This window comes from Rhinolophus hipposideros (genome assembly GCF_964194185.1).
Source record: "Rhinolophus hipposideros genome assembly, chromosome: 2".
NCBI lineage: Eukaryota > Metazoa > Chordata > Mammalia > Chiroptera > Rhinolophidae > Rhinolophus > Rhinolophus hipposideros.
The window spans coordinates 46743518-46804986 of NC_138048.1; the positions used below are offsets into that span (position 1 = coordinate 46743518).

The 61469-nt window shown below is 41.7% G+C and overlaps 1 protein-coding gene across 1 annotated transcript; it reads right to left on the reverse strand.

Moving 5' to 3' along the window:
* Positions 1-1573: 1573 nt before the first annotated feature.
* GPR156 (G protein-coupled receptor 156) lies at positions 1574-58843 on the reverse strand (the record flags this gene model as incomplete). The annotated part of the gene is given in 10 exon segments (XM_081063174.1): positions 1574-2908; positions 7042-7092; positions 7094-7258; positions 17679-17915; positions 20221-20316; positions 21289-21414; positions 24468-24578; positions 24835-24970; positions 58445-58581; positions 58748-58843. Coding segments are annotated over 10 exon segments (2490 nt in total).
* Positions 58844-61469: the final 2626 nt, after the last annotated feature.

Here is a 61469-nt window from a genome sequence, read left to right on the forward strand (position 1 = left end):
TTCTGTGAGGCATTTAGAGCCAATTCCACGCCCCCAGGCATATCTAATGAGGCTCAGACTCCTTCACATGAACACGCACACACACAGGTGCATACACAGGGGTGGGGGCACGGGGTGGCCTCCAAGCCAGCAGCTCAGCAATAAGCAAGAGTGAACGCAGCTGTGCTTTCCCTGTGGCTCTGGCAGCAGGTGAGTTCCTGGCACTCACCCTTCACCAGCTCCCTGGCTCACTTGGGAGGTGCAGGTGGGCCCCTGAGGCAGTGAGGGCTGCCTCCCAAGGCAAGGAACCCAGTGTTGTTATCCTGGGGAAGGTGTCCTGGACTCCAGGGCGAGCACGTGTCAGCTTTCCTACCTTGCCCTTGGTTTATGGTCTGGCCTGCGAAGCCCTGCTTGCACTCTCAGAAAAATGAGTGAAGACATGTGTCCGCAGGAAAATCTACCAAGTGGGAGTCCCCTGAGCTGCGGGCAAACCCCACATCAGCCACTCTCCAGCAGTGTGATGTTGGGGAAGTTACCCAAGTTCTCAAAGGCTCATAGTCCCCATATTCCTCATGTTCCCCATCTGTAAAAGGGGAAGTAACACTGTCTACTTCACAGGGTTACCATAAGGAAGGACTGACATTTGATATTGCCAAGCACCAGGTTCAAAACCTGTTTTCTTTCCTGCCTTCTCCCCGATTTTTTCCTTTCTACTTCCCCATTTTCTGTTTCCAGGTTCATGTATCCCTTGGTGGTCATGTAATTACAGTGACACAAAAAGCACCTCTTGACCAACAGGGCCACCCCTACGCCAACAGAGACGGCCAGGGTGTACTTCCTTCCAGTGCCAAACTGCACCGCTGGCAGAATCCAGGGTGGACCACAGGACCAGTCACCAGTCTGGCCTCAGGTGCCACTCACACCCGGGAGAGAGGTCTGGGTAGCCTGCAGCCACACGGACACCTGGCTGTGTCAGGGATGATGGTGAGACACCATCATAGTAGAAACACATGAACCCCAAATACTGCTGAAGAAGGTGGCTCTGAGCTGAGTCTGGCTGGAAGCTGGAACCCAAGGTTGGTGCTATTTACGGCCTTCAGCAGAAACAAAACCACTCCGTCCCAAGAGTGGGACACCCAAGGACATAGGAAACTTGTCTTTGAAGCACGTCTGCCACCAAAAGGCAAGTTTGATGGGTCACAGTCCTCAACTCTGGTTCTGTAGAAATTTTCCTTCCATCTCTCCATCTGTCTGCCCACCAGCCATCCATCAGGCATGTAGTAAGAGTTTTATAGAATATAAGCTGACCGGGATAGAAAACCCTCCGTGCTCATTGAGCACCTTTTGTCCAAGGAGTATCTTTTATGATCACTCAACTGGAGTCTTTTACAGGAATGCTATGAGGTAGTAACAAGACAGGCAACACCCCTCTTTTTATAGATCAAGAAGTGCTCAAGGTAACACAGTGCTCACGTGAGCTGCTCAAACGCAGGCCACTGGTATTCCCCGAAGGACAGAACTGGCCTTCCTCCTGTCGGCGCTGGTATGGCGGGCCCTGGCCTGACCACGACAGCCACGCTTCCTCGGCTGCTTTTCACACCAGCGTGGGTTTCAAGTCATCTTTGAAGTTCACGATGGGCTTGGAACGGGCCCACAGCTTTTCCCAGGAGGCCAGCCCCCCAGGCTCCTCGGGGTCAGTGTCCGATGAGCCACTGTCACTGGAATCAGAGGAACTCTGGAAGCAGATTTCACAGTAGGGCCGGTGACAGCGGCAGAAGAACTCGTCTGAGCTGCTGGACTCAGTGTCAAGGTAGTTGCATGAAGAAAGGGAGGGACAGCCTGCAGATCGTGGGAACTGGTGCTGTGGCTGCTCAGGCAGATCTGGTGAGGCTGGGGCGAGGCATGGGGCAGGGGGACACGGGGCCTGCCCAGCAGCAGAAGGCTGGTGAGGAAAAGCTGCACGGCTCCTCCTGGCGCTCTGGGGCTCTGTCTGGCATCGTTTGCTGTCCTCCAGGGTGCCTGGCTTGCCTTGGGGATCTGGGAGTAGTGAAGGCTTCTTGGGAAAGGGTACCCTGGAGTCAGCTGTTTGTGGGTCCAGGCAGAGGCTGTCTCTGTTCTGCCCATTGAGCCCACTCTGTACCCCCCAAACAGTCCTATTTGCCTGATGCCCCACGTAGGAGGGGACAGAGCCCGGAAAGTGTGAGCGAGTCCGCTGCGCTGCCCGCCTTCTCCTCACCATGTATGGGCTGAAGCCCAGCTCCTTGGAAAGGGGTGTCCTCTGGGGGCTGGGGGCAGCACTGCTCTTCCAGGGCTGCTGGGGACAAGCCGGGGAAGAGGGGCGGGGAGCATCAGGACCCAGGCCCAGGTCTTGTAGGACTTCCTGAAGCTTCTCTCTGATTACTGAGTTGACCCTTGATCGCTGCTTTTGGGGCTCCCCTGAATTCTCTAGCTGCCCTTGTCTCTGGGGAACACAGCCTTCCTCGCCTGGTATGAGACTCCGGTGGGGGGTCGTAGGTACCTGGTCTCTTCTTTCTGCACCCTGGCTTTGCTCAGCCTGAGGCTTCTGGCTGCAGCCCAGATTTAAGTGATCGTCAAAGTCTTTCAAGTCAGACATTTCCTGCCCTGGGGAGGGGCCAGTGCCCTTCCCAGACCCCTCGAGGCTTTGTGCACTCGAGGAGGGCACTGAGGTACTCTGTGAGTCCTGGGCAGCGGCACTGGGGTCATTCTGAGAGTCAGAGAGGAATTCTGAATGCCTTTCAGCTGCCAGGCTGTGCCCAGGGGCTGCGGCCTGGCCGCCTTTGCTGTGGGAAGAGACAGGCAGGACAGCCCACTCTGGGGGGTCACAGGCGCACTCAGCTGACATCAGCCTCACTAGCTTCTCTTTGGCGTTGTTTACTTGTTCCTGCAGGCTTTCAATCACAGCATTTTTCTGTAAGATAAAAGCAAAACCATCAACAAAACCTGCCACCGAGGGTTTTTACAGTGCCCCACGGTGGAGAAAGTGTGGCGCCAGAAGACATGGGTTGAGGTCCCGGTTCCTGTGTGTATCAGCTGCTGATCTTAGGCTCTGAGGAGGTACCTCCACCAGGGGACATAGGTTGATGACACAAAGTGCTTGGTACAATCACTGACATTTGGAGCTCAACAAAGGTGAATGCGTGATTTATTGTTGTACGACCTTCCCCCCACCTCCCGGCACACTGTGGCAGGTCTGCGAGACACCATGTGGGCGGCGGCTCAGCATAGCAGCTGGCTGGCTGCTGCACACCCTCTCAAGTCTCCTCAGAACGGAGAGGGTCAGGTCGCTCTGCAGGACACCGGTCTCAATAATATTTGGGATGGCCCAACTTTTGCAAGAGAGATGAATCTGAAGCACATCTCAAGGGGACCGTCGAAGGGGAAATAAGTATTTTGCCTCTAGCTCAACAGACTAGAAAATGGAAAAACAGAGAGAAAGGTGGTAATTCCTGGGCCAAACAGGTAAGACTGGAGCCAGGAGGGGCCAATGAGAATCTCGGGTTGGTGTTATCACCTCCCCTGGCTGGACTTCAGGGGTGGGGGTGTGTGTGTGAAAGCTACCATGTGGCACTATCAGTTATTATCTCCTGACAAGTGCAGGCACTGGAATTATTGGAGAAGTTTTGTGTTTTTTTTTAATTTTTTTTTTTTTTAAACAAGATTGTTGGGCCTTAGTCTCTGATAGCTTGGTTTAGTAGATGTAGAATGGAGACCAGAGGATGAATGAGGGTGGGCAGTTCTGCCACTGAGCTGTCTTATCGGCTGCACAACTGTTCGTTTTTAAACAGGCTGTGCCCAGGAGGGTTGGCCGGTACGAGCTGCAGAGGTGTGCCCATTCTAACTTTGACATCATGGGCATGAAGTAGGAGGAAGAGTACCGGTGGTGGGCAAGTCCAGAGCATCCTCCAGGGGTACAGCAGCAGATTCTGTAACTCTGACCTTGTGTCCACCTTCTGAAAATCCTGCTGCTCAAAGGCAGTAGAGCACAGACGAAATCATCATGGGAACCTGCTGGGCTTGGGGCAGACAACCAGGGTCGAGGGTTTGGGGAAGGTCATAACAGGCACTGTGATCTAGGAACTGCTGTCGGGATATCCCGATGCTGCCTCTTTGTTGCCATCCTCTTTAGAAGCTGAGGATGGGCATTTGGACATCCATTTCTTCTGCCCTACGCGTGAAAGGATGTTTCCCTTCTTTAGGATCCCTGATACTAGTTGCCTATGGACCAAACCCGTGGTGTCTTCTCAAGTTGATATGGGAGAGTTGCCCCGAAAGGACCCTTTCGGAAAGCGGTACCTTAAATAAACTAGTCTTCTGGCAGCAAGGCCAAGGTACATCTCGGGCTCCTATTTATAACAGGAAGGTGAGTTCTCTGATCATTGGCACTCCAGCTACATCCTGGTGTAGTCTACTTCTTTCATCATCGGGAGAGTCCCAGGCCAGTGAGTAACTGCTGAACAAGCAGAAGGGACTTGCAGAGGAGCCCCTGCTCCCGTTCTCCCTTTTCTTCACCCGCAGTGGAAGGTCTGGGTGTCGGTGGGGAAGTGTCGATGACTCAAGGACTCACCAGGAGCAGAGTGGGTGATAAGTGGGAACCATTCATTTAGGCTCTTCATGGTGCCTGGCTGGTGCCTGGTATCTGTCTGAGGATCTCATGACTGTGCTGCTTGCTCAGGAGGGACCCTCACCCTCCTCCTCCTCAGCAGCCCCTCCTCGGGAAGCCCACCCTCTGCATTGTCAGGCTGGATTCAAGAGGCCAGAAGTTTCTGCCTCAGAATTAGAAGGAAGCCACCACTGATGAGAACTACCTCAGCAAGCAGAGTCTGAGCGCTGTCTTTTGGTGCCTAATCCACAAATTTCCTTGAGTGTAGGAAAATAGGATAAACATTCTGTTGGGAAGAATACTCTTCTCCCAGCAGAACAAACATCTGAAGTTGGCTGGTGATGGATTTAGAAATGTCAGCCTAAATAGTAAATTTCTCTTCTTTCAGAGAAAGAAGTGAGGTTCTGTTTTCACTATGGCTGAACACTAATTAGAGGCGTGGTGTGAGCCACTGCCATTGTGAGACCAAAATCTGACCTACCATGGCAGCTGCATTTAAATGAGCTAATTAACTATTACTTTTGGCACATCTGGGAAAGCAAATGTGCGCAGGTCATAGGATAAATTGAATCACCCTCTTGCTCCTCTGGTTCAAGGAAGAAAAGTCATAGGTGGGTTTGCTCTGCTGCAGAGTGTAGAAGGGAGGTTCTTCCACCTCTGGGAAGGTTCTATCTGCTGGCCTTCACACAGCCTAGGAAGTCAGTGATGGGTGCTGCCCCAACTAGCCTCTGGGGGACCTCTAGCCATTGGGGCAAAGGAGGCAAGAATGAGAAGATGGCCTGCCCAGATCGTGGAAAAGAAGGGGAGGACACCATGGTGGGAAGGGGACTGCATAGGAGGGAGCTGCAACCAAGGAGCTGGAGTCTGGAGGCCGGAGAGATACTCTGTCCACCAGGCAGTGCCGGAGCTGGGGGCTTAGAACTGCAACCTCTGAGGCCTGCTGCGGCGCTCTAGGATGGCTGCTGGTTCTCAGGCCTCTTCTGGGAAAGATACTCCAGGTGTAGGGTGCTGGGGGGAGGCCAGCTTTTTACTGCACATGCATCTGCTTCTTATTAGAGCCCTTCCTCTGCAAACTCAAGGCATCTTTTTGGATAGAGCAGATTCAGTCACTGCGTGGGAAACAGAGTAGCATGGCAGAAGTACAGAAAGCACGTCACGAATTACCATAAGGCTAAAGAGTCAGGCCACTTGGCTGTTCCAACATTAGCTGATTGTGAATGAAAATCATCCTGGCTGTTCTTGCCAATTTTCTGGCCTTCTGTTGAGCTGGGGAAAAAAGCTCCTTTGAAGACTTCCCAGAGTATCAAAGGCAAGCTACTCCCTTGCCAGGTGGGAAGAAATCTGGCTTTGAAATAAGGTCCTGAATGCTTCATAATAGTAAATAGTAAAGTAATGGAGAAGTAGTACTCTGGTGGATGAAAAAGGTCCAGAACTGAGGTTGTGGTGTGGGAGACTAGAGCGTGAACAGTGGGTATCTGGGGAGGTTAATCCCTCCACTAGTTGTATTTCTTAGGTCCCCATCACACTATCCTCTCACACAGGGACTGCTGACACCCAGGTGTCAGTCCAATTACAGAAAAACATAGTTTCCCAAACAGCACCTACTCAGGTATGTTCTGTACTGAAAAGAACATGGAATATAATTTAGTTAGTGTGAAAATACTGACTAATTCTTCTGGGCCCTATGCCTCCTTTCTGAGGAAGTGCAGCCTTAAGCTTTTCCATGTGCTTTCTTCAAGCCCACACCACATTGCCCAATTCTGGGAGACGTGCCAACTCTGGCTCAAGTACAGAAGAAGGTTGGGGGCTGCCTTGTTCCTCCCTTGGTGCTACTATGATATTTAGAGGCTCTTTTCAGCACTCCTCCCCATCTTTAGACACTTCTTGACTCTGGGTTGGTGTGATGATTGAGATCCTGGAAAAGACAGTAAGGGGCCCCATATGATCTTATAAATGAGGGCACTACTCTATGTAAAAAAGGAATGTATCATACAGAAGAAGTTAGCATCTACTGCAAGTTAGGGCCTTCACAGTGCTGTTCCCCTGCTTGGAATGCTTTGCCTTGCACTCTTTGCCAGGCCAGTTTGTACTTACCCTTCAGCTCTCAGCTCAGAGAGTCTTTTCTGCCTGCTGTAAATTAGGTTCCCATTAGTCTGTCTTACCACCTTGATTTTTTCCTTCATAATTCTCTTGATCGATAACTGTTTCCGCCATTAGACTGAGCTTCATGAGGGTAGGGACTATATTTGTTTTATTCATTAGCACTTAGCACAATGCCTGGCACACATCTGTTCAATGAATGAAGGAAGTGAGTGAGGGTCAGCAATGGCAGAATCACTGGGGAAATGTTGAGGTGTTGCCTGCTACTAAGGGAGTGGGAATGGCTAGGAAGCAGAGGAATGGGAGAAGAAAATGTTAGCAATGTGGCATCTAGGGCCCACCAGTACATGATTGAAGTTCTTCTTTACAGAGAACCCACCAGGCAGGGGTCTAGCTTACTTCTGTGAGGAGCCTTTCCATGGTGTTTTTCTCTCCTCTAGCGTGGCAATTCTGTTCCTCACCATACTGGGTATGGCAGCTTTTGCTGGGAGTGCTGAAATATTTGGCCATGCATCTGATTGTTTGGTTTTCCTCTTCAAATGCCTTCCATTGCTTCAGCTGTTAGATAAAAGAACACATGTTATTTATTTAATTACACACCCAGAAACACATTCTCTCATTCTTTCGAGAAAACACCAAGGAATGATAGTGATACACAAATGTGCAAACTATTCTCTCCTCAAAATGTACCTTACTGTAGAAAGCTCATAGGTAGTAGTGACAGAAGATATAGAGAATGTTCAGGTTATATAGTTTTAAAGATGCCGAAGGAAAAGAAAAATGACGGGTAGATGCAATAAAACAATCTTAGCTTGACCCACCCATTGCTGAACTGGTCAAAGAAAACCAGAGCTGAGGAATACTTCTAGGGACACATTCAAACATCAGCATTTAGGAGCTATACCAGGGTTAAACAATCTAAACACTGTATGTTTCATATGAAACTGTTTCTGGTTATATGTAGCTGTTCTTAATTATCCTCATTTGTTGAGGAATGGTGTGCTCACTGCGATTGAAAACCCAGTTCCTTGCTGGAGGACTTCTAACCCAACTCAACAGTCAAGGCTCAGATAGAAAAACCACAACTGGTAATAAAAAAATCAATAAAAATGGTAGAACATTAGGTCTGCGATCTGACCATCTTTTTCCCTTAACAAATGAGGAAAGCCTCAGAAGGAATAGGACTGGTCTAGGCCCACGCAGCTGGTTGGCAGCTGTACTGAGGCACCGTGCCACACCGCATGACCTCACCACAGCTGATGACGAGACAGACTGTTAACGGTGGAGGTCCTGGGGAAAGTTTTTCAGGAGAAACCCGTTATGAGAAACCATCTGTGGGAGCTGGTTTGGGATAACAGGATGGAACTGAGCATAGAGCACTCACAAATGGGGGCCTGCTCCTGCATCGCTGTCTACCTGGCGAATGCGTGATGTGCATGCCAGGGGAGGCCAGAGCTCTAGAGGCTTCTCTTTTCCTCCTCAGAATCCTCATAACTAAATTACTGAGAGTCCCAGTGACGTACACTGGGCGTTCTGGCTCCTTAGCTCCAGACACGATGCTGAGGGGTCTGTGAGGAGCCAGCCCCACAGGTATCCTAGGGCTTTTTGGCTCATTCATTGAACATGTACTCACTCAAACGTGGTCCTTGTCACCTAAGATTCTAAGTCTCTCCATCAATTTCAATACCACGTTCTCACCCACGTCCTCTTGGGTTCTCTGTTGACTTAGTACGACAGCAAGAGAACCCTCATGCTATCGGGAGCCTGTGTGACCCCTGCTGGGTCAGGCCGAGAACCTCCCCCTCAGAGGCCCTTCTCGAAGGCCCCGTCCCTAGGGTGCCATCAGCTTACCACCCTGCTGAGGAGTTAGTTACTAGAGCCTGGCACCGCAGCAGCATGCTATGGTCTGGAGTGCATGGAGCAGACCGCCAGTGCTGTTCTCCTGGCGCTGTCCCTAGCAGTGTCACAGGATCTCTGCTCCTTCTCAGGGTCTCCTCATTTGCTCAGCAGCACAGCTTTTCCTCTCCTCTTCCCCAGAGAGGGCGCAGCCTGAGCCCTCTCTGCAGGGCTGCTGGAGGAACTGCCCCACATTTGTGTAAGGGCTTCCGGTCTGTCTCACCCTAAGCTGGCCAGGTGAAGCCAGGGTGCCCCTTGAGTAAAGCCTACTCCGCTTTAATTCCCCATTTGTTAAGATCCTGGTCCTTAAGACTTGACCCTTCAGGGTTTCAGAATATGGCAATAAATGACCCTCAGGTCACAATTTCAGGACCTCTCCATGACCCTTCTTACAGAAGGACGGGCATATTCTCATTTTCTTCTGGGTTATGTGGGTGTGATAGGGTAAATAATGCCCTCCGCCCCCCAATAAAATGTTCCCCTCTTAATTCCTGGAACTTGTGAATATGTTACCTTACACGGCAAAAGGGATTTTACTTAAGGATTTAGAAATGGGGAGATTATTCTAGATTATCCAAGTGGGCCCAGTGTAATTATGAGTCTTTATAAGAGGGAGGCAGGAGGGTCAGAGTCAGAAAAGGAGATGTGATGATGGAAACAGAGATCAGAAAAAGAGAGATTTGAAGATGCTACACGGCTGGCTCTGAAGATAGAGGGAGAAGCCATGAGTCAAAGAATGTGGGTGGCCTCTAGAAGCTGAGAAAGGTGTGGAAATTGATTCTTCCCTAGAGCCTCCAGAAAGAACACAGACTTACTGACACCTTGATTTTAGTCAAATAAGACCCATTTCAGATTTCTGAACTCCAGAACTATAAGATAATACACTGGTGTTGTTTTAAGCCATGAAATGTGAGGTAATTTGTTACAGCAGCAACAGGAAACTAATACAGTGGGATTAAATCTCAAGTCTTTAACAGGATACACTAGGGCATTGAGAAATCCATTCCACATGCCTTTCTTATCTCTTGTCACTCTCCCCTCATTTCAATGTGTGCTTCAAAAAGGGCAAAGACTTGTGGTGCTCCAAACGTACCTTGTTTTCTTTCACACCTCTGCCTCTGGTCATGGTGTTCCCCCATGTGGAATGCCATTCGCTGCCCTTCCCCGACCTGCTCAGTGAACTCTTACTCCTCCTTTAAGAGTGGGCCCAAACACACCATTGTCTGAAAAAGGTGTCACCGAGTTCCCAGACAGGCTGGGACACCCTTTCCTCAGCATCGTGTAACATGACTTCCTCAAACACTTAACACGCGTATTATAATTCCTTTCATGTCTGCCCCAAACTAGACCTAGAGATGGGGCCGTGTGTTGAACTGCATGTTCCTAGCACTTAATAAGTGGATGGATGAATACACGAAAAAACGAAGGAACTTTAAAAAGCTCACCTATCTAGTAGGGGCACTGAGACATATACAGATAACTCCAATGCAGAGTTGAAAATCCTAAGTACTTAACTGGAGAAGCAGATGAAACACTTTGGGGGTTTCGAGGAGAAAATAATGTCCTACCTCAGGACCCACCTGCCTCTCAGACGTGGAGGGAGGGAAGCGGGAGGTGTGTATGGGGATGGCTCACATTCAGGTCACAAAAGCATAAGATGACTTCAGTGTTTGGCGTAAGCACTCAGGCATTTCCGGAGGGCCTCTATATAGAATGCTACTTGGTCCACTTGCTTCTTCGTCTATTTCACTCAGCTTTCTAGCGCCACCTAGCTGCCCTTGCGGTATCTGCGCCTTTGTTTTCATAAACCCCTCCCACTACAATCCAGTCTGAAGACTCAGCAGCAAGAAGGAAGCCTCACCACCGTCTGCTCCTCGTGTACCCATGATACTCAAATACTTTCCCAAATTTGCTCAGCTGTCCGATTCTCCTGGGAATATGCAGTGCAGATCTCACAGGGAGAATCTTCTACCAAAGTCCACTAGGCCAGAGGGGAAAATCAATTCAAGGGTACAGAAAAAACCAGACAAACCTTAGTTACTTTATATGTTGGGAAAAAAGAAAATTACTTCCTAAACCTAAAATACAATGAACTATAAAATATATATTTTTAAGTTTTAAGTCGTGGTCAGCTCAAGAGGAGAAAAAGTATGAGAGAGAAAACAGAAGAGGAAAGAAAGTAAGAAAAAGAAAGCTCGACAGCTAGCTAAGAGGAAAAATGGGAGTCGGAGAAGGAAAGAGAAAGGCCAGCACTGTCCATCCATCCAGTTCCTGTATCCCATAATAATTCCGCTTCCACTCTCACTTCAACAAATCAGGTGCTTGTTGCTTAGTTCAAACCTGGAAGTTTTGAAATTCATCCTGCCTTTTTATGTCTGTGTACAGATGGGAGTGCACCTAGATATCACTACTGTCCTAGGTGCTGAGGATTCAAACACCAAGGAGAGTGGAAGTGTTGTGTCTGAGGCTTAGGATGCAAGAGGGGCAGAGGCAGGTGTTGAGAGAGGAGATAGAAGTAGGGCCATCTCATGGAGGTTGTGGATTCACTCAATTTTCACATGGAGATCTAGCTTTAGATCTTCTTTTAGTTCCTTGGTGATTACTTCTGCCCCCAATTATTTTGTTATCTTTCAGAGACTCCTATTAGCTCTAAATTGTATCCCTAGATCAGTTCTCTGTATTTTTTAAATGATTTTAAAATTTTTCCATTACAGTTGACATACAATATTATATTAGTTTTAGGTGTACAATATAGTGATTAGACATCTATATAACTTACAAGGTGATCACCCTGATAAATCTCGTACCCATCTAACACCCTACATAGTTATTACAATATTATTGACTATATTCCCAATGCTGTACTTTACATCCCCATGACTATTTTGTAACTACCAATTTATACTATTTAATCCCTTCACATTTAAAAAAAAATTTTTTTTTAAAGATTTTATTGGGGAAGGGGAACAGGACTTTATTGGGGAACAGTGTGTACTTCCAGGACTTTTTTTTCCAAGTCAAGTTGTTGTCCTTTCAATCTTAGTTGTGGAGGTTGCCGTTCAGCTTCAAGTTGTTGTCCTTTCAGTCTTAGTTTGTGGAGGTCGCAGCTCAGCTCCAGGTCCAGTTGCCATTGCTAGTTGCAGGGGGCACAGCCCACCATCCCTTGTGGGAGTCGAACCGGCAACCTTGTGGTTGAGACCAACTGAGCCATCCGGGAGCTCAGCGGCAGCTCAGCGGCTGCTCAGCGGCAGCTCAGCGGCAGCTCAGCTCAATGTGCCGTGTTCAGTCTTAGTTGCAGGAGGCGGAGCCCACCATCCCTTGCGGGACTCGAGGAATTGAACTGCCAACCTTGTAGTTGAGAGCCCACTGGCCCATGTGGGAATCGAACCGGCAGCCTTTGGAGTTAGGAGCATGGAGCTCTAACCGCCTGAGCCACCTGGCCGGCCCAATCCCTTCACATTTTTCATTCACCACCCCCCAAAACCCCTCCTCTCTGGCAACCACCAGTTTGCTCTCCATATCTATGAGTTTGTTTCTATTTTGTTTGTTCGTTTATCTTGTTCTTTAGATTCCACATATAAGTGAAATCATATGGCATTTGCCTTTCTCTGCATGACTTAGTCCACTCAGCACAATACCCTCTAGGTCCATCCATATTGTTGCAGATGGCAAGATTTCATTCTTTTTTATGGCTGAGTAATACCCCACTCTATATGTGTACCACTTACTCTTCATCCGTTCATCCATTGATGGACACCCAGATTGCCTCTATGTCTTGGCTATTGTAAATAACATTGTAATGAACATATGGATACCCATGTTCCTTTGAAGTGGTGTTTTGTGTTTCTTTAGATAAATACTCAGAAGTGGGATTACTGGGTCCTTCTTTGTCCCTTGTTAAAGCCTTTGTTTTAAAATCTATTTTGTCTGGTATAAGTATTATTAATCCAACTTTTTTCTGTTTTTCATTTCCATTTTCATGAAACATCTTTTTCCATCCCTTTACTTTCAGTCGGTGTGTCTTTCAATGTGAAGTAATTCTCTTGTAGGCAGCATATGTAAGGGTCTTATTTTCTTATCCATTCAGCCCTCCTATGTCTTTTGATTGGAGCATTTAGTCCATTTACATGTAAAGTAATTGTTGACAGATATGTAGTTATTGCCATTTTATTATTCATACTTTTTCTTTTTTCTTTTTAAAGAAGTTCCTCTAATATTCCTTGTAATACTGGTTTGGTGGTGATGAACTCCTTTAGCTTTTCCTTGTCTGGGAAGCTCTTTATCTGTCCTTCAATTTTAAATGATAGCTTTGCCGGGTAGAGTAATCTTGGTTGTAGGTCCTTGCTTTTCATCACTTCGAATATTTCATGCCAATCTCTTGTGGCCTGCATAGTTTCTGTTGAGAAATCAGCTTATAGTCTTATGGGAGTTCACTTGTAGATAACTAACTGCTTTTCTTTTGCTGTTTTTAAGAATCTTTCCTTCTCTTTAACCTTTGGCATTTTAATTACGATGTGTCTTGGTGTTGGCCTCTTTAAGTTCATATTGTTTGGGACTCTGCACTTCCAGGGCTTGTATGTCTATTTCCTTCGCTAGGTTAGGGAAGTTTTGCATCATTATTTCTTGAGTAATTTCTAGCTCTCTCTCTCTCTTCTCTTGCTCTCTCTCTCTTCTCTTTTTGGTACCCCTATGATGCGAATGTATGATGCGAATGTTGGTATGCTTGATGTCCCAGAAGCCCTTTAAACTATGCTCTTTTTTTGGATTCTTTTCTTTTTTTCTGTTTTGATTATGTGTTTTCTGCTACCTTATCTTCTAAATTGCTCCTTCAATCTTCTGCTTCATCTAAGCTACTGTTGATTCTCTTTAAGGTATTCTTCATTTCAGTTATTGTATTCTTCATTTCTGAATGGTTCTTTTTTTTTTAATTGGGGAATACTGGGGAACAGTGTTTCTCCAGGGCCCATTAACTCCAAGTCGTTGTCCTTCAATCTAGTTGTGGAAGGCATAGCTCAGCTCCAAATCCAGTTTCTGTTTTCAATCTTTAGTTACAGGGGGCACAGCTCACCACCCCATGTGGGAATTGAACTGGCAACCTTGTTGTTGAGAGGTCGTGCTCTAACCAACTGAACCATCCAGCCACCCCTCCAGAAGCTCAGCAGCAGCTCGTTGTCTTCAATCTAGTTGTGGAGGACGGAGCTCAGTGGCCCATGTGGGAATTGAACCAGCAACCCTGTTGTTCAGAGCTTGCGCTCTAACCAACTGAGCCATCTGGCTGCTCAAGACTGGTTCTTTTTAACGTTTTCTATCTCCATTTTTGTTTCCTATCTCTTTGTTGAAGTTCTCACTGAGATCATTTAGCATGCTTATAACAAGGGTTTGAACTCTGCATTTGGTTTGCAGAGTTCAAACCTTTGTTATAAGCATGCTAAATGATCTCAGTGGTCATTGTCTCCAAATTGTTTAGTTCTTTTTCTGGGGCCTTATTCTGTTTTTTCATTTGGGACATGTTTCTTTGTCTCCCCATTTTGTGTGCCTTCCTGTGTTTCTGTGTATTAGGTAGGGCTGCTGTGTTTCCTAGTCTTAGTAGAGTGGTCTTATATAGTAAGTGTCCTGTGGGGCCTAGTGGCCCCTGCTCACCTGAGCCAGCTCTTCCATGTGTGTCCCTTGTGTGGGTTGTGTGTGTCCTCCTGTTGTAGTTGAGCCTAGGTTGCTGTTTGCACATCAGTTGGAGGGACTGACTCTTGGGCTGATTGTTTGTAAGGACTGGCTGTGATTACAGTGGAGGAAGTGTTGTGCAAGGGCTGACCCTACAAAGCAAGATTTGCTTTATCAGGGCTCTGTTGCCTGCCCAGTCTACCCTTTGGGTATGTCATCCAAGGCAGCTGGCTGGTATTCTGGCTCAGTCTGAAGCCTGCCACTGGGTGTGCCAGCCCTGGGGCCTCCTGGGAAGGGCCCAGCTCCAGACCAAGTTCAGCAATAGCTTGTGTCCTGCCTGGGGCCACCTGGAATGAGCCATAAAGTAACCTGCAGATGGCCACCACCCACGCTGGGTTTGGAGGTGACTAGAATAAGCTAAGCTGAGTCTGGCTCCCACTAGTGAAAGGTTTGGGTATGCTTAGCAAGAGGTATGGGGCATGCCAAGGCCAGATTCTGCTTGTTTGAGGTTTGTGAACCTTAGAGAAATTTTAGGGAAGTCTATCTTGGCATGAGCCAAGATAGACCATTTGTACCGGAAAGACACTGAAAGTGGCTTGGGTGGGCCCACAAGTTGGGTGGGGCAGGAGCTCAAGTAATCACCAGGGCAGGACAAATGATGTCAGCCAGGTTGATGGAGACTCAGATATTGTGCCCACCTAAATCTGCATGCTGGGAGGAGGGGGTGCTCAACAAAGGAACAATGCCTTCAGTCACCACTTCTGTCTGGAAGAAAGCTGCCCCTTTAGCCCTTGCCTTGAAGCCAGACAACTCAGTTCCTCCCCATATACACCTGGAGCCTTTCCAGCTACTGCCCCAGTGCTGGAGCTCAGAACGAGTGAGTCTGTCAGCAAGTAAATCAGTGCATGGGCCCTTTAAGAGTAATTCCTGGGACTCCAGCAGCCCTCTCTCTCACTCAGCTACAGTCTATGCTGGTTTTCACAGCTAGAAGTTGTGGGGACTTCTCTTCCTGACACTGGAACACTTGGCTAGGGAGCCTGATGTGAGGCTAAGACCCCTCACTCTTCAGGATGGACCTCCACAGCTGAGATATCCCTCCTGATTTATAACTGCCACTTGCGAGTGTGGGACCAGCCTGTCTGGCATCTACACCCCTCCTACCAGTCTTGATATGGCTTCTTCTGTATATCCTTAGTTGTAGGACTTCTGTTCAGCTGGACTACAGGCAATTCTGAATGATGGTTGTTCTGTAGTTTAGTTGTAATTTTGATGTGGTTGTGATAGGAGGCAAGCACAATGTTTACTTATTCTGCCATCTTGACTGGAAATTTCGTATTTTCTTATTTAGTCTCTCACTTTTTAATCTGTCTCCTTGTGTTCTGTTTCCTTAAATAAATTAACTAATTCAATATTTTGCCATGTCTAATTGCTTATTCAATGCTTTTACTGGGGTTTTAAATTTAACACAATATTTTCATCCTTATTTAATATTTCATGATCTAAGATTATGTTCTCAAGATGGTTTGCTTTAGTTGAAGAGAGGCAATATCCTTTGAATCCTATTGACAAGACAAATCCGACGTCTTCTAAAGACTCTTTATTTTACTTCAGAGGAAGGCAACTTCTCCAGATCTTCAGAAATTTGTGGTGCTCTTCTTATGAACTGCATAATCTCTTTATAGCTCCTTTCCCCATGAATTTATACTTTTACATGGGAAGAGGTACAGTTTCTTGGTATAGTAAATACATTCTCTTGGCTTTTCCTTTATCATCACAAGATGGCTGCCATAGCTCCAGGCATCACAAACATTCAAGGTAGAAAGATGGTAGAAGTGATGCCAGCCACGCTCATAGCTCTTTCAAGAAAGCAAAAGCTTTCCCAGAAATCTGCCAAAAATCTTTAGCGTTCAAAACTGTGTCACATGGGCACCCCTAGCTATGAGAGAGGCTGGGAAAGCAAGTGGTTTAGCTCTTTCAGCTTATATAGTGGAGGTGAGCAAGGAAGAAAGAGTTTTGCAATGGGTGGATGGGTTACCAATCAACAATGTTGCTGTAGGGCCTAAAGGGTGGGCTTCCCAAAAGGCCCCTCCACACTCCGCATTCCCCATCTCCCAAAGAGGAACAGCCCTTGCTTTTCATAGTCTTTTTCTGTTACATTCCAGACAAATAAGACTCAGCTCTCAATGGCTTCCTTCAATCCACTTCTTACAATATTAAGATTCAGGTTGCACATATCTGTTAACATACTAAAAAACACTGAATTGTACATTTTAAATGGGTAAATTGTGTGGTATGTAAATTATATTTCAATAAAACTGTTAAAATTTTTAAAAAGATTCAGCAAAAATTCCTCTCATTTCTCACATAGAGGCAATACCCACCCTTGGTTTTTAGTGTTGCTATTACAGATTTTTCCATATTTCTTGATTCTTTTGATTACTTTAATGAGAATTTATGAAAGGGAAAAAGAGTAATGTGCCTGTGCCACATCATCATACCCCAAAGTACACTCTTCACTTTTATAAATACACTGTAACCCTTTATCAGCCAATGCTTTATTAGTTAGTGTCCTCATGGAGAAGTCGCTCACAGTCAATTAGAAGCTTCAGTGAGAACCAGCATGGATTCTTGAGGAGGTAGTGGGATGAGGGAAACTTGGGGTTAGCAAAAGAGGACTAGAAGGGAAACAGGAAAACTGCCTAATGCCAAGTTCATTAACTCAGATGTGTGTGGCTCAGTGGTACCCTCAGGTATATCATGAATAATTTCACATCACTTTCCTTTCAGAGCCTATGAATTCCTTCACCTTTCCCTCCAAGTCTCTTTTTTCCTCTTTGCTGTCTGGACACTTCTGTTTCTATCTGCCTCCCTCATTTGACTTTTCCACCCTTAATCCCCATAATATGAAACACATTTTAATTTCTCCATATTGTAAAAAGAAGAGGAATGCTCTAGATTTCCCTCTAATAAAAAAGAAAAACATCTATAATTGCATAAAGTTCCAAACGAGTTTTTCTCTGTAACTCTGCAATCACAAATAGGAAAGAAAGAAAGGCTCCTCACTCCCAGCCTAGTGAAAGAATGACATTATTAAGATGAAGAAGAGATTGGGGAAGAGTGAAGCAGAGTGAAGGGTGCGTGGAAAAGCCCGTCTGCAAGGCAGCTCTGCTAGGAGTGGAAACAGGCTGCCGCTATGGCTCAGTTGCTCTGGCCTGTCCTCTTGCTGACTGGGAGCTGAGTTATCTTCATTCAGAAAAGCGAGGAGGGAAGAACAGAGGGAGCCAGCTCTAGGACCCCGCCTTCCTTCTGACCCTCTAATAAATAGTACCCAAAAGTCTTAATAGAAAGCACAGTTTATCACACCCAGCAAATCCTCTGGAGTGACTAGGAGGGCTGGACTTGCCAAATACTCCTGAGAGCATACCTGGGGAATGAAGATGAAGCAGTTGATTGTGGTTGTGCAAACAAAGATTCCTCCAGATGTGAGGCCAAAGACCAGGTTGGGCCAAGAGTGCAAGTATCTGGTGACGACGAAAAGAAGCCCAGCAGCCAGTACCACGAGGTTGACCCCAACCATGATGGTTAAAGATTGATTCACAGGAGGAGAGCTGACATGGTCGGTCAGGCCAGCCAGGTAGGCACCATACAGCAGCAGCAAGCCCTGGAGGCAGAGGGGAGAACCAGAGGCTCAGGGATGTGGAATAACAGGCTCGGGGGCAAAGAGCAAGAGGGTTGGAACCAATGTCCTCGTTTGTGAAAAAAGGATAATAATATCTACCTTACAGGGTTGCTATGAGCACCAAGGAGGTGCTTAATAAATGCTACCTTTCTCTCCTGCGCTGAGAATTAGTTTATCAGAGGCCAGCGAGTCAGGCATCAGACAGGAGTCTGCCAGGACAAGGCACAGGGCAGGATGGTGCAGGTGGGTAGGAACTCTACAGAAAAGGCTGCAGGCACTAGGAGGGGAGTGGGTACATCGTGCTGCTGGGGCTGAGGGCCATGTGGAAGCTGAAACAGCCCTGTGGTCTGCTTGTCGAGTCATGTGCCTTAGGAGGGGCAGTGTCCCGAGGAACAGGCTCTTTTTTCTAATTTTCCCAAAGGCACCATCTGCTTGCCAAGCCTTGCACTGGCAAGAATGCATCTGCCTCGAAGGGGTGCCTTTTTTAAATTTACACAAAGGATCTCTATAGGCTAGCAGCGGCTCTGTGCCAGTGGGTGTTTATGGGAGATGGAAAGTGGAAAAAGGAGAGAACAAAGGTAGGCTGGAACCTAGACTAGACGGTGTGGCAGGCACAGGCAGCAAAGGCTCTCCCTACACCCCTCACCTTCTTTATGATATTCTCTGCCCCCACCACTGGGAACCCAGGGTCCTATTCTTTCCTCTTTCCCATGAATATAAACTTGCTCTCAGATTTCTCATTTGTATTAAGGAGAAAATGACTCATAGCACCTTTAAGTGCTGTCTTTCTTGGAAAGAGCTGCATTTAAACTGAAATCAAAACTTTAATCAATCATACAGAATATATAGATTCAACCCATACCCCCCTGACTACGTGCAGTGTCATGCTAGGTGGAGGGCAGGAAACGATGCTAAAAAGAGAAGGAAGTCATAGTCCTGCCTTTCAAGGAGCTCAGTCTGGTAGGGAGATGTAAGGCAAGCATACAAATGTTCGTGTTTTATAGCACAGAATGTGAAGACGCCATGGGGGGTGAGGTGGGGTGGGAGCTACGTGGATTCAGAGGGAGAACTAATAATAAAAGTAAGGTCAGTTATCAGCAGGGCACCTGCCAGTGATCCTGAAATCCCACGACGTGACCAACTCCACCTGCAGGGATGGCCCTAAAGATGATTTTGGGAAAGCCTGGCTGTGCCTACAGTGAAGGAGTCAGGATGGCAGAAATGCCTTCTGGGTGTCCCAATGCCCATTGTCCCAAATAAGGCCTAAGGACCAAACGTGGCCACCCTGATATCGTCAATGACTAGAAGATAAACACACTAGGAGGCCAGTGGGGCCTGACTTTTGGGTAACTGATGCCATCAGGTAGCATTTGGCAGAGTTGGATTAGTAATTTAATCAAAGGTGAATGCAATGCTTATCATTTTGAAATGTTCAAATCTGATTCTATTAAAATGTTTTAATTCCATTAAAATTCTTGTCAAAAGGAAATGAGGTATGAATAAAGCCTCTAGTCATCCATGACTTGTGTTTGAGTGAATCATCTATATTTGGATATCATTTGCCTCCACTGCTTATAAGTATGGAGTAGGGGGCAGTTGACAGGTTCAGGTTGGGGGTTCCTGAACTTAATGCCCTGTTCATTGAAACAGGCCTGCCCTGTGCTCCCCAGAGCCAGGTTCTCTGTCCTTCCAAGCTGAAAACCAGCTAACAGGTAGTTGGTTCTAAGGACCTCCCTTAGTGCACTGGATAGGTATCCTGTACCTCTGGAAATAATAACTTACTTTTGTCTCTAACAGAGACAAATGAGTCTAATGATGGGAGATTCAGGGTAGTATGGGACACACTTTGAGGCAGCTGGAATCACTCAAAGGACACCATGGATGTTGTCACCAGTCTTAGGGCCACCTCTGCTTCCAACCACAGTGAGAAAGGTAGGTGGGTGAATGACAAAAGGATACCTTGATCCAAATCTTCCTTGTCGGGAGCTGGGGAGAAAACTGGTATTGCCAAATCAATTTTAAAAACCAGATCAAGAAATGGGAGAAACATTAGGTGAATTCCACATGATATGGGGAGGACAAAATGAAGAAGTTCAAAGAGTGGAAAATGTGACCCACCCCCCAAAAAGTAGAGAAATAATAAGGGTCGTGACTCTGAGATTGATGTGTCAACAGTGGTCTCCCCTGCTTTCATGATTCTTTGCAGAAATCACCTCATTAATTCCCTCTTGATTTCCGTTTTGTGGGTGACAGACCGGCTGTATCCCCAAGAGATGTGGTTACCAACCTTGCATCCCACAACAAGAGCAATCCAGACATCGGAGTACCGGGAAGCACAGAAGTGTGTGCTGGTCAGTGAGCAGGACACGTCTCTCCCTGTCACCTAGGAGGGACAGAGAGTCAGGGCTGAAGGTGCCCACAATTACCAGGAACACACAGCAGATTCCTGTGAACATCCTGGCACATGTAATTCCCCCCTTAGAATAGAAAAGCTATAATATTTAGGTGACTTCATTGGAATCTAAATCAATGACTATTAATTGGAGGAATAGACAATAAAGTTGGCTGACATGTGGACACTTGGTGGCAGCAGGGCTTACCCCGTTTTGTGCTTTGCTACCACAATGATTCAAATTATTGCCTCAGCAAAATGACAAATTATAATATTTCACATCATGTTCTTGCTATTTGTTAACAGTTGAAACCTTAAATATCAACTGTGCAATGTCAAGATTCCACTGTCTTCCCCAGCCCAGTGTGAGGTTGGAGACATAATTCCTAACCATTGAAGACTATGTACCGGGCACAGTCGAGTTCTTTACCTGCATCGCTTCACATTTTTCACCAAAGCCCTAAGAAAAAGGTAGTATTATCATCTCCATTTTATCTATGAGGAAATAGAGACTTAGAGAGGTTAAATGACTTTCCCAAGGTCACATGGGTAGAACGTGGTAGAGCTGGGATTTGAAGCAGGGGTGACTGATTCCAAAGGCCACCTCAAAATTCTACCTTTACCTCTCAACAATTAAGGGAAGGCAACTTCCTGTAGCTACAAGTTCTCATTATTGATAATACGGAAGCAGAGGCCAATTCCAGTGTGTTGTCATCTCAGTGGCAGCCTTTGGAAGACAGCTGGGGCCGAAGGCGCAGTGGGAGTGTCACATACCTTGCAGACAAGGGGCAAGGCATTCATGGCAGCCACAGCTCCTGACCTGCCCTCCTCTTTGGACCATCTATCTTCTTGTTGGGAGGATGACCCCACAGCGGATGTAACTAGGAGAATGACCTCCATGTACCCTCAAAGCCAGGCCTCCCAGCTCAGGAATTAAATTCTCCAGGAATTTGGAATCCTCACCGTCATACTGACACTGAGAATCTGGAGGCACTGGATGGGATCAGTCAGCACCCACGTCGTGAGCAGGATCACATCAGCTATAACCAGGGCTGCCACCAAACCTAGGAGTTGCAGGTCTTTGATTATCTGCAAAAGAGTCAAGTTCATAATTTTCCTTAGCTCACTGGCTCTTTGACAAAGTGGCTAGAGTGTCCTTTGTGTTCTGACTACAGGCTCCAGGGTTATCCCTCCCCCAAAGCTTCAAATCCAATCATTAAAGGTGAAACAGATACTAAATATTTACAAGGAGTTCTTTCTTTTATTTTTTCTTTTTGTTACGGTACAAATTGCCTTTATTGATTGCAACTAGAAGTAAAACAGAAGGAAATACAACAGCTCCAGCTCTTGAGGTGGCTTCATAGACCCTGGCACCACCCTCCAAAAGGTACAAGGACTTCTATGTCCATATCCTCATTATCACCATTAAATATTTCAATTTGTTTATCTTTTCCATATCCTACCTTTTTCCACAGAAGATTCAAAGGTCTGACAAAATAAATACTCTATTGTTTCTAGATACGTTTATATGAGCACATACACAGATATGGAAGCTTTCACATAAAACTATTAACCATTAACCTGAAGGGTGGGATTGAGAGCTGAGGGTGGTGGACAAGCATTACTATATATACTGATATGAATCACCTGACCTAATACAAAGAAGATGTGTTACTTTTGTGACTACAAAAATAAAATTAAGAAAATATATATCCCGCAACAGGATAAAAACCAAAAATATTAAGAAAAAGAGAAGATAAAGAGAATTACGATGACGGTTCAGGTGAGGAGAGTATATAATATTCATGAATAGAAATGTGGATAGAAATGTGGATCTGAGTTTTTGTGAACTGGTGAAAAGAAGGAAGCACAACCAGTTACATGATTCATGGTGCTTGTAAGATAAAGATAAATTGGTTGCTTAGTCAAACCCAGTGATTAGAAAGTAAATCTTCAAAGAAATCAGCAAAAAGGATACATTATGTATAGAGAAACAAAGATAAGAAAGACATCAGATTTCTCATCAGATACAGGGCCAAGTGAAAATACAGTGGAGAAATATCTTCAAAGTACTGAAAGGAAAAAAAAGAAAACCTCAACCTAGGATTCTACATCCAGCAAAAAATATCTTTCGAAAACAAAGGTGGAATATAGACTTTTTCAGATAAACAAAAGCTGAAAAATTCAAGGCTAGCACACCCACATGAGAATGTTAGATATCTTTCAAGCAAAAGGAAAATAATATCAAATGAATACCTATACAAGGAGATTAAGAGCTCTGGAAGTGTTAACTTTATAGGAAAATATGTGATTTATTTTTATATTTTTAAATGTCTTTAAAAGATAACTAATTTTTAAACAAAAATAACCATGTGGGGCTTATACCATCTAAAAGTAAAAAGAATAACACAAAGATTGAGAAGGGAAGAAAAAGAAGGATACTATTTTAAAGTACTTATACTAGGTGAATACCAATTATACACAAACTCTTCCAGAAATTGAAGAGGAGGGGATACTTCCCAATTCATTCTATAAGGCAGGTATTACCCTGATACCAAAGCCAGAAGAAGATTTTACAAGAAAAGAGAATTACAGAGCAATATTCCTTATGAACATTAATACACACATTATAAACAAAATCAATCCAACAATATAAGAGGATAATACATCATGACCAAATAGTCTGTCTCAGGAATTCAAGGTTGGTTTGAGATCCTAAAATCACTTAATGTAATTCAACATATGAACAAACTGAAAAAGAAAAACCATAGGATCAATTCAATAGACACAGAAAAAGTATTTTATAAAACACAACACAAATTCTTTATACAAACTCTCAGCAAAATAGGAATAGAAGGGAACTTCCCTAACTAAATAAAGGGAATCTACAATGAAATTATGGGTAACATCATACTTAGTTTAAAAGACCGAATGCTTTCTCCATAAGATCAAGAACAACTAGAGCATGTCTGCTCTCAGCATTTCTACCAAACATCTGTACTGTTGTTTCCATTATACAAGAGATGGGACAGGAGCTGTCTTTATTTACAGTGTTAATTCATGTAGAAAATCTGATGGAATCTACAAAAAAGCTACTAGAATTAATAAATAGGTTAGAAAAGTTGCAGCAAACAAGATCAGCATACAAAAATCAATCATGTTTCTACATACTAGCAACAAAAATTACAAAGTGCAATATAAAACAATAACATGTGCAGTAGCATAAAAATATAAAATACTTAGGAATAAATCTAATAAAAGATGTGAATGAAGGACTTCCACTGAAAACTACAAAAGAATTGCTGAGAGAAATGAAAGAAGATCTAAATAAACGGATGAACTTCTTGTCCTTTAGGCAATCTTTTTCATATGTATGTGAGTACAACGGAGCTTTTGATAAATATTCACCACGATTCAACAAAATTCTTTAAAAAACAAAAACCACCATTCCAGAGACGTAAACTCCAACTGAGACATATTGGGTCTGGGCAGGGCCTATAGACAAAGAGTTTGATGATAAGCTTTGAAGTTTGGGCAGCTCTATCAGGGAACGTGATAAAATGGGGGAATGTGGGTAGGACGACACCTGATATCAGGGACATGCAGGTGATCGGCTGCCACATAGCTTCTAGGGTTGATTCTCTATGCTGACTAGGTGTCCTCTTCCTTGCTCACTGCTCCAGGCCCATCATCCTTCTAATGCCGAGAGTGGCCTTCTACATGGAAAAGAATTGGGCTCCAGTGAGGAAAATAACTACTTATCCGCCAGAGTTTCTTTGTACTCACTCTCCCTCCCTCCACTTTCAGTTCACAGCTGTGCTAAGCAACAGTCTCTCTGGGCACCTTGCTTTCTCATGCTGGTGCCACCTATGGGTCCGCTCACGTACCCAGAGCCGTACCAGGGTCTGAGGTACATATGAAGCAGAAGCTATGTTCAAAGACCTATCTCCCAATAGCACTGACACACGTCCTTCCAGTCGTGGGGACTCATGAGGCCACATGACTCCAAGGTTTGAAATGAGGAGCAGGAACTTCTCTCGTAAAAGGGTCAGACCAGTAATCTGGCACAAGCTTCTCCAGTTTTTCATCAAGAGTGAAGCTGCTATCTGCAGTCGAGCAGTGTGTATTTGCTACCTACTCACCACTCTCTTGTCCGGGACCCTCTGCGTAAACACCTTGTAGAGTCGCCAGCTCTTCCCCAGAATGGGTCCAAACACGAGAGAGGTCCCGATGCACAGCATAGACAGTCTTACCTACAGGTGGAAAGGGACAGAAACAACAGGCATGAGAGGAACCTTTGTCATTCTCCACACATTCTGACCTGCAAAGCCTCAGTCCACAGAGGGCGTGGGGCAGAGAGTGGACCCCACGGACTAAGAGTTTCAGGGATCACCTCTGAAAGTACCCACAGCGAGCATAAAGGTAACCACCACCCACAGGAGCCGCTGATTAATACAATTTTCAAACGTTGGCGTTACATTCAAAATAAAAATGTAAGACTTCACCTACCTGAATGAGAGTTTCCATTGAGCCTCCCACTGAAGCATCTCGATCTTGAATCCCAAAGAGGTAAGCGCTACTATAAGTCAGACAACTGCCCAGTAAGGTCACAATGTTCAGATTGGGACTGGACATCTTCACAATCCTAGAGGAGTCGGGAAGAAACACATGTACAGTCCCCACGCCTTGCCTTGGGAGTGGACAGAGCTTTCCCACCAGCATACTCTCCAGTGCAGCCTCAGAGGGAAGGGCCAATGGGAAGAAACCACCTATTACCCCATAGAATATTACGATTTACTTAAATTTATTTTCAAAAAGAACTGAATTCTGGCATTTCTTGCTTGTATAACTCCAAGTCTTTTAAAATGAGGCCAGCTTCTAGACACAGATGGTATCAAAGAATTGTTAGTTTCCCATGAAGTTTATGGTTGCTAAGAGACTGCTGTATGCAGCCTAGTGAATAAATAAGTAGCAGGTAGATACCTAAAGAGATACAGTTTGGAGCCCTTGGAAATTAGCTGTAGAGTAAACCCCTGTTTGGAAAAAGGTTTGGGATATTTTTTCCTACATTATTTGTTTTATTTGAGACATAAATTATTTTCCTGTCTCTATCTGACCAAGAGAGATAGAAGAGGCAGGTATTAAAAGCAGGAAATCTGGGAAGGGTCTTTTCTTGAGGAGTGTTAAATAAGCTTACAGAACAATTCAAAGATTAGAGGCAGGTATGGACAGTCAGGGTCTCAGAGAAACCCTAGGCGGCGCCAACAGAGGCCTGTCAGGACAAGGTAGAAATGTGTGAATTGGTCAAATTTAGGGTAAAACCAGGCTTAAGCTTTGTTGTTGTTGTTATGGATAACAATAAAAAGTAAAAGTCACTAGTAACAATTAAGAAGGAATGCAATCGTATTTAAGAGTTTTAATCCAAATAGTGTGTTTTACACAAATGCAGTATTTACACTGAGTCATATGATAATTATACTTAGTTATATATTTATTTTTAATAATATCAGAGGAGGAAAGCATTGTTAGCTATGTACCTGGATTACCTGGCTGTCCACCTTAAAATCCAGAGCTAAGGAAAAACCATCTGCTTGGTGCAGCCTATTTTCATGGCAGGCAAAGCATCTAGGAGGCATTAAAAAGTTTGCCAGTGCTGGATTTGCAAACATCATAACTACCATTGGCCCAGCTTGATTACTTCATGGCTGGCAGCATAATTGCATCCATACACATGAGAACACCAAACCACTGCCCCAGGACTCAGGTTCCAAGCATGGTCAACACAGGCCAAAGAGTCCAGTTGAGATTTCCCTTGTCTTGGAGCAAAAAACTTGATTTTATTTTCCCCTCTAAAAGTGAAAACAACTTTCATGTATTCCCCTTATAAAATGGGGATACTAATACACCTGACCCTCAGAGCTGTGAGGGTTCAATGAGGCAGTATATCCAATCGTGGCACAGGACCTGCCACAGAGTAAGCATGTTTGCCAACAGCAGCTGATGACATTGTGAATCTCACCATCTCCCAGACTTTAGAAACCTAGAAATCAGCTTTCCTTCCCCTGTTTCTTTATCACTCATACCCAATCAACTGCCGACTTCTTTCATTTGTTCTTTCAAAATCTCTCGAGTTGTCCCTCACTCTCCATTCCTGCTACCACATTTATCCAAGACACAGTCACGTTAGGAGCAATGATACTGGAGTCAGGTGTGAAAAATGGGAATCCTGGCTCTGCCACTCACAGCTGTGTGACTTTGGACAAGACATTTCACTATTGTAGACTCTTGTTTCCTCATGTGTGAAGTGAAGATAGTAGCTTTCATATCCACCCCAGAGGTTACTGCGAAGATCAAATGAGGTGTGTGCCTCATTTGAAAACTCTAAGGTGATACTAAAACATTCATTTTGGGAGTTTCAGTGTAATACCCATTTTGCCCTGTCCTAATACAACCTGTACATTACTGTCAGACTTATTTTCTTAAAATACCACCTTCATCACTTAGCAAGAGAGCTACACGTGTAAAGAACATTTTTTCTACTATTTACGTTAAGTCTCCTGTATTCAAATTTAAGATCGAGCTCTACCCTCCTCAGTCACCACGTCTTCCAATTGTGGGCTTCCGGAGAGTAATCTGCCCTAGTTTCTTTGTCTCCTTCCATAAGGATGGGGATATGTGGTGAATGTTGACTACTGAAATGAGAACAATGCTAACCGGCAGTTTCACAAAGCATGTGTTAAGAGTAATACATTTGAGAGACCCGTGCTGCCACTGATTCAGAAAGGAGCACGCCGCTGACGTGGGCCTGGCCACCTGGTGCAGTCAGAAGCTTGGGCAGAGGTACTACCAACGGGCGGGCTTCTGCAGGACCAATAACAGGCCACTTCCCGCCATGGCCACTCACAAGCTCCTGGGCATGAGCCATAACTATCTGACGGTGACCTACTCTCCAAGCAACAGCCCATGTTTCACAGCCACACATTTGTGTTACCTAGATCACTGATGGGTACGTGTCTTTCTTCATTCTTCTCTGGACCCACTTTATTGGAACACCACTGTACAATCAGGTCTCCTTTCATAAAATCCAGTACTGGCAGGAAATCCTGATTTAGAATTCCTCCCTCTTCTAATTTAGTTAGGAGGAACTCAATTTAGTTATCTTTGACAAAATATATACTACATAGTCTTCACATCTCAGAATTTGATGCAAATTCGTTTTTCAAACGGACATGTTATGGACTCATATATGTATATTTCCTAGAAAAGCAATTTTACTGAAAACGTGCCTCAGGAAAAAAAAATGAATGGAAAATGATTTACCTATTTTGTTACGCCAAGTGAACACCTGTGAAGTCACTGAAAGTGAATCACCTCCAGTTCAGCGGGAGAATTATGCAGGTCTGGGGAATGTCTGCTACTTTGATAGGAATCCAACCTCTGTCATTTATATTTTTCTATTGAACTAAAAGATGAAACTTACATATGCTGAGTTTTAATCAACCACAAATACATAATTTCCACAAAGCAAGAAGATTTAAATACTATATACTTAATTATAAAGAGCCAGTCATATCTAGATTACTTGTGCTGCATTTATGAAGAGAGAAAAGCTTGGACTAGGTTATTGACAGTCAAAAACAAGGAGGGATTTAAAAAAAAAAAAAAGAAAGAAAGAAAAGATCATGGGCCGGCCCGGTGGCTCAGGCGGTTAGAGCTCCGTGCTCCTATCTCCGAAGGATGCCGGTTCGGTTCCCACATGGGCCAGTGGGCTCTCAACTACAAGGTTGCCAGTTCAATTCCTCGAGTGGTGGGCAGCGCCCCCTGCAACTAAGATTGAACACCGCACCTCGAGCTGAGCTGCCGCTGATCTCCCAGATGGCTCAGTTGGTTGGAGCGCGTCCTCTCAACCACAAGGTTACCAACTTCTGCAAGGGATGGTGGGCTGTGCCCGCTGCAACTAGCAATGGCAACTGGGCCTGGGGCTGAGCTGCACCCTCCACAACTAAGACTGAAACGACAACAACTTGACTTGGAAAAAAGTCCTGGAAGTACACACTGTTCCCCAATAAAGTTCTGTTCCCCTTCCCCAATAAAAACAAAAAAAAAATCTAAAAAAAAAAAAGGATCACATGGCTATCTCATTATCATTTTTTCTGCATTTATTGGTTGGCAATATAAGGCAAGTGATTTCTTGATTTTTCTATTCTTAATAAGGTCCCAATACATATAGAGAAATATATCCATCTACATCTATAGAACCTGTATAAACCTGGATTTTCATCTCAATAGATTTTTATATTTTATTTATTTATTTATTTATTTATTTGATTTGATTTCATTTCATTTTATTTCATTTTGGAAGGGGAACAGGACTTTATTGGGGAACAGTGTGTACTTCCAGGACTTTTTTCCAAGTCAAGTTGTTGTCCTTTCAGTCTTAGTTGTGGAGGGCGCAGCTCAGCTCCAGGTCTAGTTGCTGGTTGCTAGTTGTAGGGGGCGCAGCCCACTACCCCTTGCGGGAGTCCAACCGGCAACCTTGTGGTTGAGAGGGCGCAATCCAACCAACTGAGCCATCCAGGAGCTCAGTGGCAGCTCAGCTCAAGGTGCCGTGTTCAATCTTAGTTGTGGGGGGGGGCTGCCCACCATCCCTTGCGGGAGTCAAGGAATTGAACTGGCAACCTTGTAGTTGAGAGCCCACTGGCCCATGTGGGAATCGAACCGGCAGCCTTCGGAGTTAGGAGCATGGAGCTCTAACCGCCTGAGCCACTGGGCCGGCCCCTCAATAGTTTTTAATGAATTCAGATGCGTACGTAACATCTACCAGTTCACAAATATGATGTTTTAAAAACCTTTGCCAAATATTAGTTTCTGCACTTGGATATTTACCATACTTGGAGTTATGGAGGACTGACCGGTTATGTTATTGTTTCCTTTTAATGATGGTTAAGGACTGAGTTGGGAAACATGGACTGCAAATGGGGCTGAGGGTACTTTTTGACTTGCCATGACTATTAGAAAACTTTCCTAAGATGTCAAAGGGCCATGCTTTCTAAAATGCTACATGAGTTGATATAAATGGTATCATTGAGTTTTAAACATATGAGATGTGATCAATAAATATGGTGAATGCTATTGCTGGGTGCCATCCAATGGAAAGGCAATGATCTCCAATACAGGAAGCAGCACATCGAACTTTAGTAATAGTGTGTGAGAACTTTCAACCTGTTCGATGCAGTCAGTAGGGTGTGAGCTACGGTTGAGAGGTGTGTTTTAAAGTGTGCCATAAATCATGTATCACGAACAATGCATTAAGATGAAATGGGCAAACGGTTTCATCCTCCATCATGACAACATTTCATGTCACAGATTGCTTCTGGTACGACAATTTCTGTCGAATAAAAACATTATCCTGTGTCCTCATCCACCTTATTCACTGGATCTGGAACCGGGCGACTTCTGGCTTTTCCCTAAAGTCAAAATGATCATGAAAAGTAAATGTTTTGAATCAATTCAGGACATCGAGGCAGCCACAACAGTGCAACTAGACACTCACGAAAGAGGATTCCCAGAACTGCTTCAGAAAGTGGCAAAAACGATGGGATAAGTGTGTTTGAAGGAGAGTATTTTGAGGGGGATTGATGGCAATGTGTCTTACTGCAATAAATTTTTTTATTTAAACCTTCACTGTATTCTTTGATCACACCTCATAACTAAAATCAAATACGAATGTCTTTTCAAAAGCTTTATAATAAAACAATTAAGATTAAATTGTGAGAATTTGCTGAATTTCTTTTTCAATCCACTGTTTTTGATTCATGCTACAATAAGATTATAAATCTTTCTCATCTGGATATGTTACAAACAGCTTTGTTATAATGTTGTCTGGTTTGTTTCAGCTAATATGATCATTTTTCTATCTTACTTTTTCTAATGTATTGGGTTCAAAATCTGAATCTAGTTCAAATTCTACATACTTCAAACTCCTATTTTTGTGTTTGTGACCTCCAAACATTTATATTCAAACTTTGTATCATAAGGGCAAGAGCAGCCTGACCCTACTCCTTCCTCTCCTGACTGAGCCACCATGCTAGTAGACTATCGTAGGAGATTTCATTAACCTTTCAACCTCCAGAGTTCTAAATTCTTTAAACTTAATATCTTCACTTTATTCCACTTTCAGATACCCATCCCCAGGGTCGTACCCTGGGTCTTATAATCATTCACAATGGTACCACTTCAGAAGTTTTAAACACTAATAACTCACTCTCTGATCACAATCCATCCAAAATTTAATTCCTAATCTTCTCCCTCCTGTTACTCTCAAATTCTTCCCTAGTTTAGATAATAGCAGCTCCATCTTTCTATTTCCTTGGACCCAAAATCTTAGAGTCATCCTTTACTCTTGCTCATCACCCACCTCCAATCTGTCATGAAATCCTATTGGCTCTATCTTTGAAATACATCCAGAATCCAACTTCTTCTCATCACCTCTGCGCCACCACCGAGATCAAAGTCTTCCTTTGCATTTCTGATTTGGATTATTGCAATAGCCTCCTAACAGATCTCCCTGCTTTTACACCAGATCCTCCCTATATCTATTTTCAACATAGCAGTCAGAGTGATCCATTAAAGGTAAATCAGATCATATCACTTCTCTGTTCAAAACCCTGCAAAGGTTCTCCATCTTACTCAGAGGAAAAGCCTGTGTCTGCCAGCGTCAACAAGGCTTACACATTTGGTCCTCATTATCTCTTTACCTCATTTGTCTCCTGCCCACTCCACTTCACACAGTCATCCTTGCTGTTCTTGGAAATACCAGGCACTCACACACTTCAAGGTTTTGAAATGGCTATTCTCCCTGCCTGGGATATTTAATTCACACGTCTGCTTGATTTATTCCCTCTCTCCTTTCTTGTCTTTGTTCAAATGTTACCTTCTCAACTAGGGCCACGATCACAACCCATTTAAATCACATCCCTCCCCCAGAATCCCAAATCCTTCTTGTCTTGCCCTATTATCTCCATCCCCATCCCACCATAGTACTTATTACCTTCTAATGTATTACAGAATTTACATAGTTAGTATTATTGTTGTTTATTGTTTTCTCCTTCCAATTAGAATTGTTCATGATGTACTCCCAGCACTAGAGCACTACCTCACATATGGAAGGCACTCAATAAATACTTGAATGAATGAATGAACCTCCCATCTTGCAGTCCCCTCCCACGCTTCCCTCTAACACACTTGCTCACTGACAGCCACACACCGCCAGGTCCTCGGTTGTTTGGTTCTTCATAGTCTATCAGCCTCTCTTCCTTTCTTTACTCAATTTCAAACCTCTGGTTGGTCATCTGGACTGTTCTCTTAGCAACACCTGTTCCAAATAAGCCCCTTTGCTGCATCTGCTCCACAAAACTCTCGTAAAATTATAATCCATTGTCTGCTTTTACATCCAGACAGCTGAATGCTTGGGGAGACACTATACAATCTTGGAGATTATTGCCACCAAAATCGATGGTCTCCAATATCAATCAGCCAAGCTCACTGTGTTACCAGTCAATCTTTTAATTTGTTCTATGAGTAATGAACATTTTCTTTGTGAGTGACTCACCTCACTTAATTCAAAGAAATAAGAGCATGTATGTGTCTGGATGATGCCCTCTCTTTAGGTTTGGTGTCCTCCTCTATGTCCTTATAACAACCCCAAGGTATATGAGCATCAATATAATTGTCATGTTATATTAGCAGATTTTTATGTTTGTCCCACTACAGTTTCTACTCCTAAAAAGCCCGGCTGTTTCTTATTCATCTGTATCTCAGTCCCTAGCAGTCTTTGGAAAATGGCAAGTGTTCCATAACCGTAAGTTAGTGAATGAATACATTCGTTAATGGGTATGGAAGACCCATCTTTTCTTCCTTTCTTTGTCCTCTTCCCTAATCTCATTTTTCCTTGGCAATACTGTTAGGTGCCTAATGGCTGTAAAGCAGCAGAGATCGGTGACAGTCAGAGCGAGAGTCAAGAGCTGGTTCAATGCCTGTATATTAAGATAAGAGGGGTACTAGTAGGAGTTTCAGGGGAATCCGTTTGGTTCCTCCTGGAATGGCTGAGAACTCCCTGGCATTATTGAACACAAAAGGGCCAGAGATATGTTTGGGGGCTCTGAGTTCCATGGATTTCCACAGACACTGGGTTTTGACCACTTGGCAAGTCCCCATACCCTAAACCCTCACTGAAAAGTCTCTTCTTCTGGGTGAGCCTCTCTTTTGCCTCCCCTGTCAGCATGGTGCTAAAGGGAGTCTAAAAATAAATGCAAGAAAGGATCATTGTGCTTGTGAAGCTTCTGCTCTCCCATTCTCTTTGTTTCTAGGAAAGTGCAGCCTCTTGGGGGGGTTGTGTATTCACATATGCACATGCACATATGTATTTACTTGTCTCCAGTGAAATCAGGCCACTTGAAAGATGCCTTTCTATTGGCTGAATTCTTCCTGGAGAATTCCCCCAGGCAATGCTTTTGTCCAATATGTCTCTTACATCATGTGTCGAGGGCCATGCAGGCACAGTGATATGAGGACAGCTCTTGTCAAGCAGTTGATGGATGAGACCTCATCTTCACAACCACACAGATTAGACTCTCAGCTTACATCTGCTCAGAGGTTAACAACACGCATCCCATTTACTGGCTTCAGAAAATCTGCTGATCGTGGACTGATTTGCTGCATTCAGCCAGGCTAGGAAGCATGCCTTCTCTTTATATCCTTGCAGCCAGTAAATGTTGTTTTGTCATGAATTAAAACACTCAGCCCTGCCTCTTGTCCTGGCTGGGCCTGCACTCTCTACATTTACCTGCTTTCCCACAGTTATAAGTACTGGCATAGATTTGTTTTACTGGAAGAGAGCTAGCTCCCTACCTACTATTCTGTCAGTTCAGGCCTACAACTGCTGAAGCTGGAGAGGAAATGAAAGAACAAAGACATTCTGCCTGCACAATAGCTACATGGTTAGCAGTGGCTGAACCTGATGAAATCTAAGGTCCCTTCCAGTTCTTCCTTTAATTTATTCCAGAGACAAGATTCTTTACCCCTGCCACTGGGAAAATAAGCCAGTCATACTCTGCATTTCTGCTTTTCTACCTTGAGCAGGAACAACAGGCTGACCTGGTTAGCCTGGTTAGCAAAGATGCATTAGGATTTAGGTCCCAATCAATCAGTTATCAATCAATCAAAACATTTAGCTATTAAGTGCAAAAGACAACTTGCTAAATAACCTGCCATCAAAATTTTTTAGCAGATGACCTCAGTGTTTCCATGTTTTATAAGTTATTATCTTTTTAATGATCTTCCTGTGTCAAACATCAATTCAACAATTCCTAAATACCTACTTGTTAAGTAAGGTATTAAGAAAAACTGGAAACAGAAAAGCAAATGAGATATAATTTCTGTCCTTAGCTCATTAGGATACCACTTTCCTGGTTTCTAACTTGTTCACTGCAAAGACAATTGTCTTACTCTGTGTTTTCATGTTTTAAAATAGAATAAAATTTCAATTTAATATTATCAGTTGTTTTTTCAGTTTTCTCACTGGGCCATGTAACGAAATCTACGTATATGAATGTATGTTTATTATAGATGTTTATATGTGATATGCATATAAATTTCCAGCGTACAAATTTCAGAATGCATAGCTCTCCCGGATTATGAATAGGCCCAAGGATCTATTTAAAAATGCACCCTTGCAAATATTTTTAAAGCTAAAATGTGGAAATTTAGTTATAACACCAAATACCATTATTTCATTATACCAGCTCAAGTTTAGGACATTAGTGAAAAAGCATACTGACAGATTCAAGATAAGCTGGAGATGAGAGGGGGGAAAAACCCCCAAAGAGTACCCTTAGTAAAAAGGAGCTTGTATGGCTTTAACTAGGAATATTATGGCCACACTCGACAACGATGAAAAAAATTTAGTTTCCAAATGTATTTTTGCCATGTCTTATGCAAGTGTAATATATTTTAAATGTGTTTTTAAATGCCAGGCGGGAAACACTAGAAACACAAAAAATCCTCTTCCCTTATATACACTCCGACCCTAGAGTGTAGGCATGTGTTGTAATTTATAAATCAGTGATTTCATCTTCCTTTCTCCCTTAGCTACGGGAGAAGGCCTCGGGCAATTCCTAGCAGGAGATTTGTAGCATTTCCCAAAGGGCAGAGCAGATGCCCTGATTTTAAGTAGAGCACCGAACACAAGCACAATTGGCCGCATGAAACACCCAATCACAAGGAGTCTGCTGTGAACCGGGTTATTGTCTACCAGACTACGCGTAAATTCATCTCTTTGAGACATGAAAGATTCGCCTGCCATATTGGGGAGGTTTCCTTTCCCTCTTCTGTTCTTTTTTGTCCTCATGTTTGCGGCAGGAGAACTTTGGGCCTTGGTGAATCTGAGAAGAACCTTGAACAACTATCGCTGCTGGAATCCTTCCCCACTGGGCCAGAATCTGGGAATTCATCATGTGGGGACTGGGTTGTACTCAGCTGTGTCCCTGTCAGCACCTTCTACAGGGCCTTGACCCTGGTGGGAATTTACTAAATGTGTGTTATCCTTGATAAATCACGAGACTTAGAAGGGCCCTTATAGGTCCAGTTCTTAGAATAGATAGATGGGAGACTGCTAGAAAGGCACGACCTGCTTGCTCCCCACCACTACGCCCCCACGAATTGCCTACAACAGGATTTGAGTCTTAGGGTTCTAAGGAACACCACTTAAACCAGTAATCAGGCTTGACCCTCTCATTTTAAGATGAAAGGACCTGCATTCAGTTTTCCAGCCAGATAGGGACCACATTGGGACAGCTAATCCAAGTGTCCTGACTCCTGGCTCCCTCCACTGTTCTTTCACTTCCCCCATCGTGTTCCCCCAACCACCTGGGACCCCGTGTCCTTCCTAATCACCCTGCTTCTGCTAGGAGCCTTCTTCAGCCTGGTTCTAACATCCAGCAGTAGCACTGGCCAAGGGTTTTCACCAGACTCTTCAACTGAGGCTCCTCAAAGGCCCCATTTAGCTGGCATTTATCATCAAGAGGAGACAGTCTTGAGCGCCCTGGAGTGCCTTCTGCTGGGCTTTGCCTGTCCCTTGATTTTGATTGCTGGCCTGGACCTCAACCCTTGTCAGGATTCCCTTTATGACTCTTGACTACACCTACTGGCTAGAACCCCAGACTGAATACTTGTTACAATCAGCTTTGGGCTCTTGGTTTCTATCATTGTCTAGTGTCTCCAAGTCCTGGCCCCAGCAATGGCCTGGACTGTCTGGCCTGGGCTGTGACAGGAGTTGTATATTCTGTCCTGTGATTTGATGTGAAAGGAACAACTGTTAGATAATCCGTGCACGTGTTTAAGCAGCTTTCATGGATTATAGTGAGATTAATACTAAGGTAACATGATGTAGTGGGAAGAGCATGGGCTTTGAAATCAAATTGACTAAATATACTTGCTGTGTATGGCAAGTGAATTGCTTAACCACACTGAGCTGGTTTTTCTCATCAGAAAACGTGGAAAATAATATTTATCCTCTTGAGTGTTATAACAGTTAGAGATATGTATCTAAAGTGAAAAGCACATAAGAAGCTTGGTATAGAAAGTAGCAACTATTAATTTTATGTCAAATTGTCTGTATTTACACATACATATAGGGACTAAGCACTGATTTTATGAAGTGTTCAAAGTACTGAAGGATCCTGAAGTATTTCTGAATCATCAAAAATTACATATTACAGATGATTCTGACTATATGTGTTTCCTACTGTTTCCCCGAAAATAAGACCAAGCCGGATAATCAGCTTTAATGCGTCTTTTGGAGCAAAAATTAATATAAGACCCGCTATTATTTTACTATAAGACTGGGTTTTTAATATAATATAATATAATATAATATAATATAATATAATATAACCCCCGGTCTTATATTAACTTTTGCTCCAAGAGACGCATTAGAGCTGATTGTCTGGCTAGGTCTTATTTTCAGGGAAACACAGTATTTCTTAGAATACTGGTAATGATATGGAATAATATTAAAAGCAGTAGCTAACATTGATTATATATGTAACATGTGCTAGGCAGTTGCTAAATGCCTATCTAATGCAGTCTTCACAGCATCCTGAGACAAGTAGTATCATTACCTCCATTTTTAAATAGGGAAATGGGATTCAGTTAAATTCAATTTAACTTCATGCGGTGAAGTCACATGACTAGTAAGTGCCATGGAACTGGGATTTGAGGTGGACTTGATTCCAGAGCCTGAGTGTTTATGCCATTTAATCTTTCACTGCTCACATACTTAACCTTCTTGTGAACATTGCAAAGGGGAAGCCTTATCCCCTCTTTCCATCCCCCCCCCCCATTCCGGACCTATTGAGGAAAGGCTTTCACTTCCCTTTTCACTCTAGTATTCACTCCTCCCCATGCAAGCAGGAGTGAACAGTTGAATTGGAGAGAGGCTAAAAGGCCTGGACCAAGTTCTACCAGATGGTCTCCAAGGCAGGAATCTCTACCCCTCTTTCCTCCTTTCCCACCTCCACTGGGCAGTGAGCTCTCCAGGGGCTCATTTCCTGGGCCCTATTTTAGCATTATGGCAAGTAGTGCTTTCTAATTTATTATAGCTCTTACCAGAAATCCCTGTGTTTTCTTTTTCTCAAAACCCTTTTTATATTGAAATTAATTAAGGCTCACAAGAAGTTGCAAACAGAACTGAGAGTTTCTGGGTACCCTTCACCCAGCTTCCTTTAAAGATAACATCTTACATAACTAGAGTACATGATCAAAAACAGGAAATTGACACTGGCACAAAACTATTAACTAAACTATAGACCAATTTTTACATTCTCTTCTCTTCTCTTCTCTTCTCTTCTCTTCTCTCTCTCTCTCTCTCTCTCTCTCTCTCTCTCTCTCTCTCTCTCTCTCTTGTTCTTTGAAATTTATCATATGTATAGATTAATGTAACTACCACCATAATAGGGATACTGAACTGTTCCATCATGCAAATAAGACCTCCCTCAAACTACCCCTGTAATGCACACCCTTCCCCCAATCATAAACCCTGGCAACCTCCGATCTGTTCTTCATCATTATAAATTCGTCTCTTGAGAATGCAATATAAATAGAATCATACAGTGTGTAACCTCTTGAGATCGGCTTCCCCCCCCCACTCAGCATAATGCCCTTGAGATTAATCCAAGTTGTTGCATGTATTAACAGCTTGTTTCTTTTTATTGTTCGGTAGTGTTCCACTGTATGGGTGTACCATAGTTTGTTATCCATTCACCTGCTGAAGGATGCTTGGGTTGTTTCCAGTTTTTTGATTATTACAAATAAAGCTGCTGTAAAATTTGCGTATGGTTGTCCCCCCCCCCCCAAATGAACATAAGTGTTCATTTCTCTAGGGTAAATGCCCAGGAGTACAATTGCTGAATTACACGATGAGTACATTTTTGATTTTGTATGATCTGCCAAACTGTTTTCCATGACAGCAGTAACATTTTACAGACCTATCAGCAATATATGAAAGATCCAGTTTCTCTGCATCCTTGCTCGGTGTTGTATGTGTGCTTTTGGTTTATGTGGCACATGTCAGCCTCTAGGAGTAGAAACCTTTTGATTAATAGCCCTGTGTGTTTGTATGCACTCTGGACCGAATCCTGGAGGGGTGTGGAGTATGTTTTAGGATCTGAATTCTTATCAAGCTTCTCCTATATGTCAGACATTGTCGCAGGTGCTGGGAAACACAGAAAAATGTTGTGTCTGACTTTGAGGATTTAATATATAGCAGAGGAGAATAATAAGTGAATAGGTAAATATGATTACAAAAGAATGAATAGGTAAATACGTACTAAGTAATATAGGCATATGCAAAGTGCTATGGGCATGGACAAAGGAACTGGGCCTTAGAACAGTGGTTCTTAAATTTCAGAATTGATAAGAATCACCTGAAGAGCTTGTTCAGCTACAGATCTCCAAGTTTCGGATTTAGTAGGGTCTAGGGTAGGGCTCCAAGGATTTGTATTTCTAACAAGTTGCCAGACTACACTGATGCTGCTGGTCTAGGGACCACATTTTTGATGAATCAGAGTTTGTCTTCAAGGGTGAATGGGTGAAAAGCGAAAAAACTCAGTAAACATGGGAGAGCATAAACCTAGGCATGGTGATGACAGCGCATGGTAAGACAAGAGCACAACTTAAAGGGAATCAGCAGAAATTGTTCATTAAGGTCAGACTACAAAAAATCTTGTGTAGCAGTAGACGTCTACGTTTGAAAACCAGGTCTGCATTTGAAAAAAAATGCTGGGAGGAGGACAGTAGCTAAATTGGAAATGGAAAAGACCAGTTAGGGGGCTACTGCCATAATTCAGATAAAAAGTAAATCAGGGGTAAACTTGGGCAATGGAGATGGACAATAGGAGACAGATTTGAGAGATTTTTCAGAGGTTTAATATCTAAGACTTGGAGCTAACTGGATGTGTAGGGAGACCAAGGAATCCAGATTGAGGAACGGATGGATGGAAGTGCTATTAACTGAGATAGGAAAGACATGAAGTAGAGAAAGATTAGGGTAAGTCATGAGTCTGGTGTTTGGTCACAGGAGCTGTATTGACTGAGGAACATCCATCTGACAATATCAACAATGAAGTTAGAAAATGGGCTTTGAAAAGAGGCAGGGCTTGGGGATGTGGTGCAGGAGGGATTCCCTGTGAGAGGTACAGTGTAAGAAGTGAATCAAGACTGCGACCCAGGGTGATATCAACATTAAATAGGTAGGTGGAGCTCAGCAGCCAGGGAAAGCAGCTGGTAAGAAGCAGAGATAAAACCGGGGCTTTCATGTATGGGAAAGTCAAGAAAAGAAAAGGTTTAAGAAAAGAGGAACAGAGGAAATGGTTTAAGTGTTACATGGCTTGAGACTAAACAAAGGGAATCTAAAAAGATCAGTTGGTTTAATGACCCTGGCAAGGGTCATTTCGGTGGAATAAGGGCATGGGTTGAAGAATGAATTGGAGATGAGGAAGTGGAGGTGACTAGTGAAGACCACTCTTTTAAGAGGGTTGGTGGTAATGGGAGGCAGAGGGCTGGGGCAATGGGGAGAGGCAAGACCAAGAGAAACATTTCTTTTAGAGGCCAACAGGTTCCAGTGATTCATCAGTATTTATTTGTCTACCTGACTTGAAATATGCAAAGCACAAAAATACTATTTAATTAACTACTACTGATCCATCGCTGGGGGCAATTTGAGTGTGGTAATCATTCTGGTATCTTCGTAAATTCCGAGGCACCCAATTTCTTTGGTCTTGTCTGTTGGTCTGTGAACATTCCCTATGCTCCATTATTGGCAGCAGAAGTTCCCACTTATTCTAGCTTCTTCCTTTGAATAGATTTAAACAATCCCTTAATGTGTTTAGAACTCTCTTCAAAGGTGCTTCTTAAAGTCTTTTTTTCCTATTTTGTACCTAACCTGACAAACTCTGGGGGCCCCCTGCTCTCCTCTGGGGAGCTTTTCACATTCTTTGAGAGATGTTCTTTTCCCCCCACTGTGTCTCCAATCTTCTTATGACTTTCAAAAGCCTACATTTCAATTTTCTCCTAGTTAATACTCACATGTTGTCATAGTTTCCTTTTGAACATGGAATGATTGAGATCAATTTTCTGGGCTCCTGGATTTAATTGTGTCATGATTACTCACATTTATTGGCTTACCTATGGTTAACTCCTAAGACGAACTCCCAGTCACTAGGTAAGAACCACCACCAGTCATTTTCTCTAATAGGTGGTTGGAAACTTCCTGTTATAGGAAAGTTCATCCTATCAAAAAATCCTTATTAAATTGCTCGCCTCTTCTTCTTGACCTGATTAGGCTTTTTATAATTCATATTTCAATTTTTAATACCTGCATGATTTTTAAGTTTCTAAATTTTTAACATTTCTATATTGGTATCATCAGCTTGGTTATCTAGTCTATAGCACTGGTCCTCAAACATTGGAATTACCTGGAGAGTTTTTTTTTTTTTTAATTGCTGCTGGTGTTCTACCCCCAGAGATTCTAATTTAACTGGTGTAGGGGGAAGCCTGGGTATCAGAATTTTTAAAAGCTCCATAGGAAATTCTAAGTGAACCAATTTTGAGAAATCACTGGTTTTTAGTATATTCCTGACAAATAGTCTACTTTAAAAAATTGTCAAAGGATTTGAATAGACATTTCTCCAAAGAAGATATACAAGTGGCCAATAAGTATATGAAAAGATGCTCAACATTATTAGCTACCAGGGAAATGCAAATCAAAATCACAATGATTTCAGTAAAATCAAAACCACAAAACCACTTTACACCTACTGGTTGGCTAAAATAAAAAAGAAAGATAGTAACAAGTGTTAGCAATGATGTGGAGAAATTGAAACCCTCATATATTGCTGGTGAGCTTACAAAAAGGTACAGTCACTTTGGAAAACAGCTCAGCACTTATGTAAATACAGAGCCACCATATGACCCAGCAATTCCACTCTTAGGTATACGAGCTTACGAGTAAGTCTGTGGTGTTAATTATATTCACATTGTTTTCCAACCAATCTCCAGAACTTTTTCATCTTGCAAAACTGAAACTCTATACCCATTAAATAATAATTAAATGAAGATTCACTGAAACGCTATACTCATTAAACAACAATTCCCCATTTCTCCCTCCCCCCCAGTCCCTAGCAACTACCATCCTAGTTTCTATTTCCATGATTGACCACGATAGATACTTCACATAAGTGGATTTATACAGTATTTATCTTTTTGTGACTGGCTTATTACAGTTACCATATGTCCTCAAGGTTCATCTATGTTGTAGGATATGTCAGAATTTTTTTTCTTTTTAAGGCAGAATAATATTCCATTGTATGTATAGACCACATTTCATTTATCCATTCTCTTGTCAACAGACACTTGGTTTGCTTGTTTATCTTTTTTGGGGAAATGGGCCCAACCACTAAGGTGACATCCAAAGGATTAACCTGTATTGTCCTAATAATAAGGTGCTCGGTAAAACTATCACAAACAGAAACACTGTCAGAATTGGGGCTCAAATGGTGGCTGAAGAGGTTAGATCAAAAGAGTTTGAATTCAGGAGTCTAGGCAGACTCAAAAAATTAAGACACACTAGGCAGATGATGGGAGCATTAAAATAAGGACAAGTAGTGGTAATTTAGGGATTGAACATGCAAGGGTGTTTAAAACCAGGAGATCACTCTGAGGGAGAGAAATACAGAAAGAATCAACGAAGGAGTAAACTATGAGTGAGAATTAAGCAGGGTCAGGGAGTGCAGGAAATTAGCAGTGGTCCCAGTGAATGAGAGGTGGTACCCGAAAGGCCCAGGCTAGCACAGGTTTCTAATGCCAAAGTCTAGGATAGGCAGTGGGCCACTGGAAAAGAATGAACAGATTCTGAATACACTTTAGTCTCTGCCCTGATACACATGCTGACCTGATGAGAAGGTGGTGGTGGGGGAAGGGGGATAAAAACAGATAAACCAAGCCTGGGAAATTTATACTGGATTTTGGAGCTGACTCCCAACATCCAAAGGGGTATGGCTAATTTGATTTCTACCTAGGCTGGTATCAGTATCTCCAAGGGTTGGATTTGCTAAGGCTGCAGGGACATCTATGTAAGCGGATGCTTAGGGTCCAAAAAGTGGTAGTTATCGTCTGAAGGTTGTAGTGGGGCCTACTATAAAATGAATTTTGTACTAATTTAGAACACTTATTTTCTTGAGTCGAGAACCAAAGTATGCCCAGATTCTGGGGATGGGGACTAAGCTGAAAGTTGGGAGTTAATTGGGGCTGGTTGCAAAAAGAAGAAGGGTATAGACGATGAAGACAGCTCGTTGCAATCCTAGGACACTGGTCCAATGTGAAATTTCCCAGGATGGGAAATAATTGTTTAGATGTTACCTAAACAATTATTACCAGTTTGTTTCTCTTCTCTTTTTCTTCTTCTTTTAAAGAGCTCACAATGAATAGGTACAGATGTATAGAATAAAACGACATGTTTCTAGAAAATTATATTCACAGATAGTCTTCTCTAACTTGTCCCTTCTTCAGTGCTGAGGCATGTTTAGCAAACAAAATACACGAAGAAATCTATCGGGCAGAAAGGCGGTGGGAGACAGCTGCAGCCACAGCATCCAGGAGTGACAATGATTAATTCCTACATCTGCTCAGTCAGAGAGAAACAAAGGTCACTGTGCCTAGATTAGCATTTTGATCACCACCTCCTCCCAACACACACACACACACACACACACACACACACACACACACACACAGAATAGTATCTTTCACCATTGATAATGGCAAAATTCAAAATGCCTAGAACTTTTTATTATCTGACACCACCCTCCCAAAAAAGCAAGCTCTTCAGTGGGATGGAGACGGAAGAAGGCTCCATAGAGTAGGATCGAAAACTGATTAATGTAAGATTATTGTCTAATCTTGTTAGCATCCAAATTAAGTGAAATTTGGATGCTCAGTTACATTTACAAAAACAAAGGGAACAGAAAATTTAAGAATAAATCTTGATGCAGTAGTTTGATCAAAGAAAGCCTATTGTGGTGAAGCAGTTGAGCACATGTGGACTTTTGATATTATGTAAAGAAGGTATTTGAAAGTTGACTCTGTCCTCATGTTCAATAGTCCCCTGGAGACATTGCCACTTCCTTTTCATGGCTTCTGTAATTGTTGATCCCCGACAGGATGACTTTTTTTTTTTTAAATAATCTTGGGCTAGGAAAGGTATTTTCAAGTATACAAATTATAAATACTTAGCTCAGTGAATTATCACAAAGAAGATACCTATGTAATTGTCAACTGAATCAAGAAAGAACATTGAAAAAAAAGAGAACATGACAGAATCTCAAAATCTCTACTCATAATTATTATCCTTATCTTCCTCCCTAAAGTTAAACCACTATCGTGACTTTTAACACAATACTTTAGTTATATCTGGTTTTGAATTTTATAGGAGAGAGGGTCATATAGTACATGCTCTTTGGTGGCTGGCTTTTTTTTTTTTTTAAGATTTTATTGGGGAAGGGGTACAGGACTTCATTGGGGTGTACAGTGTGTACTTCCAGGACTTTTTTCCAAGTCAAGTTGTTGTCCTTTCAATCTTAGTTGTGGAGGGCGCAGCTCAGCTCCAGGTCCAGTTGCAGTTGCTAGTTTCAGAGGCGCAGCCCATCATCACTTGCGGGAATCTAACCGGCAACATTGGGGTTGAGAGGAAACGCTCCAACCAACTGAGCCATCCGGGAGCTCAGCGGCAGCTCAGCTCAAGGTGCCGTGTTCAATTTTGGTTGCAGGGGGCACAGCCCACCATCCCTTGTGGGACTCGAGGAATCGAACTGGAAACCTTGTGGCTGAGAGCCCACTGGCCCATGTGGGAATCGAACCAGCAGCCTTTGGAGTTAGGAGCATGGAGCTCTAACCACCTGAGCCACCGGTCTGGCCCATGGCTGGCTTTTTAAGTTTGACTTTTGTGCAATTCTCCCATGTTGCTGGATGTAACTGTAACTTCTTCATTTTCATTGCTGTATAGTATTCCCATGTAAGACTACACCATGCCTTATTTATTCCTTCTACTACTGGAGGGCATTTGAGGTGATTACAAATAATGCTATTGTGAATATTCTTTACTCATGGTATGAATGCACATACATTTCTCCTGGGTATAATTTAGAAATGGATTTGCTGGCTCACAAGGTATAGGTGTTATTTTAGAAGATTTGCCAAATTATTTTCTAAAGTTGTGCCAATTTGCTCTCACTGTGAGTAGATGAAAATTTCATAGCTTTACATCTTTATCTTAAAATTATCTTTAAAAATTTAAGCCATTTGGTGTACATCTCTAACAAGAGAAAATGTCTGAGATGCCCTAAATTAAATCACAGCAGGCCAGAGGATGGGAGGAAGAGACAAGGGAAGTTAATCAGTTAATTAGCCATGTGCTGAAACCAACAAGACTGCTGGCATTCCTGAATGTATGTTGAAATTTGAATAAACTTCCAGGCAGCTATTTCAGTGATTATCTAGAAAGAATAGCAGACCACCCGATGCTACCACATCTGTTTATGCATGAACTTTCGAGACTGTTGCCCACAACCAATCCAAAAGTACTTCTTCCTATGGACTATTCACCTAGCACAACTTTTCCCTCTTCACCTTCTGGCCAATGTAAATTATTTCAAAACAAGTCATCTTTCTTCTCCAAACTTATTGTATAAAAGAGCCCGATCAACCCTAGGGCAGGAGACCATGTTTGTCTTCTCGGTCTAACCCTGCCAGTGGTTTAGACTGCGTGCCCCAGGACATGGTCCTTTTTCTGGCTACCATATGACTCAATAAACCCTTTCTTTCAGGACTTTTTGGCCTCAAAGGTTTTTATTTAACATCTAATAGTTTCATTTGCCTTTCCTGGCCACAGGCAACTGCTAATCTACATTCTGTCTGTATCGACTTGTCTATTCTGGACATTTCATATAATGGAATCATGGTCTTTTGTGACTGGCTTCTTTTACTTAAAATAATGTCTTGAAGGTTCATCCACATTGTAGCATGATTCAGGACTTCACTCTTTTTTATTGCCAAATACTGTTTCATTGTATGGATATAGCATTTCATTTATCCATCAATCAATTGAAGCACATTTGGGTTGTTTTCTGCTTTGGGGCTATTATGAACTATGCTGCTATGAACATTCATGTGCAAATTTTTGTGTGGGCATGATTTCATTTTCTTGAGTATATACTTAGGCATTTAATTGCTGGGTAATATGGTAACTCTACATTTAACATTTGGAGGAACTGCCAAATTGTTTTCCACAGCAGGTGCACTATTTTACATTCCCACCATCAGTGTACGCAGTTCCAATTTTTCTATATCAGAAAATAACACTTGTGATTTTCTGTCTTTTTCATTCTGGCCATCCTAGGGGATATAAAGTGGTATCTCCTTGTGCTTTTGATTTGTATTTCCCTCATGGCTAATGACGTCAAACATCTTTTCATGTGCTTACTGGCCATCTGTGTATCTTCTTTGGAGACATGTCTATTCAGATTCTTTGCTCATTTTAAAATTGGGTTGTTCATCTTTTTGTTATTGAATTGTAAACATTCTTTTTATATTTTAGAGACAAGTCCCTTATCAGATGTATGATTTGGAAATATTTTCTCCCATTCTCTGGTTCTTTTAACTTTACTTATTTATTTTTTCTTTTAACTTTACTGATGGTGTACTTTGAAGCACAAAAGTCTTTAATTTTGATGACTTTGAATGTATTTAGTGTTTTTTTTCTGTCGTTGCTTGTACTTTTGGTGTCATTTACTGGTGTCCTATTGATAAACAGAAATTCTTAATTTTTTCACTATTATCAATGGTGTCATAAAAAGTGTTATGCAATTCACCTTTGCCTCTATAGGAAAACTATCCATCCTGTCTTTCGATGTCCATACTGTGTTTCCCTGAAAATAAGACCTAGCAGGACAATCAGCTCTAATACATCTTTTGGAGCAAAAATTAATATAAGACCCGGTCTTATTTTGCTATAAGACCGGATCTTATAATATAATTAATATAATATGATATATGATATGATATGATATAATATAATAATATCGGGTCTTGTTTTACTACAATATAAGACCAGGTATAATATAATATAATATAGAATAATATAATATACTATTAATACTGGCTTTTATTTTACTATAAGGCTGGTTATGATATCATATAATATAATATAATACCAAGTCTTATATTAATTTTTGCTTCAAAAGACGCATTAGAGCTGATTGTCCGGCTAGGTCTTATTTTTGGGGAAACGTGGTAATATAAAACCTTAAGTGAGAATTTTTTTCAAAAAGTATTTTTAAATAGTTTGGTCTCTACTGAAAAACTGACATGTATCTTCTTTTCAATGTTTCTTTCTTGTTTTTTTAGGAAACTCAAAGGTCATTTTTAAAACTTTTATTGAAGAAAAATGTGCATAAAGTATATTATAAGCACACAACTCAGTGAATTTTTGAAAACTGACACACCTGTGCAATTAGCAAGCAGGTCAAGGACTGAACATCACCATCATTCCAGAGCCTTCCTTTTGATCCCTCTGTTACTAAGCACCCCTAACTCTCCTCTCAACCTCCAGAGTAACTATTATGCTGACTTCTAACATTATAGATTAGATGTACCTGGTTTTGTACTTCATATACGTGCAATCATATGGAGTAAATCTTTGCACCTGGTTTCTTTTGCTCGTCATTACTTTTGTGAGACTCATCCATCATGTTGCATGTAGACTGTATAGTCTCACGGTTGTGTAGTAGCCAATCTCTGAACGCAGTGGGATGTATTAAAAGATTAAATTGTTGAGGACTGTTGAGGAGTTTCCAGTTTGGGTCTATTCTGAATACTGCTGTTAAGAACATTCTAGTACATCTATTTTGATGAACACATGTATGAAATTTTTGCTGGAATTTCTGTGACATAGAGCATGAGTATGTTCAGATTTAGTAGATCCTGTTGAACAGTTTTCCAAACTGATTGTGACAATGTATACTCCCACAACAATGCATAAGAACTCCAGAAGCTCCCCATCCTTTCCAACACTTGGTTTTGTCAGTCTTTTTTAATTGCAGACATCCAAGTGAGTATGTAGTGTTATTTCATTGTGGCTTTACTTTGCATTTACTTGGTAACTAATGATGTTGAGCACTTTTTCATTTATTGACTACCTGGATATGTCCTTCTGTTCATATCTTTGTCCATTAAAAAACTGTGTTCTCTGTGTTATTCTTATCAATTCATAGCCCTTTATTCTGGGTAAATATCTTTTGATGACACAGGCATTATGATTATATTCTACCATTCTATGGCTTACTTTATTCCTTTTCTTAGTGTTCTCTTTTAGTGAACGGAAGATGTTCTCAGTATTTACATAGAACAATTTAACAATCTTTTCTTGTATGAATAGTACTTTCTGTTCTATTTAAGACCTGTTTTCTTGCCACAAGTTCATGAAGATAAATGATCTTCTTAAAGCTTTGTTGTTTGTCTTTTGCTTTTAGATTTATAGTACAAATGCAAATGATTCTGTTAGGTAGGATTCAAGTTGCATTTTTTCCCCATGTGGATAACCAACTGACCCAACACCATGTATTAAAACGTACCCATACATACTTAGCACTGTTTCTGGATTCTCTATATCTGTTCCTTTGGTCTACTTATCTATCCTTGTCCCTATAGCATACTTAGCATGTCATAATTACTAGCTTTATAATGAGCCTTAATATCCAAAAGAGGACAGCCTCTCTCACCTTGTCCATTTTTCCCAGGGTGTTTTTGGCCCTTTGAATTTCCCCATAAATTTAAGAAGCAGTTTGTTGAGTTCACCAGAAAAAAACTTGTTGGAATTTTTATTGTAATTACATTGAATCCATATATCGATCCGGGGAGAAATTATATCTTTACAATATTGAGTCTTCTAACAAATAAATATATAATTTATTTATTTAGAACTTCTTTAACTTCTGTCAAAAATGTTTTATGATTTTCTAGGTAGAGATACTGCATATCTTTTCCTAGTGTATTAGCCAGGGTTCAATCAAGAAACAGAACCAATAGGAGATAAATAGATTGTCACAGGCAATTGGCTTATGAAATTTTGGGGGCTGGTTAAGTAGTCTTAAATTCTACTTTTAGCCATTTCTGTTCTTGAACTAAGGTACCCCAAGGAGCATGACTTTATTTAAGGGAGAGCAATAGGTACCTCTTTTAAACATTAAAGGTCTATGCTCTATAAAACAGCCAGTTTCCCTGTTAAGTGTAAGTCAGGTCATGTCATTCCTCAGTTCCAAACCCTACAAAGATTCTTCATGACACTTGCAGTAAATGCCAAAGTCATTACACTGACTTATAAAGACCTTACATGCTCTGGCCCCCATTACTGACCTAGTTCATCTTCTCTTACTCTCTGCCTCATTTGCTCTGCTCCAGCCACACTAGCTACCTTGCTTTTCTTTGAAAAGTAGGTATGTTCACAGCCTTTGCACACGCTGTTCCCTCATGGTTTTCACCTCATGACTTTTTTCTTATACCTTTCAAATCTATACTCAAATGTCACTTTGTCAGTGAGGCTTTCCCAGGCCAAACTCTAAAATAGCAGCTACCACCCTTATATCCCCCATTCACTTTCCCTGTTTTACTTTCCTTTTCTGCACTTATCACTAACATTCCATGTATTTGACAACTTATTTTATTTATTGTCTGCTCACCCCTTCAGAACAGCAAAATCCACAGGGGAAGAAATCTCTTGGCCTACTTCGTTCTTTGATGTAATCCCCACACCCAGAACAGTATCTGATACATTGCTGACTAAATATTTTTTAAAACAATAGATAGGCTCAGTTATAAGAAACTTGTAATTTGTAATTATGAGAACGCCTTTTAAAAAGCACAGATCTCTGTGGTCAAAAGGGTATCGAGAACAGACAGATTTAAATGGAATGAGAAAACTGAAAGGACAGCTTAGAACGAAGGGCCACCAGGAGGACTGAGAATCTGAGACTCTGGATGTCACTCCTGGGGCTCGAGGAGGGAGCAACCACCAGGGGGAGGAGAGAATAGGAAACAATTGCTTACCTTTGGCACAATTTCATGCAGAATTGATACTGTATTAAAGTGAAAGAATGAAAATATCCATCTCCTAAGAACTTAACTTTATCATCATCAGTCTATATTCTAGGCCATTTAATTTGTTCATTCCGGAAATATAGTCCAGGCACCATGGAGATACAAAGGCGAATAAGATATGGTCCTAAACCCAAGGAGCTCATTACCTGGTAAGGGCGACAGAGCTCCCCCTGCTCCCAACCCAGTAAGCTGTGCCATGTCTATAACAATGGGTGCACAAAGAAGGGTGCGTGCACTCCATCTAGGGCTGATGCTGATGTCGGCCCGACTGTAGGATGGACAAATGGCCTTTATGTGTAGAAACTACTCCTATGTACTAATCCTGATCCTGCCTCATTAACTTTCACTGATTCACCCATATTCCACCCCACAGCCAGTATCCAAGAAAGACCTCATCTCTGTTCACAATCCTAGATCTTTTCACCTCATTCCTGCTTTTCACCTCTTTTCTGGCACCATTCCTGTGTGCCAATGGCTTTTGACCTCATGATACATCACCTATTTTTGGCTTTATGCTCAATCCTTTTCAAATGATGATTGATACAGTGTTTTCCAGCTGTGAACCTTAGCTTTCTTTTTGGATAAGGCCTTACAGGATCTGCTCCTGGCCACACTGCCTCATTTAATCCTGGGCCCTGCAACAATATCCCCAAATTGAGCTGTATGGGTGGTATTTATCCTAGTCCTGACTAGTTCCCTTTCTTCCTTCTTGGCAATCACCATCAAACCAGACTTCATAGAGAAGATCCCAGAAATCTTTGTAGGGCACAATATGAGTGCACACTTTCCTGTAGCCAACAAGACCAGTCCTGCTTTCCTTTCTTCTCAGTTACCTTCCCTTCAGCTCCAATTACTCAAACCACAAAGAGGACAGACCTGAAACAATCAATATGAAAGGAGGACAGCTCCCATCCCTGCAGCAAAGCATTACTTTTTAAAAAGCTATTTTTAAAAAACAGAATGTACTTTTTGGACTTGCTCATGTTTTTCCACGCAGGTGATGCGTTTGAAGCTCCCAGGGACCCTTGAATCACATCTTACAGTCTCCTGAACACAGTAGGTATTTAGCTGCGTATGTATTAGCTACTGATATTGATCAGCCTCACTCAGGTGGTAATATAAGGCTTTCAAGAACAGAAAGAAAACAGAAAAGATGAGGATGCGTCTAATCCTTCTCAAAAGTGTGGCCATCTTGAGGCCTTTCATTATAATGGAAAAATGTGTGAAGCCTGGGGAATCAGAGAGACTCTCAGAAGGTACAACAAGAACATGCTTGAGAACCAGGACTCATACAGTGTGTTGGGTGTTCAGAAGGAGGAGAGAACAAATAGAGCAGGGTACATGAAGCAAGTAACTCAGCTCTGCTGGACGCTGCCAGGAGGCCTACACAAGGACCTGTCCGGGAGGGAAGCTGTGGTGGAGAAAGGAGGCCACAGGAATGCACACATTTTAGCAATTTACCAGGATCTGGGTCTCCAGCTGCCACTCCAGCCCAAGATACAGGCAGAGTGGCAGGTGCCTCCGTGCACAGTTCCCCGCGTTGGGAGTTGCAATCTGCCACACACCCCGAGCAGCTCTGCACCTTCTTGCTGGTATACCAAGAGGCAAAGCCCTGCGTTCTCTTGGCCCAGGCCATTTCTCAGGGTTGTGTTTGCAGTGAGCAACCCTGCGGGGTGAGATAACATCTTCCCCCAAACAAAGAACTGGCTTGTTACAACTCACTATAGAAGTGGTGAATTCCCCAGGCTCAAGTTCCTCTCCTTTCATGGCAGCCCACTGTATGGGCAAACATCACCCATTATGGGCTGCATCTATCCTAATAGGACCTGGGAAGATGGGAGCCAGCATGAAGCCAACATGAAGCTCTGACTACAGCTTTTGCCATGAGTAATGAAGTACTCTGTCTCTAACCCAAGAGTCTCTTGTCATCTGCTGGCATCCATAAAACAGTAACAGGTTAATCTGTTAACTTACAAGTAGGGCAAAAGCTCATACCCTACCCAATTCTTATTACTCAAACTTCTGGATTTCCCAGATAATAAAATCCCAGATACTGGGAATTACTGTGGGAATGCCACTTTCAATGCTGAGAAATAACGATATGCAAATAAAACTACCAACTACAATCATTATCACAAGTGATAGTGAGTAAGCTTTCAGAATAAAAGCTAGTCCTTAAATTGAACAAGTTTGGCTTCATGCAAAAGCATGAAGCTGCCCTTCTGACACTGCCTTTATTTTATATCTTTCAGAGGAAGCACCAGGAAAGATGCCTCTCGGTCCTAAAATATCTGCTTTGCTCCAAGAGTTAAGTTACTATGGTCCTTATTAAACTGCATGAAGAATCTAGAAAAAAAGAACACATTCACCCAAATCTGATATTAATATCTAGCAAAGTTATCAGATGGTTTTAGGTCACCTAGCAGGGTCCTTTGGAAAAGGATAACAGATGTGATACACATTTTTCCCTTATGAGAACCTTTTCAGAAAAATAAGAATGTTTGTAGACTACATTTCCAAATAACTTTATTGAATATAACTAACAAAATAAACTGTACATATTTAAAGTCATGATTTGATTAAGTTTTGATAAATGTATACATTTGTGAAATACCACGATCAAGGTAATGAATATATCCACCATCCCAAAAGTTTTCACATCCTTTGTAAACCCTCCTTCCTCTCCTGTGCCAGCCCCTCCTATCTGCAGGCAACCACTGATCTGATTTCTATCACCACAGATTGGTTAACAATAGACTTAATTTTCTAGAATTTTGTATAATTGGCATGATGTAGTATGTTATATTTTTTGCATGGCTTCTTTCACTCAGCATAATTATTCTGAGATTCATCCATGTTATTCCAAGTATCAATAATTTATTCTTTTTAATTGTGAGTAGTATTCTAGTATATGGATATACCACAATTTGTTTATCCATTCATCTGTTAATAGATATTTGTGCTATTTCCAGTTTAGGGCTATTAAAATACAGCTGTTATGAACACTGGGTACAAGCCTTTGTATAGACATATAGTTTCATTTTCCTTGGATAAAAACCCAAGAGTAAAATGGTTAGATCATATGGTAGGTGTTTGCAGAAATGGCCAGACTATTTTCCAAAGTGGTTGGACCATATTACATTCCCACCAGCAAACACTTAATTTTGTCAGTCTTTTTACATTTCAGCCATTCTCATAGCTGTGTAGTGTATTTAATTGGTTTTAATTTGCATTCCCTAGTGACTCATGGTGTTGAACCTCTTTTCACATGCTTATTTGCCATCCATATTTCTTCTTTGGTAAAGTGTCTGTTCAAATCTTGCACTCATTTTCTTTCTGTTTGTTTTCTTATTATTGAGCTTTTAGTGTTCTTCATGTATTCTGGATAGAAGTTCTTTATCAGATAGATGATTTGCAAACATTTTCTTCCAGGCTGTGGTTTTCTTTTTATTTTCTTAAGATTCTCTTTGGACGAGAAGATGTTTTTAATTTTAAGTTCAATTTATCAATGCTTTCTTTTATGGTTTTGTGCTTTTAGTGTTGTATCTAAGAAATGTTTGCTTATTCCAAGGTTACAAAATTTTTCTCTTATGTTTTCTTTGGGAAATTTTAGTTTTAGGTTTTACAGTTAGGTTTATGATCCATTTTGAGTTAATTTTGGAATATAGTGCAAGATGTAGATCAACGTTAATTTTTTTCCACGTTAATATCAACATTCATGTGGATATCCAATTGTGCCGACACCATTTGTCGAAAAGAGTACTGTCCCTTCTCCACTGAATGCCCTTTGTATCTTTTTTGAAAAGTAGTTTCCCATATATACATAGGTTTATTTCTGTCTTCTATTATGTTTTGTTGATGTATATGTCTATCGCTACCCAATACCAAACTATCTTCATTACTATAGATTTGTAATAAGTCTTGAAATCAGGTGGTCTTAGTCCTTCAAATTTATTTCTTTTTAAAGTTGTTTTAGCTATTTAGGTCCGTCATATTTCCATATGAATTTTAGAAACAGCTTGCCAATTTATTTCAAAAAATGCCAGCTGGGCTTATGACTGTGATTAGTCTATACATCAATTAAGGGAGAATTAACAATACTGAATCTTCCAACCCATGAACACAGTATCTCTCATTTATTTAGAATTTAATTTATCTCAGTAATGTTTTATAGCTTTCAGCACATAGTTATTTCAAAGTTTGCTAGATTAGCAATGTTTTGTACTTTTCAGTGTATAAGCATTTTACATTGTTAGATTTATCCCTAAATATTTCACATCTTTGATGCTATTGTAAATGATATTGTCTTTAATTTTACTTTTCAATTGTCTGTTTTTAGCATATACTCGTAGAAATGCAGTTGAGTTCTGTACATTTATCTTGTATCCTGCAACTTTGCTAAACTCATTTATTAATTCTAGAAGTTTTAAAAGAAATAGATTATTGCATTTTCTATATAGATGATCAGGTCACCTGTGGATAAAGCCATTTTAGTTCTTCCTTTCTAAACTAGGTGCCTTCTACTTCTTTCTTATCTTATTGCACTGGCTAAAATCTCCAGTGTTGAATAAATGCAGTGAAAGCAGACATCTTATCTTTCTAATCTTAATGGGAAAGCAATCAGTCTTTTACCATTAAAAATGATGTTAGCTATAGGTTTTCCATAGATGTTAGGTTGAGGTAATTCTCTTCTATTCCTAGTTTGTTGAATTTGTCAGAAGTGGATGTTGAATCTTGTCAAATGCTTTTTCTCTATTAAGATGATCACATGTTTTTGTGAAGTTGGTAAATACGCTGAATTATACTGATTAGTCTTTGGATGTTAAAACCAACCTTGCATTCCTGAAATATACCTCACTTTGTCATGATGCATTATCTTTTTGATATTTGGTTGGACTCAATTTGTTAAAATTTTGTTTAGAATCTTGGAGCTATGCTCAGGAGGGATACCATGAGCATAACTTATAGGGTTTTTTGTTAGTTTGTTTTCTTGGAGTTAGATTTTGATATCAGGGTATTGCTGACCACATAGAATGAGCTAGAAAATGTTCCATTATATTCAGTGTTTTAGGAGAGTTTGAGTAAAAGTGCAGCAATATAGGCACATATTAGCTGGGTACCCCTGACTGAGGGTCTCTCACAAGAATGCAGTTAATGGGTCAGCCATGGCTGCAGTCCTCCAAGGCCTGATTGGGGGGAAAATCTGCTTCCAAGCTCATTCACATTGCTGTTAGCAGACCTCAGAAGATCTCTTTTCAGTCTTATTACACGTCCATTAGTGAGCCTCAGATCCTTGCTGGAAACATCACTTCCTTGCCATATGGGCCTCTCCAAAGAGGAGCTCACAACATAGCAGGTGGCTTCCCTCAGAGTGAATGAGTGAAAGAATGAGACAGATCTAAGATGGAAGCTTTAGTCTTTTTGTAATCTTGTCCCAAAAGTGACATCTCACTTATAAGCAAATCAGTAAGTCCAGCACATACTCAAGGAGAGGGGATTTCACAGAAGTGTAACTATCAGGAGGTTGGAATCATTGAAGAACATCTTAGAGATTGCCTACCATGGTTGTTCTTAACAGTACCTTATTGTCCTTCTAATATCTGAGGCATCTTAGGTGATGCTACCTCTCCTTTCCTTACTTGGATAATTATATCTTCTCTCTTTTTTCATGATCACTTGAGCTAGAGGTTGGTCAATTTTATCACTCTTCATAAAGAGCTTTGGTTTCACTGTTTTACCCTGTTGTTTTTCTGTTTTCTATTTTATCAATTTCTACTCTGATCTTTATTATTTCCTTTCTTCTACTTACTTTGGGGACTCATTTGCCCCTTTTTTTTTCTGTTTTGTAAAGCAGATATTTCTTCTTTTCTAATATGGAGTTTGGTGCTATAATCACCACCCCACTCCCACCACCACCAAAGTACTGCTTTAATAGCAGCCAACATATTTTGATATGCTGTGTTTTCATTTTCATTCAGTTGAAAATACTTTGTACTTTTTCTTTTGATTTCTTCCTTGACTATGAGTTATTTTAAAATGTTCTATTTAGTTTCCAAATCTTTCAGGTTTTTCCATAGATCTTTCAGTTATGGATTTCTAATTTAATTCCACTGTGGTCAGAGAACATACTCTGTATGACTTGAATCCTTTTAAATTTAATGATACTTTCCCCATGTCCCAGAATATGTTCTATCTTGGTAAACGTTCCCTGTATATTTGAAAAGAATGTGCATTCTACTGGAGTTGGATTATATAAATGTCAATTAGGTCAAGTCGGTTCATGGTCTTATTCAAGTCTTCTATACCTTTACTGATTTTCTCTTGTAGACTACATTGTAAAATTTTATTAAAAATGCGATATCTGCAACTGAACTTGAACATTACTATATTATTTTCTTTTAGTAAAATATTTTTCTTTCCTATGGCACATGCATGTGTGTGCATGTGTGCACACACACACATAACCACAAGTTTAGAGACCACAGAACTGGAATGAAATAAAGCATCTAATTGTGATGCTTTACCTTTGAACAAATTTTGTTATTTAAGAAAGCACTTTTGAAACTGGGTTATCTTATCTTTCCTTGTTTGACCTTGTAAGCTACTTAATTGCAAAATGTGTTTTTTTCACAGTGCCTCTTAATATTTTATTCTTCATGCAGAGTCATGCTGCCACTGCAAGCAAGTCAGGCAGCAAATACAGTTGTTCCTACTATAAGACTGTATACAAATGTTTCTATTTTAACAGGATATATAAATGCCTTCAAAATCTGGCATTCTACAAAACTGTATAAAGATAATATATTATGGGAAAGACAGTATGAGACCATAACATTTGAAACATATTTAACTTTGTAACCAGAATACCAATAAAACAATAATTAACCCTATTAAAATACTAGCACTCAGTAAATGTCCACTACCATTTATTTGTTCCCAGAATCATACCATGTTTCCCCCAAAATAAGACCTAGCCAGACAATCAGCTCTAACGTGTCTTTTGGAGCAAAAATTAATATAAGACCCAGTCTTATTTTACTATAATATAAGACCAGGTATATAATATAATATATATAATATAATATAATATAATATAATATAATATAATATAATATAATATAATACCAGGTCTTATTTTACTACAATATAAGACCAGGTATAATATAATATAATATAATATAATATAATATAATATAATATAATTAATATAATATAATATAACATAACATAACATAACACTGGGTCTTATTTTACTATAAGACTGGGTATAATATAATATAATACCGAGTCTTATATTAATTTTTGCTGATTGAGCTGATTGTCCGGCTAGGTCTTATTTTCGGAGAAACACGGTAGATGATGGTTGTAGCCTTAAATCTGCAAGATGTAGGTCCTCAAGGGTATTCACCTCCAATAAATAACATTGTCATCAAAATCTGCTCTGGGTCTGTGCTTTTTTCAATAATCAATTGTTTTTAAACACAAGAGAAATGTTCTCTGCTTCTTCATTTATTCCTACAGCTTCACCAGATAGCTTCGTGTTGTAGGAAGGATACCAGTTCTTGAAAGCCATTAAACCAGCCACTACTTGTCGTAAGAGAAGGCAGTGCCACAGTATTCTTAGCTTAAGGCTTCCTTCTTTAACTGTAAGAAAGCTTGTCTTTGAATTCTTTAAACCATTGATTTTTCCAGGAAAACATTACACATGAACCAATGATATCATTTTCTTATTTGCCAATAAGTTATTAGTTTGCATTATAGAAATGTGTTGCAGCTGAAAAGGCTGTACTCCATAATTCTCTAATATGTGTGGTTTTCCTAGTCATTTTCTTGGCGGCATCCACCATTGGGATTAAAATCTCCTTCCTCCCAGGATCACTGAAAAGATATTTACTAAGCACCTATTATGTTCCTGAGTCTGCTTTAAATGTTGAAGATAGTGGTGAGCACGACAGACAAGGTCCCTGTGTTCATAGTCTTTATATTCTGGTGGGGGATACAGACGATCAAAAGGTAAATCAATAAATACGGTAATATCAGCGAGTTATCCTTGCTATGAAGAAAATAAAACAGTGATGGGATATAGAATGAGATGTAGGGGCTGGGGGACCATTGGGTAGAGGGGCTACTTTCGATAAGATGACCAGGGAATGCTTCTCTGAAGAGGTGACATTTGATCCAAGGAGAAGGATCAAACAAGTTCCTACAAGGAGAAGAAACTAGGCACGGGAAGATATGGAGAAGACCATCAGGCAGTGGGAACAGAGAGAGACAATAAGTCAAAGGCCTTGAGATAGGAGTAGGCTTGGTGTATTTGAGGAACAGAATGAAAAGTGGCTGAAGCAGCGTCAGGGGTATACTCAGGACTGAGTGCCACACAGTATCACTGCCCCGTTGCGGCTGACCCAGCAGATCAAGTCACTGCTGCTTACCAATTCCATGTCCTCCGTGACTCAAATGTCCAATAGCACCCCAAAATGCCTGCTAGAGAAATTCAACTGCTAGAGAATGTCACTCAGAAATTCATCCTGAGTGACAAACTCAGGTAATGGAGCAAAACACACTTGACCACCACAAAGTGTAAGGCTGGGGTGGGGCCAGAAGAGTTTGGCCTCTCTGCTGGAGCTGTTGAAATCTGCTGTAGGCTCCATCCAGAAATACAGCTGTGGGCCAGGGAGAGAGGGCTGGAGCAGGGCTTCTCAGGAGGCAGCTTGGGACTGCTGGAGCAGAGGCAGGGTACAGAGTATTGGAGTGGAAAAGATGGGGTGGTCCGTGAGGGAAGGATCGAATAGCAGTGACGGCAAGATTCTGCAAGTCCCTTCAGGAAAAAGTTACCACTTTGTTTCTTTTGCCAACCCTGGGAGTTGTAGATTCTTACCCTAATGAGCCAGAGACTTTCTAACCAGGCACGATTGTCCAGCAGAACAGTCAGGTAGTAGGGCTTCACTATTTTTGCAGAAACTTTATCCCGCCCAGACTGGTTCCAACTGTGCGGCTGTAAACTTCAGTGGTGCTTTGGAATATTTCCCCACATGCTCTCTGTTTTTAATACAAGTACCTCATCTTCTTAGAAGGATCGTACTGTCTTTTGGGGAGAGATTCTTCACTCTCTGTTTTTTGGGAATCCTTGTAGTATGAAATAGTTAGCACAATAAGCTAGATCTTTCTCCTTCTCATGAGGGAACGATACTGCAAGGCCAGGACCATTTGGGCGGAGGCGGGGGGGGGGGGATCTTCTTACATAGCTTAATGCCACAGTAGCAGACAAGCTAGCAGCTCATGGTGCCAAAATGATGCTAACACTCAGGGTTTCATGATTCAGGCTATGGGAGATGAAACTCGGCATGGGGCTGCTTACCTGTTCTTCCTGCAGCGAATTGTGAAGCCAAGAAAGAAGACTATCAGAAGAAGTCCACAGCTGAGAAAAGTCCAAACAATACCCAAGAGGACAGGAGATAATGAAGAAATGGTCCTACCGCTGGGATGGGAAGAGGTCTGAGAACAGAATAAAGAGAAGCTATTAGGAATGAAGACTCTTCTATAGATCAAACAAGAACTGCCCCATCATCACCAAAGCATTTCTTCCTCCCCCTCCCTCCACCTCCTCTACCAACGACATGTATGTCTGAGCAGCCCTGACATCCCATGGCTGCTTACTTACAGTTGTCGTCTTGCAGAGATCATGAATAGGTCTCGGATCCAGCTCCTGGCCAGGAAAACTGTCACATAATTCAGAGCAGTTTATTTCAGACTCCATGTCATCACATGCCCCTCTTGGTGAGTGCTTTTTCAGTATTGGTTACCCGCTGGTAGTCAACCAGCAGATCTTTGACTGAAACACAAGAGCAACTCAAATCTTTTCTTCAGAGGCACCATGGCTCTTGGCTCAGAATGTGGGATGAACAACCCATGCAGATGGAAGTGAAGTGTTATTTCACTAAGCTCCTTCATCAGCCACCCTCCAGGCTGTCCTGCTCCCCTGTTGTCAGTCCATACCATGTGAGCCAGGAGTAGGCATCTTAGTTAACAGGTTACACAAAGTGATGATTCTGGCTTGCCACCAGATGGCAGTCACTGCTCCAAGTACTCAACACAGGTCCTGAAGGAAAGGAAAGCAATTAATCCTGTTAACAAACAAATTATATATATACAGAAACATATACGTATATGTGTAAATGGCTTAGAAGAGGTTTAAAATATTTTCTATATTTTAATTATATAGTTATATTTTTATTATATATAGTTATATACTTTATTATATATAACAAAAGTTTAAAATAGAATATACGAGTATATTTAAATAAATATATTTTAAACCTCTTTAATAAGCAGTACTTTAAAAACAAAGACAAAGCACATCTGACACTTTATGTAGATATAAAGCTCTACAGTGTCTCTTCAGATCCTTTTTATGGCCCAGCAACTGTAAAAACTTGAGTTTAGACATGTGAGGTACATTGTCCTTTTTTGCCTACTGGGAAATCCCCTGTCTTGCCAAGACCTTTCCATGCAACTCATGGCTTAAGCTCCGCCTGATCCTGGTGGTGGCGGGCTCTGGTGCTGCATGTGTCTGCACGTAATATCTACCGGTCTCTCCAGTTCTTGTTCTCTCAGAGAGCGGAGAAACGCTCTACATCCAGTCAGCTGGGAGCACAGAAAGACAAGCAAGCCCTTTGGCAAGAGTTTTTTGTTTGCTTGTTATAAAACTCTTAGAAGTGGGATAGGCTACTCAGGTAATAGGGAGAGAAACTAAGGACTCTAGGAATGAGTGAGTGGCCTGATGATAGCATTATTTCTCTGAGGAGATGCTTGCAATATGAATATTGTGATACAAAAAGAAGCTCTACCTTGCAGAACAAAAGTTGAAATGCAAAAGAGCTCCAATTAGCCCCGGCAGACAAGGTAGATATGTCCCTAACTCTTTAAAGCAGTCTATCCCTTAATATAGAAAACAGATTTGAAATCTTACTGGTGGGAATTTAAAAGAGGGCTGCCACTTCTGCTTCGTGTTTTTGAAACAGCTTAGCACAGCTTTCTTTTATTGTGGAGAAAAATTGGAAGAGGAAAAAAATATAAATTATTATTTCAGTAGCCACAGAATAATATGGGACTTGTGTTTAAGCCAGAACAATAGTGACAGGTGTAGTATGCCATCTTTGGATTCTGCGTGTTTAAGCACGAACAATATAGCACCAGGTGCTGCCCATTGATTGGCCTCTCATATGGTCCTGAATTATTTACTAGATTCATTACAATGAAATCCCGAGAGAACTAAAAGCCACTATACTATCTCTTGTCAAGACATTTAAATTCTTGCGCAGTCTAGTCAGATTACTAAATGCAAAATTAAGAAGTAAATGTATTATGAAGTCATAACGATAAACACCATTTATTTTAGCATTTTAAGAAAAGTAAATATAAAAACATGACTATTTGCATCCTGATTTAGTTGAAATTGCTGAAAATACCTTTTTTTCCTTTCTTTATACTTAAAATTAGACACCCCCGATTGTGCCTTCTAGAACAGAGCCACATTGTAAGACACAGGGAGGCCTATACTACAGTGTGGATTGGAAGGTATATTTTTCCTCTATTTCTCTTTTAATCATACTGGCAAATGAATAGTTATACGAGTATTTGAGTCATTATCAAGTCCATGTTTTTGTATCCTTAAATCACATTGAAGTATACACCAGTGTGTGTGTGTGTGTGTGTGTGTGTGTGTGCGCGCACACATATACATGTGTGTAAAAACCTCATTTTCTCATTATAACAGCGTCATGTGAGGTAAACAATACCAATCCTCATAATATACAAGACATTGGACAGAATTCTCAGGAAAGTCATATCTTAGTAGGGGAATTAAATTAACCCTAGACTAGAAGCTACGCTGGACCTGTCCTAATAATGCTTAAAAGAAAGCCTCAAAAGGATCAAGTTGATCCACAAAAAAACTCAACTGCATTCTAGAACACAGCCCAATGCTCTTTAAAGGACTACAACAAGATCCAGCACTCAACAACATAAAATTCAAAAATGTCCATCATCTAATAAAAAATTACCAGGCATGCAAAGAAACAAAAACATAACCTATAACCATACATTTTAAAAATCAATAAAAAATAAAGAGAAATAACAGAAATGATACAACAAACACACAAGGACATTAAAACAACTATTATAAACATGCTCAAAGATATAAAACACAACATGAACAAAAAGAGAAAAATGAATGATATAAAAAAGACCCAAATAAAATTCTAGAGATAAAATATAATTCTGAAATTAAAAATACACTAAATTAGACACTGTAAAAATAAAATATCGGGGGCCGTCCCGGTGGCTCAGGCGGTTAGAGCTCCATGCTCCGAACTCCGGAGGCT